We start from the raw sequence: 72,089 nt of genomic DNA, 5'->3' as shown, positions 1-72,089 counted from the left end.
GTATCTTTCATAAGTTCATTAAAGTCTATATGTCCATCTAGACTTCTTGAAGCGGCTAAACTTCGAACTTATATAGGTAGGTTCTCATACACGTAATTGTGCCCTTGTGACAAGACACTTACATTTAGAGCTTCTCAACTCTAAACCTTTGAGAACTTTTAATTGACGCTACCTCATACATCACAAGTACCATAGCAATATGGGTCATTTAATATTGCTAACAAACATCAAAGACGTGATTCAACCACATTGAATCTAAGACTTGATGTTTCTTCAAGTGTTAGATTGGGTTTCACAAGTTTGTGTTTTTGGACATAAACCCATTCCATTCATAGCAAATATGATGGAATGTGTTGGCATTGCCTTGGTAAAGCAATCCGCCAAATTCATCTTTGTTGGAACATAGTCAAGACTTATGACCCCATCATTGATAAGCTCTTTCACTAGGCTATGCCTTAGTGAAATATGCCGAGACTTACCATTGTACACTTGACTATAAGCCTTTATCAACGCCAAATTGGAATCACAATGGATTGTCACCGGTGGCATTGGCTTTGACAATAAAGGCAACTCTATCATGAGATTCCTCAACCACTCAGCTTCTTTACTAGCTGAAGCAAGAGCTATAAACTCTGCTGCCATAGTGGAATCAGTGATGCAAGTTTGTTTCTTGGAAGACCATGAAATGGCACCTCCTCCAAACATGAATACCCAACCACTTACAAAAGAGTCATCCTCTATGTAAGTGATCCAACTAGCATCCGAGAATCCTTCTAAAACTGAAGGAAATCCACTATAAGATAGACCATAGTCTAACGTACCCTTGAGGTACCTCAAGACCCTCCTTATTGCAAACCAATGCTGTGCACCCGGGTTACTAGTAAATCTACTTAGTTTTCCCACGGCCAATGCAATATCCGGTCTTGTACTAGTCATGTCATACATCAAGGATCCAATTATCCTTGAATATTCCAATTGGGAAATTGTTTTCCCCGAATTCTTAACCAATTTGACATTTGGTTCCATGGGAGTGTTAACAGGACACTTATCAAACATATTGAACTGTTTGATCATTTTCTCGACATAGTGAGATTGACTTAGAATAAGTCTTCCATTGTCCTGAATTATCTTGATGCCTAAAATGACATCCGCCTCCCCCAAATCCTTCATCTGAAAAGATGAGGATAAGAATTCCTTGGTCAATTCTACTTGTTGTAGACTTGTATCAAAGATAAGCATATCATCAACATATAGACAAATGATGACACCATGACCTTTGTCATCAAATTTGCTATATATACACTTATCAGCTTGATTCACCTTGAATCCAAAGGACAAAATTGTGTCATCAAACTTCCGATGCCACTGCTTTGGTGCTTGTTTAAGTCCATACAAGACTTAACCAGTTTACACACCTTATCTTCTTGTCCTTCCAAGACAAACCCTTTGGGTTGTTTCATGTACACTTCTTCCTCTAGATCTCCATAAAGGAATGCTGTTTTCACATCCATTTGATGGATTACTAGATTGTATACCGAAGCCATTGCAATTAATAACCTTATTGAGGTGATTCTTGCAACCGGTGCATAGGTGTCAAAATAATCAACACCATGCTTTTGCCTAACGCCTTGGATAACCAATCTGGCTTTAAATTTCACTATGGAGCCATCCGGTCTCCTTTTCCTATTGAAAATCCACTTGCAACCGGAAGGTAGATTCTCTAAGATCCAAGTGTTATTTCCCATGATGGAATCCATCTCATCATTTATAGCCTCTTTCCAAAATGCACTATCTTGGGAAGAAATTGCTTCACTATAAGTTTTTGGGTCACTATCCACATTGTAGCAATATGGAGTAGTGGAACTAAGGACATCCCTAGATCCTTCAACCAAATAAATTATGAAGTCATCTAGAGGATTCCTAATTTTCTTTTCTCTAGTACTTCTCCTCAATTGAGGAGTTTCAACATTCTCATTATCGTATGTACTTTCATGAGTTTCAAGTTGATCGTTCAACTCTACTATCTCCCTATCATTGGCACTAATTTGTAGATCTTTCGGTCTACTCATTGATGAAAATCGATTTTCATCAAAAATTGCATCTCTTGACTCTATAACTGAATGAACAGATATATAGTCATTTTGTTGGGTTGGTCCTTGCTAGTGCTAGCATGACCCTCCTTGGCTTTTTCCATCCTTTTCTTAAAAGAAAAGCAGTCCTTCTTGCGGTGTCCAACTAAGGGCATCTGCAACAACATTCGCCTTTCCCCTCATGATACTGGATATGGACGTTATAGTCTTTGAGGAACTCTAGACATCTACGTTGCCGCATATTCAAGTTTCCGGGGTGAAGATGTATTTCAGACTCTTATGGTCTGTAAAGATCTTACAGGTGACACCGTAGAGGTAGTGTCTTTAAATCTTCAAAGCGAACACAATAGCTGCAAGCTCCAAGTCGTGGGTAAGATCATTAACCTCATGTGGCTTTAATTGTCTCGATGCATATGCGATCACCCTCCCATTCTGTTGTAGTGCACACCCCAAACCATGCTTCGAGGCATCTGTTAGGTTTACAGTGAATTCAAACTAGAAAACACTTAATAAAACGTGTGGGACAAAACCTAAGTAATATGATCATACTAACAATGTAATGTAATACAAACAAACACAACCAAGGTGTTACAATCAAGTATTAGAATATCAAAGAAATTACAGAAAATTTCTAAAAGAAACACTAATATAAAGGCTTAAATACTTGCCTAAACTCCAAGCCAATCAACCAAGCATGAACATGAGAATTGCAACGTCCCTTGAGACTATGATCTTGATACACTGTCAAAGGCATATGAATACTTTCCTAAAGGGATTAATTTCCCCCACGCGGTGCTTAGGTTAATCCGGAAATTCCCTTTGAGATACAATTGACAGCACTTTCCGTCCTTAGCATAAAGAATCGAAAACCGATGGATGATTCACAAAGAAGGCTAAAATCAAGAGGTTTTTCTCTAAATAGTTTTCAAGAAAATTTTGAGAAAAATGGAGAATTCTTGGGGAGAAGATGAGAGAATAATGTTCTGTGTTCCTTCGAAAAAGAAACTCATTCCATATAAAATAGAATCAACCGTCGTATAAAAACCGCAAAACGGCAAGAAGCGCGGGCGCGAGCGAAGAGGCGCGGGCGCCACCATAGCAGCGCGGGCGCGCCACCTACCTGCGCGGGCGCGTCTCCTTCTTTGCCCAAGAACTCGATTTTTTCCAGAAAGTTAGCGCTATTTTAGCGCGGGTCGCGCCATGCCATGACGCGGGCGCGCCAACCGGAGGCGCGGGCGCGCCTCCAAACTTTTCCAGATTTTCCAGAAACTTGTCGCGGTTTATGCGCGGTTTTGTCGCGGGTCGCGCCTATCTGGCGCGAGAGCGATTTAGTAGAGCGAACGCTCCACTCCGACACTCTAAATTATCAACAACATCACTGTACACTTCGAATCCGTCTCTCTTATCGGGAAACACTAGCACTGGTGCGGTGTTCAACCGCTCTTTGAGGGTTTGAAAAGCTAATTCACAGTTCTCATTCCACTCAAACTTAGTCTGCTTCCTCATAAGGGTAGTCATGGGTTTGGTTATCTTCGAAAATTCTTTGACAAACTTTCTATAATACCCATTTAATCCCAAGAAACTATGAACATCAGTCACATTCTTAGGAGTAGGCCACTCACTAACCGCCTTGATCTTCGCAGGATCCACTGATACACCCTCCTTAGAAATGTAATGCCCCAAAATGAAACCTTTTTCCAACCAGAACTCACACTTTGAAAATTTGGCATACAACTTGTTATTTCTAAGAATTTCCAAAATTGTTCTCAAATGCTGAGCATGTTTTTCCTCATTCCTCGAATACACCAATATGTCATCAATGAACATAACCACGAATTTATCTAAGTACTCATGAAACACTCGATTAATCAGGTCCATGAATATGGCAGGTGCATTGGTTAACCCAAAAGGCGTGATTGTAAACTCGTAGTGCTCATAACAAGTTCTAAAGGCTGTTTTTAGAATGTCTTTGTCTGCAACCTTCAGCTGATGAAGCTCCGACCTCAAATCAATCTTTAAAAACACACTTGCCCCTTTCATCTGATCAAACAAGTCATCTATCCTAGGTAGGGGGTACTTATTCTTCACAGTCACATTATTCAACTCTCTATAGTCAATGCATAGCCTCAAACTTCCATCCTTCTTTCTCACAAACAAGATTGGTGATCCCCAAGGTGATGCAGTAAGCCTAATGAACCCCTTATCCGGTAACTCTTGCAATTGGACCTTCAGCTCACTTATCTCATCTGGTGCCATTCTGTAAGGTGCTTTAGAAATAGGTGCAGCTCCTGGAACTAAGTCAATGGTAAACTCAACTTCCCTTTTAGGTGGCATTCCCGAGATCTCTTCTGGAATAACATCTAAATACTCATTCACAACAGCATTATCCTCAATCCGTCTACTCTCACTCATACTCAAATCTTGGACACGGCAAAAGTACAATGGACACCCTTTATTTACCAACTTTTTAACCTTCAAAGCAGAAATGATCCCAAAACCCTTAGGCTTCCCAAAACGTCTATAGGACCATGTCTTAACCAAAGGATCACTTAGGTGCACTCTCTATATCTCATAGTCTATCTTGGCTTGTATAAACTTAGTCAATCTATCCCCAGAATGACATCTAAGTTCCCCATATTAAACTCAATAAGATTCGATGGAAAGACAACTTCTCCTATTTTCAAAGGCAAGACTTTGAATAATCTATTATAGTAATCAAGTTTGCCCGTAGGCAGACTGACTGACACATCGACATGACTCAACTCAGTTAAGTTTAGTTTGTGCACAACAGAAGTAGAAATGAAAGAGTAAGCTTCTCCAGAATCAAACAAGGTGTTGACGGAAACAGAATGAATAGAAAAAGTACCAGTGACTACATCCGAGGACCTTTTAGCCTCTCCCTTGCTCATTACAGAAAAGCGCCCGGGAGTGTTGCTTCTTCCTTGGTGACCATTATTGTTGTTGCCTGAGTTGTTGTTGCTATTGCCAGATATGTTGTTGCCATTGCTGTTACCATCCCTGAACTTCCCATTCTGACCATTGCCCTTACCTCCCTACTGGTTGTGGAAATTGTTAGGCCTCTGTTGTGTATTCCTACCATTTCCTTGTTGGTTCAGCTTAGTGTAACACCCATATTCCTTATGCCCCTCTTATTACAGAACCGACAAGTCACTAAATTCCTATTACAGTCTCTCCCAGGGTGGTACCTCATGTACCTTTTGCAATGGAACTTTCTCTCCCCATTGTTAGCATTAGAAGAATTACTAACATTCTGGTTACCCTTCTCAGATGAGTTCCCATTCCTAAACCTCTTAAAGTTACCTTTATTTTTAGAATTCTCAAAGTCTTTTATTTTCTCCCCAGCCTTAGCACTCTTACCCACATCCCTATGGTACATGTGTGCAGATCTCTCAAATACCTTATATAGGGTCTTAAAAACTTTCCCAGCTGGGTATTTCTGTACTGTTTGATCAATCCCTATTCAAACCTATAAGCCTTCAGTTCTTCAGTCGGGACAACCTCAGGAGTAAACCTAGCAAAGGCCATAAACTTATTGTAGTACTCTAAACTTAACATTCGGCCCATCTCAAAGTTTATAAACTCCCGAGCCTTCTGCTTTTTCAGAAATGGGAGGTTAAACTTGTCTCTCAATGTAGTCTTAAACGCTTCCCACCCAAAATTTGGTTTGGCTCTAACAACTTCAGCATTATTTCTCCACCAGATGCCAGCCTCATCCTTAAGGTACATAGCAACTTGGTCAACTTTCATACCCTCAGGAAAATTCAGTGCCATAAACACCTTATCAAACTCTCTAATCTAGTTTTCTAAGAAAGTAGGAGCGGCACCTCCCTTGAAAACTGGTGGCCTAACTTGAGTAACTTCTTGAACATTTCAGCTTAGGGATCGGGTTAGTCTCCCCGATTCTGATTCAGCAGCCAACATACAAATGGCTTCAGCTAAGGCAGCATTGTTTGTCATTCTAGTTCTATGCTTGAAAAGGAAATAAACATGCACTCCAATTTAAACAAAATTTAAATACCATTCACATATACTCATTCAATCACAATGCTACATTTTATCACATAAATTGGTTCAAAAGGATACTTTAGTCTTTGCATCCCCTTGTCCCAAGAAAAATCAAACGATTAAAAGCACATTCTACACGTAGGATTAAATAAAGTTAAGATAATAATTCCCATCCTGCGCCGCTATTACTCAACTTAAGCATAAACAAGGGAGTTTAACTCAAAATTATAAGTAGCCATAAAAACTTATATTGATCTTGACTCAAAATATAATCAGAAATAGAATCCTTAAAATAAAATAACAACTCTTATTATAATTCAAATGAAAGTACTAATCCCAAACAATAGTTTGTAGCTCTCAGCCACTTATTAAAATAAATAACTTACTCCATAAAAATCCTAATAATCACTATAACAAATAAGGAACTACTAATGCTATTTCTATGCTAGTAAGCATAAGCTTTAGGGGACGACATTTGAATTCTTGTCTTTCTCCTCTTCATAAGTAATAATGTCAAAGTTACAGTCATTCTCATTTTAAGAATCTTCAATAACAGCCTTGTAGAATGGGTTTGGATTTCTAGTAATCCTCTTCCCAACTTGTGGTTTTGGTGGTTCTGCATCCTCCTCGTCATCTGATATCTAGTTAAGAATTCTCCAAAAGGTCTTCTTTTTGTCCTTTTTCTTAGATGTTCTATATTCGTACTAGTCCTGATATGTTTTCTCACTTTCATCATTTTGATTTGGATGTAAAGTCCACCCATCCTAAGAGTCGCTGTCATCGCTTTCTATTTTCTGATTATGTTTAGTCACCTTCACTGGATTTTTGTCCATCTCTCTACGCGATCCCAACATAACAGACATTTAAAGAATTGGCACAAGCACATCATAAAGAAATTTAATTAGAACACAATCATACAACTTATTAAATAAGAAACTTGCAAAATAATTGAATAAATGCAAGGTATTTAGTATGCATGCATGCCCTTTCTAATTCTACCCAACTCTCACCAAATTATTCAAACTTCACGGTTATTTTATAAACATTTCGAACGATTATTTCAAACACATTAAGTTTTAAAAATCATTTTCAACTTTTAAATTCAAAATCCTTATCAATTAGTTAGGCGCCTAAGACATACCAATTGACTTTAGTGGTAATTAAATCTAACTCAAGATCCCAGATACCACTTTATAACACCCCAATAATTCTCTCTTTAAACCTATAAATACTTTTAATAAAATTCAAGAGAATTACTGTCGTGCTACCACCACGTGTTCAAACGTTAAGGCTAATTCAGAATTTAGCAGCAGAAAAACCAACTCAGTTATAAATAAGTTTCAAAACCAATGAACAAAACCAAATTAAGTCTTACAAGTTGTAACCATTAAGGTCCTTATTCAAAACCCAACAAAAGTGGTAAATAAATCAAACCAGAGTTTAAATAAATTCAAACTTATGAAATGAAAAAATTGTGAACAATAACCAACACCCTACTCAAAATCCCGCCACCTTGATGCAAGACCAGACTATGTAAATACCTGTGATTAATCTGCTCCCCAATATTACAAGTGTAAAAATTAAATCATTACAGAGTCATTGAAAGGCGAAGGCCATGACCAAGAAAAGATATACAATAGCACGCAATCAGCAACACTAAGTACATACAAGCTACGAAGAATAACAAAGAATTCCTAACATCCTACTAATTAAAATCAACAAACAATGATTTAATAATTGACTCAAATACATGACTCAACTGTTAATATTACTAATACTTCCCTAATTGGCTCTGATTATTTCATATCATTTTTTTTTATATTGGATTAAGAAATAGACAAGGTTGTCTCCCCATGCTCCAATTCGGAACATCAATAAAAGAAAAACCCCATGCGGCCATGCCTCATCTCGAAAACATCGATAAACATCCAATGTCAAACGGGCGCGACTCCGTGTCCATAGCTAGTATGAGATCTCATCTAACTCCTTATAGTTTTAAAAAGTATTTGAAAACAAGAGACTCATAGATCAGACGGCCTCTAGAAAAGTGCACGGCTAATACCCCGTGTACCCCAACCCCCGTTTGTCATTACTCTAGATGTGCACAGATCCAGAGTTTTATTGCTCATCCATCTTGCACTTTACGTGATTTACAAGTTTTAACTACGTGATGACTCAAATGCAAAACAATGCAACCAATCAAACATTAATCATTAAAGCAATTCAAATTTCCAATTCAATTCTAGATTTATTAGTGACAACAAATTTTATTATTGAATCCTTTAACTACCTCGGTGTATAAACACCTTAAGTGCATAAGGCACCTCAATTCCTCAAACTCGTTTTATAAGACTTTAATTCTCCCTTTACTCATTCCATTTCATAAACATGAACGAGTAAAAAGATAATTCATTCCACATATTTATGTACCTTTACCTCTTAGCTCATCTTGCAAGTTAATGCATAATTAATACTTACAAGATAAATCAATACGCATTTCTCATACATGAATCAAAACCAATCATCACATTAATCACCGATCAAACTCACTACCATACAATTTCAATCAATCCACGAGTTTCCTAACATGATTCTAAATTTTCCAAGTCCTTAAACATGATTCTAAAGTCAAGGTTTTTCGTATCCTTGTACGTACCTTGAGTAAACGAGTTGGTTGGCCACTTTAGGAACTAGAAATCGCCCTCTACGAAGTCCTCTCCTAAACCAAACAACAATAATTCAATCAATACCCAAGCAATATAATTTACAACAATACCAAACTACTTTAAAACCCCTTAAACCATTGAAATAATGCCTTTAAATTATTCACAATTGTCAAAGTTAATAATTAAATAGTTCAACTATAAACTTATATGTTAAAGTCATGAAAATATAGCTTATAACATGAAATTGCAGCAACTTTAAAGTAAGGAATATAATCTGAAATTTTAGTTCAAGATTATAAATCAACCTCATAGACATCTCTACTTGAAATAATCATTATGTAGTAGGTTAGTAGGTCAAAAACCTAAAAATCCATCGTAAAACCATGATTTAAAACCCTTAAAACCAAAACTAAAAATCTGGAAATTTAATTTAATAATAGAATGTATGAATACAACAATCTAAGGTTGAAATATATAATTAGAATTCAATTAGTTTCATAAAAAATTAATCAAACCTCCAAATTTCACAACTTAAACCCTAAAATAAACATATTTCAAATCTGAAAATTAATTTATAATCAAGATAATTGAATTTAAACATAATTTACACATAATATAATTAGATAACTTAATTAACATGTTTTAAACCCTAAAACCATGAAAAATCAACATTTAAACCCTTAATTCTCAATTAAACTAAATCTGAATTTTTTGTCATCAAATTAAACATGGTAAAATTCAAAAATTTATAATCTTTTGCAACTCATATGCATATACAAATCATAATAATAACAATTTAAGAACAAAATTTAATAAAGATTAAAACTTGAATTAAATTAACAAAAGAGAGAAAAAAAAAAGAAAGGAGAGAGAAGGGGGCAGACTGGTGGTCGTGGGTGAGCTGCGGTGGTCGTCGGAGCAGCGGGTAGGCGCCAGTGGTGGCCTGTCGACGGCGGCAGCTGCACAATTTTTTTTTTTGAATGCTCGTGAAATACTGAAGCAGTAAGGGAAAAAAAAATAGGAGGAGGGAATTACGTGAATAAAAGAAGGGGAAATAAGGTGCAAGACTTTTTAATAAAAGGGTTCTTAATCCTAATGGAATTAAGACAACTATTTGGGCCACAATTGGATGGTTAAAAAGAGGTAGGCTTAGATCACTTGAAATTGGGCTACTATTATTATAACACCATTGATAAAACGTGTTGGTGTATAGAAAAAGAGAATTTAAATTAGATTAGTGCTTATTAATTTAATAAAGTTCAGGATTACATATGCAATGCTGGTTCGTCATTCGATGGCTTCTGTGGTCAGCGAACCAGCTCCTTCCTTATGGTGGAGGCAATTTTGGGGTCTTCCTATTCTCCCCAGATTGAAAGTCTTTGTTTGGAAGTTGCTGCATGATGCTCTACCTTTATCAGAGTCTCTTCTTCGCCGGGGGATGCCTATCAATCCCACTTGTGTCTTTTGCCATCAGAGTTGCGAGACAACATCTCATGTATTTCGAGATTGTCCGTTTGTGTCTGGTTTACTACTCAGTGGCCCTTTTGCCTTGACTCGGGCCTCCTTATTGCAGGATAGTCCGTTTTCACTGTGGTTTACGGATAAGGTTGGTGCCTACAGAATTTTGCGGGATTGGAATGGTTTGTTGTTTTTTATCTCCTTCATGTGGGCTATTTGGTTATCTCGCAATCACAAGGTGTTTCATCACGCGGTCTATTCTCCGGCAACAATATTTCACCTTACTAGTGAATGGGTTACTAGGGGTACTGCGGCTTCTACTTTCTCTCAACAACATCCTCTTCGTGTATCTTGGCTCTCTTCTTTTAGGTCGTCTCGCTCAGGTTGCCTGAAAGGGTCTACAACGGATACTTAGGATTTCTGTCTTTTGTTGGATGGAGCTTGGAATGTTCAAGATAATACAGCGGGAACGGGTTGGGTTTTTAGGGAAATTGATTAGGAGCGGATTTTGGGAGGTGGCTCGAGGGCTTGTCGGACGTCTTCTGTGCTTCAAGCTTGCTTATAGGCCTTACATGCTGCATGTCATAGGGGTTTTGTTCGGCTCCTTATTTATACGGATTGTGTGCAGTTGACTTCTCTTCTTGGTCATTTGTGTTCGGATGATATTTCTTGTGTTTGGTTGTTAACGGAGATTAGGGAAGTTCTTCAAGAACTGTCGGCTTGCAGGTTCCTTGCTCGTGGATTTCTCCGGCTCATTGGCTGGCAGTTTGGTCTCATCATCCCCAGTTTCTTTCTTGGTCCTTTTAGGTGTTTGTGTGTGTTAGTTTTTAGTTCTCCTTGTCAAAAAAAAAAACAAAAAAATAAAAATAAAAAAAATAGCTCATTAACTTATTGTGCACACAGCGAATTTTCATGTGTGTTTATAGTTTATACCCAACAAGCAGCAGCTAGGTCACGTACATGTTTGCTAAAGAGGGGAAAAGGGGAGGATTTAAGTGAGCAATGGAAAGAAGAAATCAATAAAATAGTACAGTGGAAAACTTGAAAATATTTCTTAAAAAAATACAAGAGTACTGTAGATAGGTGGGTCAAACTACTAGTATTATACTACAGTACCTGCAATATACTCCTTGAGAATGTTTTTGGATAAAAGCACGTCCATGGAATCTCAAGAAACCCATACAAAAACAAAAGTGTTTCCTCCCCATTCCAAAGGGTCTTGGTCTCCCACCACCCCCATATTCGCATTTACCAAAACCTTCTTGCCACACTTAACTACCAGACAATCCGAAGAGCCACTCCACGCACTGAAATACTCCTTCCTTTTAAAAGGCACTCTAATCTACTAGTTAGTTTACGTTGTTTAGTGTATCAAGATTGTTGTTACGTCATCTTTACCATATTTCAGAAACTACTTATTTTTGTTATAAGGTTAATTTGATGTGTGTTTTCACGAACAAGTTGTAATCGATTCTTCGAGTTATTTAGGGACAAGACCCTGTGGAATAATTATTAGCGTTACTAAAAATACCAGCAGAATGGCAACATACCAATGATATCACCCACTAAAGCATTACAGTAACAACGAAACTTTCGGTCACTTTCTCCATAGCCTGCGTAATTTCCCACTCAGAAAATGACAACTTTTGGCTCAAGTATTCAACTATAGTAGAGTGGTCCTTTGCCTTCCTATGATCCTATCTCAACAATTTATGATTCTCATCAAACTTCCATGACCAAACCGTACTCGTATTTGGAAACTTCAAGGCCCGCCAATTGCCTGAAATCCATCAAAACTCATTGACTCGTACTTAACTTTTTGAAATTCAATCGCCAAAATAGGCTTTATTTCACTAATACTCAAATAATATCGTGATAAGAACATTTACATAGTACTGTACATGACAAATTCGATAATACTGTATAATTTTAGACAATTTAATTAAATTCGATAAAGATAATCATCTTGGTGGAAAACATGACAACCTACTAAGCACAATCGGCAATTAAATCAACTAATAATCCCAACAATTATAAGGAAGGCAAAAAGAATGTCCATTACATTAGGTAATTTACGACGGTAATTGTCAAACAAGGCCGTAAATTACGAAACACACAATTTTATTTTATTTTTACCATACAGGACGATAATAATACCGAAAAAAAAAAATAATAGTAATAATAATAGTAATTGAAGGCATTCAACATAAACTCGTATATACGGGTACTATTTTATGAATCTCTCACATGTTCAATTCGTTTCTTTGTACATTGTCGAATTCCGAACTAAAAAACAAAAACAAAATTTTGAAAAACCACCCAAAAAAAAAAAGTCAAATCAACCAACACAACCATAATTCAATTCCCCTCCCTCTGAAAATCAAGATCAGTAGCGACTAAGATCAAATTCATACAAACTGGAAAAATGTCAACTAAACAACCTATATTTATCTTATACTAACAATTTTCCCAGCAAATAAAATTAAATTAGAGAAGAAAAAAAAAACCCAAAAATTAAAATTAAAAAAAAAAAAAAGAAAAGAAATCAATAATCAGGCATATGGTGGCTAATCTTGCCTTCTTCAGCAGCAGCCATCTTCTGTTCAGAAACCTTTAACCAAATACAAACAACTGTAAAACTAACAATCAAACTCAAAAGCCCACTTCCAAGCCCAATTCCAACTATCGCCATCACAGACAACCCTCTATTTTTGTACGGTTCTAACGGGTATCCGTACAAATCCTTATTCCCTTGAAACGACGTCGCATTAAACCTCGGCAACGTCCCACTCCGATTCCCAATCGACGGCGGAATCACCCCGGACAACTTATTATACGACACATCGAATGTGTTGAGTCGTACAAGGAGACCCAATTGCTGAGGGATGGGCCCCACTAGCTGGTTCCCATGTAAGTCGATGACATTAAGGTAAGCGCAGAGGTAGAGTGAGGGAGGGATCTGACCGGAGAGACGGTTACCGGAGAGATTGAGGACGGCGAGGTTAGAAAGGTCTTTTAGCTCGGAAGGGATCTCGCCGGAGAGAGAGTTGGAGGAGAGGTCGAGGGTTTGGAGATTAGTGCATTTAGAGAGAGAAGAAGAGATGGTACCTTGGAGTGAGAGGGAGGAGAGAGAAAGGCGAAAGATGCGGCCGTTGTTACAAGTGGCGCCTTGAAGGTGAGAGTCGAAGCCGTTACATGGGTTGGCGAAGTTGGGCTGGGTCCAGTTTTTGAGATTATGGGCCGGGTCTTGGAAGGAGGTGAAGAGTTGGGATAGACAAGCTTCGTCGCTTGGATCTGAGGTTGAAGGGTGGACATGGAGGAGGAGGAGGAAGAAGAATACGGCGGAGATGTGGTGGTGTTCACGGTGGTGGTGTTTTTTCATAGGTTGGAATTTGAATTTGAATTTGAATTTGGTGGAGTAATTTTTGGGGGAGTTTGATTTGAGTGAGGAGAATGATGGATGATTTGGAGAGGTGAGGGAGGAGACTAGGAGAGAGAGAGGAGAAGGTGGGAGTTGTGAGTTTGTATTGGGTTGGTTGTTTTTGGTGTTGGTTTCTGGGAGAAGTGAAACTGAAATTAAGGAAAGGAATGGAATTCGAGGGTGAATGCGTCATTCTGCGCTTTATAAACTTTCCTTTTATTTTACTTCTATCTATTTTTTTTTAGTTACTCCCTCCATTTTATAATATAGTTCCTATTTTCCTATTTTGTAGATTCAAAATGTTGTTTCTATTTCTATTTTTTTATAGTATGTAAAGACCATTATACCCTCACTTTTTTAACTTTATTCATTGTACTTCTGAAATTACCCTTGAATTTTGCACATATCTTGTACTTTTTTCTATTTTCTCTCTCTAACTTTTGTCCATAATTGTACTTTTCACTTTTATTAATGTATTTCATCCACTTTCTCCTCCTATTTCTTGGATACCATGAAAAAACACAAACTATAATTATATTATGGGACGAAAGGAGTACAACATTTTCTTATTTTGAAAATTGTTAATTACTTGCAATACTTTTCATTTTAAACATTTTTTCTCTCTTATATCTCTTCTACCCACATGGGTCCCTTTTATTTTTCTCTCTATCTCTCTCCTCTTCAAAAATTGCAACTAAAAAAACGAAGGAAGTACAACTTACGATGTATTATATTACGAGTACTATTTTACTCCATATTTCAGTAAATTCCTATGCTCACAAGTTTCCCCAATTCCCCTCGACTTGTGTCATCGAGTCACATTCTTTTTACCTTACGGAGTCTATTCATTGGAACTTATTAGACTTGATTTGAAATTATCTAGAAATTTTGGTTTGATTTTTTATGAAGAAATTCCTATTTATCACGTAATTAAAGAGTAGAATGCATTTTTAAGGACACACATATTACACAGATTTTTATATATGGTTGGTCACACCGTGGCCGGATTTACTTATTCTAGGGTTACTTATTCAGGGGTTACTCAGTCGGTCAGGGGTTACTCGGTTAGTTAGGGGTTACTTATTCAGGTATTACTCGGTCAGTCAGTCAAGGGTTACTTATTTAGGGATTACTCGGTCAGTTAGTCAGGGGTTACTTATTCTGGGATTACTCGGTTGGTCAGGGTTTACTCTCACACAGAAAACGCGCTAATTGACTGAGTAACACCAGAATAAGTAACCCTTGACCAACTAGGTAATCCCCGAATAAGTAACCCGGCGAAAACGCGTTAACCAACCGAGTAAAAATAAGTAACCTCGACCACACAGAAAAAGGACCACACATTTTATACTTTTCATCATTTGGGGACTTAGCTTTTATTTTTCATCATTAAGAAATTGTCAGTCATCGTAAAAAAAAATAAGGCCACTTAATTTTAAAAACCCCTAAATGTGTTTTAATTACAATTGTAACTATAAGAACTAGATTTCAACATCCACCATACAAAGAATGTATATAATTATAAATTAAAACCTTATAAGATAAATAGAATAACATCTCTTAATTCATTTTCATTTTTATCTAGTCCTGACCCAAATTTCTGTTAGAACCAAATGTTGCACGTCTAATTTCTAATTGTCAATTAGCGTTTCTTCAATTCTTTTTTTTTTTTATTCTTTTTTTTTTTTTACAATGTAAACATTAATTATAATCTTTCATTTTGTACTTATTTCAAACATAAAGTCAACTTATATAAATTAGTACAGGTTTAATCTTGATAATTAATCAGGTAAATGGAGAAATGAAAAATGCCAAGAAATACTTGTACAACCCTTAAAAAAATAAAAATAAATAAATATACTTTGCATCATTGGGATGTATGGCCATAATACTCTTCAAAGATCCTTTTAAAAATAGAGATAGGCAGCAATAGACTTTTTTTTCTGGGGAAAGTTGTTAAGGAAGTTGAAAATAAATTGAAAAAACAAGTGCAGAAACACTGACACTTTTTTAAAATCAATTAAAGTAAGGAGTGAATTTGATGATTAGGAATCATTAAAATCTCCAACTTGATTTTGTGATGCATAGATTGATGATTTGAGGCATATTATTTTGGCTTTATAAATAATTAAAACAAACAATTAGAAAGATACATGTTATTTTTTGGTGTATTTTTCTTCTAGAACACACTATTTTATTGCTTATCTTTTTTGAAATGTTAGTATATCATTATATTATTCTAAACATTTTTTATAAATATATTCCTTTCTGTTTGGCCATCTTCATTCTTTCCAATCAGGGTAATATGATTCAATATTAAAACTAATTATGTTCGATAACTTATATCATATGTTAAATTTTAAGAAAATGTAAAATCTCAATCAAAGTTTGAAAATACGTAAATAAAAAAATTAATGTTTTAGTACATACACATAAAACTAATATTGACTTTTGCTGGGAGTCCTGAGACACTTCTTGAGGTGATATATTATTTTTGACATTCATAAATAACTACATAAATACACACACACACACACACACACACACACATATATATATATATATATATATATATATATATATATATATATATATATATATATATATATATATATATATATATATATATAAGACATACTTGACATAGTGACAAGTGGCATCTCTTGATGCATGCCTTTTTTTTTTGGTGAATCCCATATATAAATTTTTAAGGCTGTAAATAAAAATAATCAAATCACAATTATTGGGTGGCTTCAAACACATTTTATTTATAGTAACAAAAAAACTATAATATCACATATATCGATCACCCATCCATAAAACAAAAAATATAACAACACAAGCCATAATTATTACCCAATTATGGATTGTTCTTTCTTTAATAATTAGAGTATTATTTATTTTAATTGGAGTGGTTATGTTAGATGTAAAGGTGATTTATTATTTGTAATTAATATTTTTACACACATGTTGAGTTATAGTTTTACCGAAGTTTTTTTAGTATGTTGTTTGACTAATATCTTGATTTTTATTTATAATAAGTCTTTAATCACTTTCACACGATATTTTGAGATCTTATAGTTAAGGGAGAAGTAAACTATAGTTTAGAAATTTTAATGTTGGGAAAAATGGTAGAAAGCATAAGACATACATACAAATTTGACGTTAGAAATTTTATTATAGTTGTAGAAGGGGTGGAAAAAACATTTTTATTCATGGTTTTGATTTGAAATCTTATGAAGCAAGCAATAGTAATTGAATTAATTTTTTGTTAAATCTTTTTGTAATTTAACCATTAATCACTACAAGAAAAAGGGTAGATTCCGACGGACACAAAATTCCGTCGGAAATCCCATATATTCCGGCGGATTTATATTCCGTCGGAATATTCCGACGGAATTTGTACGGAATAAAAATCCGTCGGAATATATGGGCATTCCGACGGAATATTCTGTCGGAAAATTTATATTCTGACGGAAAAAAATCCGTCGGAATATTCCGTCGAAACGTTAAATTTCCGACAGAATAAAAATCCATCGGAAATTTCCGACGGAATATTCCGTCGGAAATTAATTAAATAATAAAAAAAACCTCTTTAAAACATAAAAAAACCCTAAAAACCCACACTCCTTTCTCTCTCCCCGCCTCCCTTCTCTTTCTCTCTCCTCTCTTCTTTCCTCTTCCCCTCTTTCTCCTTCCTTTCCTCCCTTCTCCTTCCTCAGCGCACACATCCTTCCTCTTCCCTTCTTTCTCCTTCCTCTCCTCTTCCCCTCTTTCTTTTTTTTTGTTTCGTTTTCTTTGCCAACTCAAGGTTATTTCAAGATATTCAATGGCAACTCATGAAAATCAAGGTTTTCATGTTAAATTCGACCATGAAAACTCTAGATATAGAGTTTTCATGGTCGAATTTGACCTTATAAACCCAATTTCGACGTTTTTTTTTTTTTTTGTCAAATTAAGGTATGGTTGAATTTTCTGGATTTTTTGAAATATATGGTGTTGTTGAAGTATGGATTTTTTTTATGTTTTTTTTTTTCAGTGGTTGTTTCGAGTGGTGAGGTGGGTTTCGGTGGTTAGGTGGGTTGCGATTTGGTTGTGTACGGTAGTGTGTTTGGGTGTGGGTTGGTGGTGGTGTATGAAGGTGGGATAGGTGGTGGTGTACGGTGGTGGGCTAGAGGGTTTGGGTGTGGGTCGTTTCGGTGGTGTTGCGTGGTTGGGGCTGGTAGGGGTGGTGCGTGAGGGTAGTTAGGGGGCAGGGGGCAGGGGCTGGGGCGGGGGGTAGGGGACAGGGGGCAGGGGCTGGTAGGGGTGGTGCGTAAGGGTGGTTAGGGGGCGGAGCAAAGGGGCAGGGGCTGGGGCAGGGGCTGGTAGGGGTGGTGCGTGAGGGTGGTTAGGGGGCAAGGGGGTGGGGTGGGGCTACTCTGTTTTTTTTTGTTTTTTTTATTAACTTTTCCGTCGAAATATATCATTTCCGACAAAAAATTCCGTCGGAAACCTACCCACCTCCGACGGAAATTTATGTCGGAAATTTGCGACGGAATTTCAAATAAAGTCAAAAACAGCGCCGACATAATTAGATCCGTCGAAAAATCCGTCGGAATAACGTCTTCCGACGGAATTTCCGCCGGAAAAGGTCGAATTTCCGACAAAGGCTGTTACGACAGACTAACTCCGACGGAATTCCGTCGGAAAGCCTGATTCCGACGGAATTTTCTATGTTTCCGACGGAAAATTCCGTCAGAATCCAACTGTTTTCTTGTAGTGAATAATCTTTTATGAGATGTATTTTTTTTTAAAAAAAATAAAAATTAGTAAAGACGACATAGATGTTAAATTGAAATATGAGTAAATCGAAATAAACCAAACTCTCGCCTCTCCTCTCTTCTAGGGTTTCTCCAAATTCTTGGCTGTTTAGAAGAAATTAGACTGTTTCATACCCTTTTCCTTTAATTTTCTTTAGTTTTGCAATTTAGTTTTCAATAAATCTACACGAGTAGTGAAGATATTCGTCCGTCTTCTTATGGTGGAGTGTCTCCTTATGGTGGAGTCATTAGTTTTTGTTTAGGGTTCATTTTGTGTGTTAGGGTTTATTAAAAAGGTAATCATCTTTTTCCCTATTATCAGTTCGTTGGTAAAGAGTTTTTCGGGATCGCAACGGTTGTCAATTTTCAAAGGCGTTCAAGTGAATCAAATGAAAATCATCCTTACGGCTAAAACAAATCGTTAGACCGTCTCTCCGAAAAGGCTTTATAGTCCAACGATGAACGATGTGTGCGAGAGATGTACCACAGTGCAAGATTTATTCAATGATCGTAGCTTTGATAAAGGAAACCCTTATTTGATTCAATTTTATGTATTTGTTGATTTAGATTTCATTTGTAGATGTCGTATGGCTTTTGATTAATGAGTTGATTGTTTCAAAAAAAAATTGAAATATGAGATGGGAAAAATCTAATATATATATATAAATAAAGTAGTCATTTTTAGAGAGCATTCGGAGCGCCACGAAAGAAATATACTTATTTCAACCAATAAAAAGAAAGATTTGTTTTTTTTTTAATTAAAAAATTATGTCGCCACCTAAATAAAAGTAACGAATTAGATTTGATATTGTTGGATAATTTAGAGTGTTGTAGTGGAGAGATCGCTCCACTTGTTAGCGCGCTTATGAAAGACAAGCGCGGACCGCTCCAAAAGCGCGACAAAATCGCGCTGAGTTTTTTGGAAAATCTGTAAAGTCTAGGAGGCGCGCCCGCGCCATGGTTTGGCGCGACCCGCGCCTAAACCGCGATAAAATCGCGTCAGATTTCTGGAAAAGTTGGAATTTTGGAAGAACGAGGAGGAGCGCCCGCGCTGCTGTGGTGGCTCGCCCGCACCTCCTCGCTCGTTTTCGGTTTTTGCGGTTATTTCCTTTATATCGTTTTCGATGTTTTGGTTTTAAAGATGCAGAACATAATATTCCTCTCTGAAAAACTCTCTCTTCTCTACAATTTTATTGAAGAATCTTGCAAACTCTTCTTTAATTTATCTTTCATTAAGTTTATTGATTGAGAATTTATTCATCTTATCACACATCTTTGTGCTTAGAGTGTGGTGTTGACTATTGTATCTCAAAGTGAGTTTCCGGTTTCAACCCAAGGACCGTGGTGGGGGAAATTATCACTTTAGGAAAGTGTATACACGCCTTAGTCAAGTATCCGGTATAGAAGACTCACGTGGTCATTGTTTTTCTCATGTTCTTGGTGGATATCGGCTTGGAGAGAGGCAAGTAAAGAACCATTCACATTAGTGTTATTTTTGTTGTAATTTCTGAATTATATTGTTAATTTAGTGCTTGGTTTGTGATAATACTTTAAGTATTTGGTGTTGTGTATTTAATTGAATTTTATACACATTCTAGGGTTTGTCCACCATTGTTATTTGATTCTAATTGTGTAGAATCAAAGTAGTAAACCCTAACAATCTAAAGTGATAATTGTTTGAACAACATGTCTAGTGTGGAAGAACTTACCACAAACTTTTTCAAACTCAAGAAGTTTGACGGTGTGGAATTTCGACGATGGAAGAAGAAGATGTATTTTCTTCTTACATCGTTAAAGGTTGCCTATGTGATTAGCACTCCTAGACCGGTAGAACATGAGAATGAAACAATGGAGGATGTGCGTGAGAAATCTAAGTGGGATAATGATGACTTTATTTGTCGGGGACATATTCTCAATGGGTTGGAGGATGATTTGTTCGATGTGTATCAACATGTCGAGTCTGCTAAAGAGCTATGGGAATCATTAGAAAGCAAGTATATGGCGGAGGATGCTTCTAGCAAGAAATTCCTAGTAAGTAATTTTAATGACTTTAAGTTTGTTGAAGGTAGATCGATTATGGACCAATTTCATGAGATACAACGTATTTATAGTAAATTGAAACAACATGGTATCAATGTTGATGAATTGTTTGTTGTTTCGAGTATTATTGATAAGCTGCCCAATAGTTGGAAAGATGTTAAGCATGACTTAAAACACAAAAAAGAGGACATATCTTTGTCCAATTTGGCTACCCATCTTCAAATTGAAGAGGGGATAAGGGCCATGGAGAAGGTTAAGGATGGAAATCCTAGAACTTTCACCATTAATGTGGTGGAGGAAGGCAAATCTAGTGCTTCAACTAGTGGTAAGAGGAAGAAGTTTACTTCCTCTAAGGGCAAGTCCAAGAAACAAAAGGACAACAACAAGAATGCTTGTTGGGAATGCGGTAATACTGGACACCGCAAGAAGGACTGCTACATGTTCAAGAAGAAAATGGAAAAATCCAAGGATGGTCAAGCTTCTAAGAGCAAGGACCAACCCACCAAAGGTAATTTATTACATGAAGTTGAATTTAATTCCGGTATGGATTTAAATGCAACGGATCCTAACATTTTTATGGTGCAGGATGATGACTCTTGGTGGATGGATTCGGGGGCTTCAAGGCATGTATGCAAGGTGAAGCATTGGTTCAAAACCTTTCACAAGGTTGGTGATGGAGAAGAGCTCTTTATGGGAAACAACTCTACCATCATGGTCCGAGGAAGAGGACAAGTTGAGCTGATGTTTAGTTCGGGCAATAGTATCATCCTTAGGGATGTATTATATGCTCCTAGTATTTCTAGAAATCTTGTATCAGGCCCAATCCTGAATAGACTTGGATTTAGACTAGTTTTTGAAGCAGATAGATGTATTATAACTAAGGGTAGCACTTTTGTTGGACGTTGTTATTTGTCTCATGGTTTGTTTAAACTCTCTTTAAGAGAGAGGTCTGTAATATTGGATGATGTTTGTTTTAATGTTGGTAATGACAATAGTTTGAATTTTTTTTCTTTATGTCATTCTAGATTAGGTCATATGAATTACAATAAGTCGTCTTTTATGTCTAAATTAGAACTTATTCCTCCATGTGATATTGCTCTTGATAAATGTACTACTTATATGCTTAATAAGATCACTAGAACTCCTTTCAAGAAAGTTGAAAGATGTTCTAAGATCTTAGAATTGGTTCATAGTGATTTGTGTGACTAATATAGTACACCTTTGGGAAATAAAAGATACATAGTTACGTTTATTGATGATTTTTCAAGATTTTGCTATGTTCATCTTTTATATTCCAAAGATGAAGCCTTGGTTAAATTTTATATTTATAAGAAAGAGGTTGAATTGCAAGTAGAGTCTTTTATTAAGAAATTGAGAACCGATAAGGGAGGAGAATATTATGATCCTGCTTATTTCCAATCTTTGGGTATTATTCATGAGACTACAGCTGGTTATGCACCACAATCAAATAGTGTAGCTGAAAGGAAGAACAAAATTCTTCAAGAAATGGTTAATTCCATGCTATCTTACTCAGGTTTGAGTGAGGTATTTTGGGGTGAAGCTTTGTTGACGGCTTGTCACATACTTAACCGTGTTCCCACTAAGGGAAAGGATTCCACTCCTTATGAACTTTGGTACAAAAGGAAACCAAACTTGAAGTATCTCAAGGTTTGGGGTTGTAGGGCAGTCGTAAGAGTGCCTGGCAACAAGAAAAGAAAGCTCGGTGAAAGGGGCTTGGAATGCATTTTTATAGGTTATGCTGAGCATAGCAAAACCTATAGGTTCTATGTTATAGAACAAAGTGACTTTATTTCGAAACATTCGATAATTGAGTCACGTGATGCAATTTTTGATGAAAATCGGTTTTTATCAATGAGTAGACCAAAGGATCTACAAGTTAGTACCAAAGGAAAGAAAATTGTTGATTATGATGATCAACATGTTTCTCATGAAGGTTCATCTAATAATGAGGATGAGACTCCTCATGTTAGAAGAAGTAAAAGACAAAGGAAAATTAGGAATCCTCTAGATGACCTCATAATTTATTTGGTTGAAGGATCTATGGATGTCCTTAGTTCCACTACTCCATATTGTTTTAATGTGGATAATGACCCAAAAACTTATAGCGAGGCCATATCTTCCCAAGATAGTGCATTTTGGAAAGAAGCTATAAATGATGATATGGATTCTATCATGGGAAATGACACTTGGGTCTTAGAGGATTTACCTCCCAGTTGCAAACCTCTTGGTTGCAAGTGGATTTTCACTAGGAAAAGGAGACCGGATGGCTCCATAGTGAAATTTAAAGCCAGATTGGTTATCCAAGGCTTTAGGCAAAAGCATGGTGTTGATTATTTTGACACATATGCACCGGTTGCAAGAATAACCTCAATAAGGTTATTAATTGCAATGGCTTCGGTATACAATCTAGTGATTCATCAAATGGATGTCAAAACGACATTCCTTTATGGTGATCTAGAGGAAGAAGTGTACATGAAACAACCCGAAGGGTTTGTTTTGGAAGGGCAAGAAAACAAGGTGTGTAAATTGGTTAAGTCATTGTATGGACCTAAACAAGCACCAAAACAGTGGCATCGGAAGTTTGATGACACAATTTTGTCTTTTGGATTCAAGGTGAATCAAGCTGATTAGTGTATTTATAGCAAATTTGATGACAAAGGTCATGGTGTCATCATTTGTCTATATGTTGTTGATATGCTTATCTTTGGTACAAGTCTACAACAAGTAGAATTGACCAAGGAATTCTTATCCTCGTCTTTTCAGATGAAGGATTTGGGGGAGGCGGATGTCATTTTGGGCATCAAGATAATTAGGGACAATGGAAGGCTTATGTTAAGCCAATCTCATTACATTGAGAAAATGATCAAACGGTTCAATATGTTTGATAAGTGTCCCGTGAATACCCCATGTAATCTAATGTAAAATTGGTTAAGAATTCGGGGAAAACGGTTTCCCAATTGGAGTATTCAAGGATAATTGGATCCTTAATATATGCCATGACAAGTACAAGACCAGATATTGCATTGGCTGTGGGAAAACTAAGTAGATTTACTAGTAACTCGGGTGCACAACATTGGTTTGCAGTTCGGAGGGTCTTGAGTACATTGGACTATGGTTTGTCTTATAGTGGATTTCCTTCGGTTTTAGAAGGATATTCGGATGCAAGTTGGATCACTTACAAAGAGGATGACTCTTCTGTAAGTGGTTGGGTATTTTTGTTTGGGGGAGGTTCCATTTCATGGTCTTCCAAGAAACAAACTTGCATTGCCGATTCCACTATGGCAGCGGAGTTTATAGCTCTTGCCTCAGCTAGTAAGGAAGCTGTGTGGTTGAGAAATATCATGTTAGAGCTACGTTTATTGCCTAAGACAATCTCACCGGTGGCTATTCATTGTGATTCGAATTCGGCTTTAATAAAGGCTTATAGTCAAGTGTATAATGGTAAGTCTCGGCATATTTCACTAAGGCATAGCCTAGTGAAAGAGCTTATCAATGATGGTGTCATAAGTATTGACTATGTTCCTACGAAAATGAATTTGGCGGATTGCTTTACTAAAGCAATGCCAAGACATTCCATCATATTTGCTTTGACTGGAATGGGTTTATGTCCTATAGCACAAAGTTGTGAAACCCAATCTAACGCTTGAAGAAACATCAAGTCTTAGATTCAATGTGGTTGAATTACAACTTTGTTGTTTGTTAGCAATATTTCATGACCCACATTGCTATGTTACTTGTGACGGTAAGGTAGCGTCAATTCAAAGTTCTCAAAGATTTAGAGTTGAGAAGCTCTAAATGAAAGTGTCTTGTCATAAAGGCACGTTTACGTATATGAGAACCTACCTATATAAGTTCGAAGTTTAGCCGCTTCAAGAAGTCTAGTTGGACATATAGACTTTGATGAACTTATGAAAGATACGGACACATGGCTGTATAAAAGTGTCAAGTGATGTTAAATTCGAGTTATCTTGTGTGTATTTCATCTTCGAATGATTAGAGATAGCCGTGTGATTCAATCCATATGGAAATCATGGGATATGATCATCGTTAAGTGCGTTATACAGAGTGTCAATTCAATCCGTAGGGACATTGGCATTGATGCATGAGATGAAGCTTATTTGATGGAAGTGGAGAAAGGATTTAAAGGAACACTCTAAATGGGGGAGGATTGTTGGATAATTTAGAGTGTTGTAGTGGAGAGATCGCTCCACTTGTTAGCGCGCTTGTGAAAGACAAGCGCGAACCGCTCCAAAAGCGCGACAAAATCGCGCTGAGTTTCTGGAAAATCTGTAAATATTAGGAGGCGCGCCCGCGCCAAAACCGCGACAAAATCGCGTTAGGTTTCTGGAAAAGTTGGAAATTTGGAAGAACGAGGAGGAGCGCCCGCGCTGCTGTGGTGGCGCGCCCGCACCTCCTCGCTCGTTTTCGGTTTTTGCGGTTATTTCCTTTATATCGTTTTCGATGTTTTGGTTTTTAAGATGCAGAACATAATATTCCTCTCTGAAAAACTCTCTCTTCTCTACAATTTTATTGAAGAATCTTGCAAACTCTTCTTTAATTTCTCCATCATTAAGTTTATTGATTGAGAATTTATTCATCTTATCACACATCTTTGTGCTTAGAGTGTGGTGTTGACTATTGTATCTCAAAGTGAGTTTCCGGTTTCAACCCAAGGACCGTGGTGGGGGAAATTATCACTTTAGGAAAGTGTATACACGCCTTAGTCAAGTATCCGGTATAGAAGACTCACGTGGTCATTGTTTTTCTCATGTTCTTGGTGGATATCGGCTTGGAGAGAGGCAAGTAAAGAACCATTCACATTAGTGTTATTTTTGTTGTAATTTCTGAATTATATTGTTAATTTAGTGCTTGGTTTGTGATAATACTTTAAGTATTTGGTGTTGTGTATTTAATTGAATTTTATACACATTCTAGGGTTTGTCCGCCATTGTTATTTGATTCTAGTTGTGTAGAATCAAAGTAGTAAACCCTAACAAATATATCTAAAATTTTAATGCCACTTAGATTATAATCCACGAATTAAATTATATTAATGAAAAAAAATAAAGTAAAAATATAGGAAAAGATAAATTTATTAATTCAATACTACGAGTATAAGAATCAAAAAAAAAATATGCTAAAAAATATTAAAATGATAAACGTGTATAATAAAGTTTGATAGCTATCATTATAAGATAAATTTTGATAGTATTTATGATAAGAAACACAAATTGTTCGTTAATTATAATTAAATTAAAATTTGTGATACCTACCATTATAAATTGACACATCATACAACACAAACAAAATTTCGTATCAATAAAAAACCCCATCAAGGGATTTTGTGTTAGTAATTTTGTGTTAATTTTTTTTCATCAATGGCCGGGAATTTTTAGCTTAATTTTTAAAATCCTATGTTTAAATTAGTATTTCTAATTATTACTTACATTGTATTAATTTGGGATACTCCACGATTATATGTTTATGTTTTATTTACTAAATGTTTTTTTACATGCAGATCTTACACATCATATGACACAAATAAAATTTCGTATCAATACAAAACCCCAATAAATGAATTTTGTGTTAGTAATTTTGTGTTAGTAATAGGTCATTCATGTCCGGGTAATTTTTAAAATCTTATGTTTAAATTTATATTTGTAATTATTAGTTACATTGTATTTATTTAGGATACTTAACGATTATTTGTTTATGTAATGGCATACGATTAGATGTTGTATATTTAATATATGGATGACTTTGGTTATTTTTGGAGATGATGAAAAACTTCCAATGCATAAATTTGATTTTATATCGCAACAATATTTCATTTATTGGTAAATATATTGTTTTTTTTTATATAAATGTAAAGATTTAATTTATATCAATTTGGTTAACATTTCACGATTCAATTTATCCATTGATGTAGTAGGTTGGTTGTGGATCGGACGAGGTTGATGATTCTATCGAAATAAAAGATATGGTAAATTTAAATTATTAAAAATTTATTATTTTACATTAAAGATTTTATATAACGGAAAAAATATCATATTTACAATTTATTTATATTTAATAAATTCATTATAAATTATAGTAAAAAAAATAAAATATTAAACTTTTGTAATTTTGTCTGAAATTATTAAATACAATAAATCAAATAATTAAAAATCTTAGATGAAAAAACCGTGCATCGCACGGGCTTCCATCTAGTAAAATAAAATGTAAAGATAAAATAGGAGAGATATTTTAAATCACAAGTTTTTCAATAAGGTATACTTTAGTTATCCATATATTACTAGAAAAATTACCATTTTTTAACATAAATCTTACCCATAAAAAACACTTAAATGTATTAGATTAATCATATTAGCCTGTAAACATGTACCGATTACAAAATACACACTAAAATACTACCAAATTCATAATAAATTAATAGTTACCCTTAAATAGGATAAAACTATCTTTAAAATTGTTAAAGTTATCTTTAAATTGACCGTCTTTCAATTATATTAACTGTTAACATAAGCGCCTTATACATACATACTTATTGTTTTTAGAATTTGCTCAACAATATGGATGCTCCAATGAAATCTAAATTTTCGTGCATTTAGCTTTAATTAATTTTATTTTTTTTAATCTAAAGATTGAACTTTCAATTTATTTATTGATTTAAATCATGACAATTATTTACTATATATATATATATATTAAAGAAATATTTACTCTTTATATTTGATATGTACTTCGTATATTTTATCAAGTTAGATATAATTAATTATTTTTTTTTTATATAAAAATTGGGCTTATCATGCGTGACACGAGAGCTAAACTAATGTGTATCTAAGATGAACTTTTAATTGTGAACTGGTATTTATAAATTACGAGTATAAGTACATGAGTTTGAAAACGACAATGTTTTGACAGAAAGGGTGCAATCTCTTTACACGCGTGTTTTTAAATATTTGAATTTGTTGGATTAGTTTGAATTTACTTGAACTGATTAGAATTTAAACTTATATTAGTTGCAAATTAAACTTGTATCTCACTTATCGACCCCACACATTTATCTGAACACCTTTTTTTATTTTATTTTTTTATCTATGCAAGTCGAGAAAATATCTTCCAACGTTTCTACTTGTACTTATTAAACTTTATCCAAATTTTTTTTTCTAAATAAGTAAAATATAATAATCAGAACAAGTTATAAGATGAACATAAGTTGCATCATGATCTAAGATTTGCCCTAACATATCGATATCATAATTTCGCTTTTTGCAAAGGGAGTCCACAATGGAAAAGATTTTTGGTACAAGAATTACATCATACGCTCAAGCATGTGCATTTAGGCGTGATTAGGGAGAAGATTTTTCTCCCCTTTTTTAAGCTATTTCGAGTCGTAATATAGGTGATTTAATACGTCTTCTTTGTGATTTTATTATACTTTTGTCCAATGGAATAAAGAATTAAGTTCACAAAACATATTTTATATTCTTTGGTGGGGCTTATCCTAATCATATTTGGTGGCTTTTGAGTTGTAGACTTGTAGTCAAAACCATGTTTTAGTTAATTATTTTGAAAGGGCAAAATAGTCATTTGATAGTTGCATTAATGCGTGAGTGTGTCACGCACTTCGATCTTATATGACTTAAAAGCTTTGCATAGTTGCACGAGTTTGTGATTATCTTCATGACAGGAAGTTTTTATAGTAAAGTTGAAATAGAAAACACTTAACCTGTATTAAATACTTTGTATATCCAATACACATATATCAACCATGAAATGTTATCTTAATACGAAGTACGAGTATTATCAAATACATCAACATACCATTATCAGAAAATTACCTATGTATCTTTTGTACAAGCAAATTGCCAAATTATAATACGGAGTATCCTATCCATCAGATCGGACCTTTCTTCTTGTCTCAGATATGAGAAGATTTTCAACAAGTAGTTGTAACTAGTAGAATAAAATATTTGTAATTAACTTAAAAAAAATGGATTATCTTTAACAATATTACAGCTAAGGGTGTGTTATGTTTGGAACTTACAAATGCACATGCTAATAATACCCAGTTGTACTGTTGTACTTGTTAAGCATGATGTATCAACAAATAATAATTATGTGAGTTAATTAAGAATTAATGTAGTTAGGAGACTAGGGTATATTGCCCAAAGCACAACATAACGCAATTACACCACAGAATACAAGTTAAATGGACCCATGTGTCCTATTTATTCCACAACAAATAATCTACTTTGGTGCTTCACTGTTTCTAGTGTTACTAATTTTTCATATACTTAGCCATGACGTCCGACATGAATCAGCAGTAGTTTAGCAACACAGCACTTTTCGTTCAATTCCAAAGGATCTGGTTAGTGCTTTATCTCCACTAAAATTCCTAATTATTCCCCAATCTAGTCGAGATATTTTGATTTTCAGGTTAGTCAATGCATAAATAATTCAATGATGGAAGTGTTAATACTATGCATATGTAATTATCAATGAGTAAAAATTCTGGAGTATAAAAGTTGATACATGAAGTACTATACTTTTATTGTGAAAAACATGCATAGAGGTGAATCTAATTACTCGTACATAAGAATATTTACTATGGTCTTGAGTCAAACTTGAGCAACTTGTGAGCTATATATTTCTCCCTTCTTTTATGAACTAATAGTCTTACATACACTACTTCACAATCAGACTTACGTAGTTCGTACATGTTCAACAACTTATTTTCCATATGTTCTCTTATATATGTTACCACCTACTATATAATAAACCGCTTTAATATATCTTAGATCCCCGATCCTCAATTCAAACATGTACTAACTCATAACATAAAAAATCAGGTTGAAGAATTGTTAAATATAATGCTAATGCTGAAGTAAATGATAACGATGATAATGATGATGTTGTTGATAGGTGTAAGGTGTGTGTACTAAATAGAGTTTGGAGATTCAAAATTGAAGAGTATTCAAAAGTCATGCGTAAGAGACAGAGGGAAAGAACCAAGCTAAGTTAGGATGTGACAGGTCCAGTTTAGTTAACAGCAAATAATACAAGTAAGTTTATTTGCATTGACATTCATTATTCATCTACCAAACATACATGATATGGGCCAGTGGAGATGTTGGAGGGCTACCTTACATTATTATATGCTTTTGTTAGGTAATATGCGCTCATTTTATTAGCCATATGCCTCTTTTTTTTTGGCTGATTCTGTTTTTAACTATTTTCTTCCATAAAATATTAATGGAAATGGGCCACGCGCCTGATAAATATTTAGGATGATTTTCATTAATCAAATAGGGGTTAAAATAACTAATACGGAGTAGCAATCATAATCGTAAAGTTTAATATTTAATACTCGATGTATAAAATTATATACTTCGTATATGCATTAACATATGATTTCAACCAAAAAGAAAGGTGGGAGCAACTAGGATGCAAATGAAAAAAAAACACTTTTGTAAGATAAACAATATAAATACTTTACTAGGTGTGGTTAACGTTATAGTGATCATTGTCTTTACATACCAAATTAATTAGTTAGATGATCTCATTCTATATAAAGTTATACTTGTAATTTTTTTAGATACTTCATGAAATAGATTTATATGCAAGTAGGAAAGGGTTTATACTTGTACAAAAACTCTTTATTCTAACTACTACGCCTACACTTTATTGGTAAAATCATTGTTAATGTAAAAGTATAAAACAATATGTTTTCTTATTGAAACACATGCAATTAGTCAATTACACAAGCTTCCCAAAGTCCAAATCAGGGCAATTTGAGAGGATAACAAACTAAACAAATCCAAATAAATTGATTGGTTGTCTTCGAGATTTTCTGGATAAATTTCAATTTTCCTGGGATGCTGATATGTATATAGAAATTTAAGCACATATTGTATTGATCAACCCTGTTTGAATAAATGATTGGGAATTATTCACGGGTCTATTTGTTTTTTTTTTGTCTCAAATATTTTGTTTTCATTTTCAAAGATTTGGACCTGGTCCTATTTTGTTTAATTCGCACAGGTTGAGCCTCCTTCTAAATATTGGATCATACATAAGTCCTTGTCTCACTGAACCAATATATTGATAAGTCATTTTTCGATATTTTAGGATCCAGATATAAACGAAGATATGTTACTTTTTGTTTATGTTGACTTGTCCAAATTTTATATGGCAAAGAAGACTTTATTTCAAAATATAGCTCCTTTTGTTTTTTTTTTTTAATTGATTTTAAGATTGAATATTAGTGAGTGAAAACTATGAGGATGATAAATATATTATTCAGCGGAAAATACAGTAGAAATTGAGAAGTCGTTTAGTTGACATCCAAATATATGAAATTTCAACTAGTCCATTCTTGGTTAATTAAAAAGTTTTATCTAGTTCGTCATAGGCAGTAAGTACAACTTCATAGTCAAGAAAATTATTTTACTCCATTTTTCCTACGTGTAGTAGACTAACAAGTGACAACCACTGTTATGAAAAATTTACTGTATCTTTTAGTTTCATGGTTGTTTTTACAGCTAATGAACTTCGCTGCCTGACCCAGTAGGGTGATAATGGGCCGAATACCTTAATACTGAGGCTTTAACAGTCTCGTAAAACAATATTGCAATTGGGCCTAATAGTATAGCAACAAAAGAAAACAATTGGACCTTATGGGGGTTATGGCAAATGGCAAGACTATAAATTAATGAAAATGTAATATAAACCACTTTCATACTTAACGTAGTCAACAAGAAAGGAGTCAAGATTGAATCAACGCAAACAATACTCCGGAGTTTTCCTTCCGTACATACCTGCTTACAAGACGCACCTCGTGCCTTGTATGATTGTACCTATTTGGCTCAATGCCAAGTTTTTCACAGCCTAAGAGACCACATTAGTACATTACATATATATATAGGGGGAGAAAAGAAACAGTGAAATAGAAAAGTTAACATGCACGACTTTTGTTATAAATTCACTGGTTAAGTTTTTTTTTTTTTTTTGGAAGAAACTTGTTAATTACTCCCTCTGTCTCTTTATTTTTGCCCTATTTGACTTTGCACGGTCTCCAAGACATGTATTAAAACGTTTATATCTCCATTTTCTTACGCGTAAAAATTATATAAATTTGATATTAATTAAATTTACAAAGAGACGGATCAAACAAAATCTCACATGACTATATTTCATTTTGAAAAACAACAAGAATTTACGGTCTAAGTTTTCAAAGTTTGACCCACATTTTGGCAATGGGGCAAAAAATTAGGGACGAAGGGAGTATTAATTAAGGCTTATTACTTTAACTTATTAATTAATTAGGTCTTTCAACACGATCTTAGGCTTTTATACTGTATTTATACTTTTTTGACACATATACTTTATCTATACTTGAAATAAGGAATTTCCATTTGAGCTTATTATGACATGAAGTAGTCTTTTAGTTTTTTTGTACTTTGACCTCATTTTGATGTTATAGGAACAAAAAATTATCACGATAACTTTTTTTAGATAATGCTCAACATGTATTCAAAATACTAATTTCTACTAAATCACAAGAATAGGTAATAAAATCACCTCATTTGATGTTATAAACTATGTGTACTTTTGTATTCGTAAGATTTTACTTAATATGCATTTTTAAAATACTCCGTATTTTCAACTAAATCACAAAGATTGATAATAAGCTCGTGAAATATAATAAAAAAATTGAGCCTTAAGGTGAATTATCGAGGTTCCAAATGAACTACTCATTGAGTTGCTAGTAGTTTTACAGATTCACGCATCAAATTAAGGAAACAATCTAGTTCTTCTCAAGATTTTACAAGATTCATTTACACCTTTTTATATTTCTTTTTCTGTGTAAAACACACACACATAAAGATTACATGCATCAAGTCACGCTTATACAAAGTTACAAAAATCTTGTCGTTTATCCTAGTTAATGGATTATCAGGAAGAAGAGTTTTGATATGAAAAAATTCTGAAAATGGCAAAAATGTTAGTTCCCAAGATTACAAAGATGAAAGTAAAAAATGACAGGAAAACTGGCAGATATACATAACATCTAATCACAAATTTGGTCATTTGGGAATCTTATTTTTTGAATCATAGGGAATGACATGTCTGTTACCTTTGAAGAAAGCAAAGTGTTTTAAAGATAAAGAGATAAAATATGTAATCATGATGTCCATATAAGAGGGGAAAATAAAGGATCTAAGTAAAATTTAATTTCCTTTTTTTGGGTTAGTCAAAAAGTGTTTACAAAAAAAATATTAGTCAAAAAAACAAATTTTAAGCATAATTTGGTCATGTACTTAGGTAAAATGAAAGCTATATTATGTTATGTAATGATGAATTTATGTCCCCTTTTGTCAAATTTCATTTCATAGAATTTCAATGATAACCTGTAAAGGCTTAAAATGCTTTCTTCTTTCCTTACTGTTACTTTCAGTTTTTGATCAAAAGATCTACATAAAATTAATTAACCTTACATCCAAATAAAAACCATGAAATAAATTTAACCCATCTTAGCCTTAATTACTACTAATAATTAATAACTACTACGAATCTAATGACCGTGATCAATACCCAAAAACTAACAATGTTACCTAGTCGTGGTATGGGTATGGGAACGCAAATTGTACCACTGTACCAATTCACATGTATAGGATTATAATCCGCGGGAAATAGCAATATAGGTAACACTAGCAAAACACGAGTAACTCAGTGTAAATCCGCCCAAGCGGCGAAAACTGGCATTTGAGGGAGTGAAATGGAAGGGGCCCTAAGCTCGACAGGTTGGTTAATCCAAGTGCCAATGTTTGCTGCAGGATTAGCAAACAATTTGGTTGCTGAAGGTGGCATTGTGAAGGCCAAAGGCAAGCTGCTGTTAGTGTTCTTCTCAGGACTCTCTTCTCTTGAGCTGCTCAAGCTAGTAACCAATGATGACGTGTTAGAGTAATGGGCCCCACCACCAATCTCTTGTTGGGCTGACCCCAGCATTGCATCATGGGCTTGGGCTGAGCGCATTCCAATTGAGGCCTGCTCAATCTGTTGTTGTTGTTGCTGCTGCTGCTGTTGTTGCTGCTCCTGGGAGGAATGGTAAAGGACGATTTTCCAATCAGGTTTCTCTCGTTCCTCCTCGTTTACGTTCTTTTCTGGTGCCGGTGGTGGTGGTAGTGGATCCTTGGTTCGCCTAGCTAGCTCACTAGCTAACAGGGTACTACTAGCCATGATACGGTCTACGTCGTACCTAGCTATGTCGAAGTTGGTCACTGCATTAGTCCCTCTGAATTTAATTGCTGCAATGTCATACGCCTCGGCCGCTTCCTCTTGAGTACCTAAGTAAAAAAAAGAAAAAAAGGAGTCATACTCATAATCAAAACAACTAGTTGATCCACTTAAAAAGCAAAAACAGAATTTTTTAGTACTAAACAAAAGAGTTTCTTTTACAAAAGAAAAGAAAAAAGGATCAACTTAACATATGATCTTTTCTTTTTAAGAAAATAAAGTGAAAGAATGTTGAGAAGGCAACAGAAAAAGGATTGATTTAAAGATATTCTCTTACGAACAGCCTTATCAAAAGACCCATATAATAGTACGAGTAGTAATACTTGCGCAAGTATTATTATGATCATATCACCAGTGTCCAAAAAGATGATATACACTTATTAGTGGATTTAAAGGATGGCTTTTTCTAGATCATAAAGAAGTCCCTTTAATATTATTATTATGATTACTTGCTCATCAAAGATTCTATAACACAAAAACACGTGAAAAAAAATTAAAGTTTTATCTCAAATTCTCATAGTTTAGTTTTAACCAACTGTTAGATTATGCTAACTAGCTAGCTAACAATTGGGTGTTAATTAATTTAGGACTAGAGAAAAAACTCACTGAATGTTCCCAAGTATAGGTCTTTGTTCCCGGCTACTCGGCCGATTCGTGCCTGCCATCTTCCATGCTGATGATGCCTGACATAAAAGCAATCAAATTAGTATGATACATTCACACTAAATGTGGTTGCATTGTTTAAACTAGGTTTAATAGTTTTACCTTGTAACTCCTCTATAGATTGATGCACCTCTTGAAAACCCACTGCTTTTCCTGCAGTAAACACATAACATTACCATATAATTAATTAATTAATTAATTGTTGACCTAAGATAATTAAAATTGGCATATGATAGCAAATGACATTATATAATCAGTGCATTTTAAGTCAAAATAAGAAGTTAAAAATAGAAGGTAATTAAATGGTGTACCTTCTAAGATGAGCAACAAATTCTTGCCTAGTCATGTTCTTCATGTCTTCAAGTTGTTGTTGGTAATTTTCCAACTGTTTTCAGTAACGATATCAAAATTAAACATTTCAGAAACAGGAAATTTTGGTCTACTTTGAAACAAACAATAATAAAAATAGAAATGATTACCGGAAAATTGATATGAGTAGAGGACCCCCAATACTTGAGTGCAGCCATATCATATGCTCTTGCTGCCTTCTCTTCTGTATCATATCCTCCTATAATTGTCCATTTTTTTTTTATTAGAATTTCCTTTATTTCAAGCGTCAAGACAAATTAAATAGAAAAAAAATCAAGAAAATATTCCTGCAAGACTTACCTAGATATACTGCAAAATAAGACATCCAGGCCACCACAACGAAATTGAAAAAAAAAAAAAAAAAATCGAAGTTAGTTACAGAATGATAAAATTTACTATTTATCCTTGGATTTAGTTGTCATTTAACGAGTTCAAATTACACTATGAACGTGACAAAAAAAAAAAAGGTTTAGGTGTGAATTAAGACTAACCTTGCCTCCCTTTTCTACTTTGGCCTTCTTTCTTGCAACTGTTGTCCCACAAGTGAGCTTCATATCTTCCTGTCCATCTATGCCTGTTCATCAAATCATATCATATTATTCATAATTTCAAACTATACTCTAAAAAAAAAAAACTAAATAAGACATTAACCATAAAATAAAATATAAAAAAAAAAAAAAAGATAAAATTGTACCTAGTAACACCTCTATATTGAGAAGTCCTTTGGCCAAAAGTATCCAAAGATTTGCGATGAACAATTTGCTTAGTATTATGCTCAATTCTCTCTCCTCCTCTTTTCCGACTAATCTCCATCCCTAAACACGACGACTCAGTTCCCATGGCTGTCACATTGGTGGGTGTAATCTGGTGTTGGTGGGACCCACTCACACAACTGGACTGGGACCCTGGGCTCATTGACAAGCTCAGTGATTGCAAATCAGCATACCCTATCCCACCCATAGGCCCAGCACCAGGCCCATTACCGGGCCCACCATTACTACTGACACTCACACTCTGATGATCTCCACCGTTGATTTGATTATCAGCATCAACCGATCCCATACACCCAATGTAGCTCCGTTGTACCCAATTCCTTAATCCAGCTGATATTTCTGTTTCTCCCATTGTTGGTGGTGGTGGGAGTTGATGATCTCCTACTAGTTGAGGGTAAAATGGGTATTGTTGCACGTGCACAACTTGTTGTTGCTGATGATGCTCGTAATGATGATGATCGCCGCCGAAGAAATCTTCAAGTTTTGGTGTTGCATTATTTGTTGTGGTAGAGCTTGTTGTAGTAGAGCAATTCCCTATTGCAGCTTGCACCATTCCTTTTCACATTCAAAGTCAAACATAAATAAATACGGTTTTACTTGTCTTGTTTTAAATTACACTGTGAACGTGACTATTAATTATTTCGGAACATGCCAAAAAACAAAGAGTAAAAGACAAGTGAGAGTATATGATACCTTGAGGGAGGCAGAGGGAGCCATCAGATTTGAGAGGCATGAGAGAGAAAGGATGAGAGTATAACAAATTGTGATGATTATTATTATGATGATTACTGCTATGATTATTGTTATTATTATTATCATGCAGTTGATGATCGGTGTTTTCACCTCCATAATAATTACCACTGTAAATATTGTTGTTGTTTGGTTGGTAAAGCTGATGAGAAGGGAATAAACTGTTTAAGGTAGCAAGTGAGCTAGAAACTGAACTAGTACTACTAGGATTTTGATGTTGTTGATGCTGCTGTTGTTGATGTTGCTGTTGTTGTTGGTGGTGTTGTTGAGTCATGTTGTTCATTTGAGAAGAAAGAGAGAAACCTAGTAACCAACCATTGTTATTGTTGGCGGTGGTGTTGTTGGGGTTGCAGCTACTTCCATCATCATTGTTGTTGATTGACTTCATGATAATTAAACTAGGTTGTTTCTTGGTTGTCAAATTGTTCTACACTCAAGAAAAAACACAACTCAATCATTGACCAAAATATAAAAACTAATGATATGATAATAATAATCAAGTAAAAATTATCCAATGGATAATCAATCCCTAGAGAGAGAAGAAAAGGACTTAAAAAGTGAGAAAAATGAAATGAAGCAAAAAGAATGAAGAAAGAAAATATAAGTAGAGATAGTGTTGGAGAAGAGAGGCAATGAAAACCTTCTTGTTGCTGCAACAAACAACTTCATTTAGGGATCTGTGTTTGAGAAAGACATTTCTTCTTTCTTTCTTTCTTTCTTTCTTTCAATTCTTTTATTTTCTCTCTCTTAATTATTTTCTTTCTTTCATTCTTTCAACTTTGGCTTTATCTCACCCCGCGCCCTTCTCTTATTCACAAATTTTCCTTTTTTTTTTTTTTTTAAATTATAAAAATATTTAAGTTGCTACTTTCATTAAGAAGAGACCTGGTGGATTAGGCTGCAACTTTTTACTACAAATGAGTAAAACAATTGAATACAATATAAAGTGCCATAAATAGTAAAGTGTATTAGTGTATTCAATCTATGGGATAGATTGTTTTCGTACTAAGCTTTTAGTACTCTCTCTGTTCCCATTTGTTCGCTTAGAGAGTATATACATATGTAATATCTACTTTTATATTTTAATATACTTAACTCATTTTACCAATCAACTTAAAAGCTCCATATGATTAAAGAAATATTTTTCTCTATGTTTTACTCTTAAGATGATCGAATCTCACATTTGTTTAATTTTTTTTTCCTCTCTAAAAAACCTTACACAAAAAGTTATAGGCAAATAAACTGGGACGAAAGTAGCTAGTATAGATTTTGTAAACTTTTTAACGAAGTATACGAGTTATGGGACAAGCTCAAATGGACAGACTAGTAGAAAATCGTTACAAACAAAAGAGGACCGAAGAAGTATAAATCCATTAATTAAAAAATTTAATAGATATAGCTACAATTCTACGAGTATATATCACTAGATTTGATATAGTGATAGTGAAAATGACATGGAATAGGGTGTTAGATCTCCTTTTTGTTCCTTTACCCTGTTGCTTTGTCATCAATTTTGACTGGCCATAAGGACGGACTGGTGCTGTGCTATAAATTTAACATTAACATTAACATTATACTACGAGAGTACAATATCAAGGAGTACACAATAACTTATACCTAAGCTTGGCATGCATGCTATTTTCTGGCCTTAATTTAATTTTTTTGATTTTTAACAGTATTAGGGTAACTTATCCGTGTTGCATTACGTTTTACAAACTATGTTTGCCTATTTTTAGAAAGTTTATCACTTGTAAATTTTGCAATTGGACTTTTGGGTTCAACTATGTATCATTTGCATTTATGTAACCTTTAGAGGTGTAGGTGTTAGATCTTTTGTCTTAAACCTTACCCATGTTGTACTTGTACTCGTCTTATTTATCATGGAGTAAGGTCCAGGAATAAGTTTTATACTCTATCACGCCCTCTTACACGAGAGTCCGTTAGGCTTGAAGTGTAGATGCAGCATGGGTCCTCCGTATACCTTAATATTCCACTTCGAAAGGAAGGGTGGATGAGATTTGAACCCACGACCTTTGTGTCACGCTGACTCTTGATACCATGTTAGTAGACCAACTCAACCAAAAACTTAAGTTTAAACTGATAATTGAAGCTCAGAAATATTTTTTATATTCTATCACTCTCTAAAGTTAAGGTTTGAAAATTTTTAATTGAAAAGTTCCACTGATATCAAAATAATGAAAATATCATGTGAAAATCTTGTTACAATATCTTGGTATATATGTATTTTACACTTAATACTTATTTATATAGTTTAAGGTATTACTCCATAATTGTTAAGCATGTGTATTAGAGAGTATGAAAAGCAAGTGTAACCATTTTTGTAAAAGCTAATGAAATGTGATGTAATTAGGGTGGAGGATACAATGTTGGAAACAATGGGGAATTACTGAATTAGGGATCAATATAACGAGCATTTTTTTTAATAAATCACAAGGGCAATACAATTTCGCAAATATGTATACCTGTAACTTATTGTACATATGCAATTCATCAATTAAAACCAGGTAGGTCAAGACCTTGTTGGTATAGCCGAGCAAGATCATATACTACCTCCATTTTTTTTATATGCAACTTTTGTCATTTTAGTCCGCTTACAATTATGTGCAACTTTCTATTTTCTTTCTATTTTTAGTAAACAAAAACCCTAAAAATTACAAATTTACCCTTACTTAAAAATTCAGATTTTCTCAATGTTACCCTTATCTTATTTTAATCACAATAACTTTTTTGTCTAATCTAAAATCATTAACCTAATTTTACCCACCCATTTACTCATCTACCCACCACCCATTCACCCTCTTCATCTCTGCTTCACCCTTTTCATCTTTTCATCTCTTTCACCTTCACCCTCTTCATCACCCTCCTCCCTCAAGAGTCACGACCACCGCCCCTCCCACCACCATTCTCTCTCCTCCTTCACAACCACTTCCCATCCCACCGGCATTCTGTTCCCTATTACCACGGCTTTCTGCTTCCTATGACCACCGGCTTTCTCTCTTCATCTTTTTTTTTTTCGTTTTTTTTGGGTGATTTATGTTCGAATTTTCTGGGTTTTTTTTTCGATTTTCTAAGTTTCGAATTTCTGGGTTTTTGATTTCGATTTCCTGAGTTTTGATTTTCTGGGTTTTGATTAAGGGGTGGTGGGTGGGTTAGGATTAAGGGGTGGTGGGTGGGTTACGATTAAAGGGTTTTCTACGGTGGTGGGTGGGTCTGGGTACATGGGTGGTGGGGTGGTCTGAGTTAGGGTTGGGTCTTGGTGGCGTGGGTGGTGGGGTGGTCTAGGTTAGAGGTGGGTCTTGGTGGCATGGGTGGTGGGGTGGTCTGGGTTAGAGGTAGGTTTGTGTGGTGGGGTAGTCTGGGGTGGGTTTGGGTGGTGGGGTGGTCTGGGTTGGAGGTGGTTAGGGCTGGTAGTGGAGGGGAATGTTAGATTTATGGGTTTTTTGGTTAGGGAAGGGGCTGCCGGAAAAAGGAGGGAAAGACGTGAGGGTGGTGGTGGTTTCGTGGGATTGGTTGTGGTGGTGGTGAAGTCGGCGGTGGTGTTAGTGAAGGCGGCGGCGGCGGTGGCTGGTCTTGGTGGTGGCAGTGAGTGGTTTGATTAATTATCTAAACATTAAGTATTCACCTTAATTACATACTCCTATAATATATTAATCACCATTATACTTTTTTAATCTTATGAAGGTAGTATATACATGCATGTTATTTAGGTCAATTTCAACTTTAAACTTGAAAATTAGTGTAGGATTGACTTTAGGGCAGTTCTTGATTTTGTAGAGAATATTCCATGCTGTATAAAATCTTTTATTAAAACGTACAATAACCAATATCTCCTTATATTTAATCATGTTAATCTTTTTATTTCCCCTATAAGTATAATACCATACCATTTTTAAATCTAATGTTAATTAAACAATTAAAAAATGCATGCATGGGTATATATGTAGAGCTAGAGCTAGTAGTGATAGGTAAAAAAGTTACAAGTTCCAAGCAAAAAATGGTGACGGTAGGCGTTGGGAGGCAGCTTTATGCAGGTCATTTCTAAGCTTTAGCATTATTCAGATCAGATTAAACTGTACTACTACAATAACAGACGAGACTACTACTATATGACTCTCTATGAGAGAGAAAGAGATAAGAGAGTATTATATGTAGTGCATATTAGCTAGCTGGGTCATTATATTCACGGGCTAGCCTTAACTGTATATTTATCCCCCCACCCCGACCGTCGTTTTTAACTCGTCATTTCACACCCAGCTAAGCTACCTCTGCTACACTTTCATTTTTATTTTTATTTTTTTTAAAAAAAATAAAAATAAAATTTTGACCTATGTTTCATTTCAATTCTATAGGTCTGGTTCTTGTTATCAATGCTAATAAGACTTTCTACATCCTATGCATTATTACAATATTATTACGGAGTATATAGAGTAAAAATTTCATTCCTTTTCCTTTTTAAAAAAGGGTTTTGAATTTTGATCATACAATTATAGCCTAAAAACAAAAAAAAACTCTAATCACATGTATTAGCTCTTCATACCATGACAAGTTTGTTTTTACTTTTATTAATCATGTTAATCATTACGAAGTACACAATGTAGAATTTTTTTTTTTTTAAAGTCAGTCCTAAGATTAAATTCCTAAAATTTTAACACGGAAGGAATTCTAATATTCTATGCCTATGAAGATGATATTCCAAAACCGATGCTATACTATACAAAAATAATACGTAGTAGGCTAGATATATATTACTTAACCTATTCCTAGCGGAGTAATTAAATCTAATGAACTCTAATATAATTATATACTGTTATGTTGGCAGATAATTAAGAAACATAAAGAAATAACCATGCATTACCATTGAAAATTAAAGGTGTTTCCAAATATAGGGAAAAATAACTAATGGTAATAAATATTGCAGGCTAAATTTTAAATGGCTTAGCTTGTTTTAGGAAAACTATAAATTGAGCATTTCCTTCATTTGTATGTAATAATTTCTAGAGAAAATCTGAGAGAAGAAAAATAACTCAGAGAAAAGAGAGGTTGTGTTTTTTTGCACTTTGGTATAAATAGACATTTTGTTTATGTAATTTATTTCTCCCTCAAATTTGATTAAATAGAAAATTTGCATTATTTTCTTAACAATTGGTATCAAGAGCTTGGTTGACAATTAGTCCACATTACGATAAAAATAAAAACGATTCTAAAAGAAAAAGTCAAATTTGTGGGAGAAATGGCTGCAGACAAAGGAGAAGTTAAACTTGAAAAATTCGATGGTAAAGATTTCGGATTTTGGAAAATGCAGATTGAAGATTATTTATACCAGAAAAAACTCTATCAACCTCTGGAAGAGAAAAAGCCAGATGGCATGCAAGAAACAGAATGGAAGCTTTTAGATAGACAAGCACTCGGAGTTATTCGATTGACGTTATCACGCAATGTGGCGTTTAACATTGCAAAGGAAACCACAACGGCAGGTCTCATGAAAGCTCTCTCTAATATGTATGAGAAGCCATCAGCCTCCAATAAAGTTCATTTGATGAGGCGGTTGTTTAGTTTGAGGATGTCGGAAGGTGTGTAGCTCAACACCTTAATGAACTCAATTCTGTCACAACCCAATTGAGTTCTGTTGAAATCAAATTTGATGATGAAGTATTAGCGTTAATACTTTTATCTTCCCTGCCAGATAGTTGGAATGCTACAGTCACATCTGTGAGTAGCTCATCGGGAAATAACAAGTTGAAGTTTGATGACGCTCGTGATCTGGTTCTTAGTGAGGAGATTCGACGAAGAGAATCAGGTGAATCTTCATCCTCTTCAGTATTGCATACAGAGTCAAGAGGAAGAAATTTAATCAAAAGGAATGAACGCGGAAGATCAAACTATCGAGGACAATCCAGAGATAGGAGGTCAAAATCCAGGAATCCAAATAATTTCCAAAACTCAAAGACTGTGGAGTGTTGGAATTGTGGAAAGATTGGGCACTATAAAAATCAGTGCAAGGGAACACCAAAAGGCAAAGAAGTGAAGGCAGAGGCAAATGTCACTTCTACCGGAGAAGGTGATGATGCGTTGATATGCTCATTGGAGAGCAAAGAAGAGTCTTGGGTATTAGACTCTGGAGCATCGTTCCATGCTACTTCTAATAAAAACTTTTTTGAGAAGTATGTCCATAGAAACCTTGGACAGGTATACCTTGGTGATGACCAACTTTGTGATATTGTTGGTCAAGGTAATGTCAAAATTAAGTTAAATGGGTCAGCTTGGGAGTTGAAGGATGTCAAACATGTTCCCGACCTAAGAAAGAACTTGATCTCAGTTGGGCAGTTGGCTCGTGAAGGTTACACTATAATCTTTCAAGGTGATAATTGGAAGATTTCAAAGGGAGCAATGATAGTTGCTCATGGTAAAAAGAATGGTACTCTCTATTTGACAGCTGGAGCGTGTTATTCGATTGCAGTTGCAACAAAGAATGAAAATTCCAAGTTATGGCACCAAAGACTTGGTCACATGAGTGAGAAAGGAATGAAGATCATGCATTCAATTGGAAAACTCCCTAGTCTAAAATCTGTGAATTTAGACATGTGTGAAGAATGCATACTTGGAAAGCAGAAGAGGGTAAGCTTTCAGACATATGGAAGAACTCCAATGAAAGAAAAATTGGAGCTTGTTCATTCTGATGTGTGGGGACCAACAACCACCCAGTCTATAGGTGGAAAACAGTACTTTGTGACTTTTATTGATGATCACTCTAGGAAAGTATAGGTTTACTTTCTAAAATACAAGTCCGAAGTGTTTGAAGTTTTCAGGATATGGAAAGCTAGGGTTGAAAATGAATCAGGTCTGAAGATCAAAAGATTCAGGTCCGACAATGGCGGAGAATATGAGGACACCAAATTCAAGAAGTTTTGCTACGAGCATGGTATTAAGATGGAAAGAACTGTGCCAGGTACGCCTCAGCATAATGGCATAGCTGAGCGGATGAACCGAACATTGACAGAAAGAGCCAGAAGCATTCGTATACAGTCAGGTCTACCAAAACAATTCTGGGCAGAAGCAGTCAATACAACAGCTTACTTGATCAATCGAGGACCATCAACCCCATTGGAGTACAAATTACCAGAGGAGGTATGGAGCGGTAAAGAGATCAAATTGTCGCACTTAAAGGTATTTGGTTGTGTAGCTTATGTGCATATTAGTGATCAAGGCAGAAATAAGCTTGATCCTAAATCAAAAGTTTGCACTTTTATCGGTTATGGCGAAGATGAGTTCGGATACCGCATTTGGGATGATGAAAGCAAAAAGATTATTCGTTCAAGAGATGTAATTTTCAATGAGAGAGTCATGTACAAAGATAGGCATAAAATTGAGAGTTATGAAACAAATAAAAAAGAATCTACATTCATTGATGAAGATTATGTCCCAGACAGTACGATGCAAGAGTACACTATCATAAGTACTCCGCAACAAGAAGAACAGAATGTACAGAGCAGTACATCGCAATCAAATGACATACAACAACCTTCTTGTCCAACTCCTACACTAAGAAGGAGTACTCGACCACATGTGCCTAATAGAAAATATATGAATTATTTGTTATTAACTGATGATGGGGAACCAGAAGATTATTATGAAGCATCCCAGACCAGAGATGCTAGCAAGTGGGGGCTTGCAATGAAAGATGAAATGCAATCCCTGATTTCAAACCAGACATGGGAACTAACTGAGTTACCCATAGGTAAGAAGGCCCTTCATAACAAATGGATATATCGAGCAAAAAAGGAGCACGATGATTCCAAGAGGTATAAGGCTCGACTAGTTGTCAAAGGTTTTCAACAGAAAGAGGGAGTTGATTATAATGAGATATTCACTCCTGTTGTGAAACTTAATACCATTAGAACAGTGTTGAGTATTGTTGCAATTGAAGATCTTTATCTCGAGCAGTTAGATGTGAAGACTGCATTTCTTCATGGAGATCTTGATGAAGAAACATACATGCACCAGCCAGAAGGTTTTATAAAAAGTGGGAAAGAGCAGATGGTATGCAAACTTAAGAAAAGTTTATACGGGCTAAAACAAGCCCCAAGACAATGCTACAAAAAGTTTGATAACTTCATGCACAAGGAAGATTTCCAGAAGTGCAACGCTGACCACTGTTGCTACTTCAAGAGATATCAATCCAGTTATATCATCCTATTACTTTATGTTGATGATATGTTAATAGCAGGTTCTGATATGAATGATATTATAAAGTTGAAGCATCAATTGTCAAAGGAATTTGACATGAAGGACTTGGGTCCAGCAAAGAAGATTTTAGGAATGCAAATCACAAGAGATAAGTAGAGAGGCACTTTGCAGTTATCACAATCAGAGTACATCAAACGTGTTCTTCAGAGATTTAATATGGGTGATGCTAAGCCTGTTAGTACACCGTTGGCGAGTCATTTTCGTCTATCAAAGGATCAGTCCCCTCAGACAGATGAAGATAAAGAATATATGGCCAAGGTTCCTTATGCCTCGGCTATTGGAAGTTTGATGTATGCAATGGTTTGTACAAGACCAGATATTGGACATGCAGTGGGAGTTGTAAGCAGGTTTATGTCCAATCCAGGAAAAGTCCATTGGGAAGCTGTTAAATGGATTTTGAGGTATTTACGAGGTACAATTAATAAGTGTTTGTACTTTGGTAAAGGTGAATTGAAAATACAAGGTTACGTTGATGCAGACTTTGGCGGTGAAGTCGATAATAGAAAGAGCACAACGGGTTATGTATTTACAGTTGGAAATACAGCCGTAAGTTGGATGTCCAAACTACAAAAGATTGTTGCTTTATCCACTACAGAAGCTGAGTATGTGGCAGTGACCGAAGCTAGTAAAGAGATGATATGGCTTCAAGGTTTGTTAGATGAGCTGGGGTTCAAACAAGTGAATAATATTTTGTATAGCAATAGTCAGAGTGCTATACATTTAGCAAAGAATTCGGCGTTTCACTCAAGAACAAAGCACATCGGTATTCGTTATCACTTTATCAGGTCTCTTCTAGAAGATGAAGTGTTAACTCTTAAAAAGATTCTTGGCAGTAAGAATCCAGCAGACATGTTAACGAAAACAGTGACGATTGACAAGTTGAAATTGTGCTCAACATCAATTGGTCTTAAAATGACAAAAGACTAGTTGAGGTTCTACTCCTTGGTGTGAAGACAGATTGAAATCAGTCTTCAAGTGGGAGATTGTTGGCAGATAATTAAGAAACATAAAGAAAAAAAATAAATGGTTATTAAATAACCATGCATTATCATTGAAAATTAAAGGTGTTTCCAAATATAGGGAAAAATAACTAATGGTAATAAATATTGCAGGCTAAATTTTAAATGGCTTAGGTTGTTTTAGGAAAACTATAAATTGAGCATTTCCTTCATTTGTATGTAATAATTTCAAGAGAAAATTTGAGAGAAGAAAAATAACTCAGAGAAAAGAGGGGTTGTGTTTTTTGCACTTTGGTATAAATAGACATTTTGTTTATGTAATTTATTTCTCCCTCAAATTTGATTAAATAGAAAATTTGCATTATTTTCTTAACATGTTAAACATTCCCCACGTCAAAAAAGAACTTTCACTGACGAACTTTAGCCATGATATATATACAAATATACTTTAACAACAATTTCAGATCACATTATTACAACTAAGGGTCCGTTTAATAGGGCGTAAAACATTTTCAATGTAAAATGGTTTTTCATGAAAATCATTTTACAATGGAAAACTCATTTTCAAAAAAGTTTTCCGTTGTTTGGTTGAATGGAAAATGATTTTCCATTTTAAGTATTTTCCATTGTTTGGTTAAACTAGAAATTCAATTGTGAGGGAAAATGTTTTCCTTCCACTTGTGAAGGAAAATTCTAAATTGGGGGAAAAATGTTTTCAATAGGGTAGAAAATCATTTTCCACCCCAAGTTTTATATTTTAGTGTTTTACACCAAACCAAACAATGTAAAATGGAAAAACACTTTTCAGTGAAAATGTTTTACGCCCTATCAAACGGAGCCTAATTTTGCTATCTAATCTATGCTTCCACTACATACAAATTAAATAAAGAAAATTAGCGTTAAGTAACATATTATCCACGGTAAGATAAGACATCAATAACTTTTGTGGGGACTTTTAACTCAAAATTACTCATAAGTCAAAATCTAGGGCGATTTTTTAATAGTAGTAAATAGTAATGTTCATGTACGTAGTACTAACTTAAAAAAAATTTGATATCTAGTGCTGGAATTTGCTTTAATTTGGCATTAATGGTTGTCCGCAACTACTTCCAGACCGAAAAGGTGACAAGTAGGTCCCTTTGATTAATCAAAAAAGAATGAGGAAGACAGCATATCCAGATTTTATTATATCATCATTTTTCATCACTAAAGATGCAATTAGAGTAATTATCTAGGCTTTGTTCTTTTCATATTATTTCACTTATTTTTTAGTAAAATTAAGTTCAATTTGATAAACTAATTATTATTGAAAGTAAGTCTTATTTAAGTTGAAGTCGTAACTAAAATAAGTTCAATTCGAAAGAATGATACGAGGATTAACTAATTTCAACTAGTTAATTTTAATTCAAAAAAATAAGTAGGGTACTTAAATCTAAGTAATTTTTCACTTTATACTACCTCCGTAAACGATTATCTGCAACGATGGGACATAAAGTAGAAAGGAAAAATGTCCCATCGTTACAGATAACCGTTTACGTAGGTAGTATTTAAAATCTAACTAATGTTAAATTTTTTAAAGATGAACGGATTCAAATTAAACGATTGTCACTCAAATTAACATAACAAAACCCTTATACTCTCTCTGTCCCATAATATATGACACAGTCAACATTGCACACATACCAATGTACTTGTTTGACTTTATTTTTATATAATTAAATATTTATAAAAATTATTTTTAAAATTATATTATAAAACTTTATATTAATTCCTATCGAACAACATATTTATGATAAAATATGTTATGTTATTAAAAATTATGGTTAAATGTAATGCATAAATAGTAAAAAAAAGTCCAACGTCTCAAGTATTATAGGACGAAGGGAGTAATAAACAAAATCTCTAATTAGAAAACTTTTTTGTTTGATCGATATAAAAAAACAATTACATGATAAGTTGTTATCATACATTCATACTACGTACTAGTATTAATTACTCCGTATTATGAATATACCATAAAAATCTCACGTATCCTCAATTCCTCAGGCCTCAGCTGAAACGTCTTTGCCAAACAGTGTAGTGTCTAGTGTGGACCGTATATGCTAAGGCCTTTATACCTTGTAGGTTTCATTTTTTTTTTACTGTTTTAGGGTAAAATTTGCATAAAGTACGTTTCAACTTGGAGAAAGAAGATAAAATTGGAGAACAATCCACTACTATGGCGTGCAACAATATGATCCAAGAATCCTTTTTATTTTTTGTTCTCTTTTCTTTATTAAAGAGTAAAATATCAGATGACTTTTAACTATATCTTGCCATGTGTTAACAATACGGAGTAAGTGCCTAAGAGTCGTTTTTTTAGTAGCTCCTAAAATATGTTGGAAATGTCTTTTGTCCATTTATTAATTAGGTATAGTCGTAATATACGAGTGTAAGATCGTCTCATAATAACTTATTACGAAGGTATAAAGATTAAAATATGTATTTTTCTTCTTAATGTTACATAGATGTAAAGTAGTACATACTTTTGTTAGGGTAAGTAATTCTACTAATTTATCAATGTTGATCTCGATAGTAATTTGTGCACCACTCTAAAGTCAAAATTGAGATTGTCCCCACCTTTTAGCTCAACAATGAAAAGAAAATACTTATGAAGATTCTATTACTAATTTCGATAAACTTGTCTTCAAGGGTGTAAAAGAAGTGGAACTATGATAATTAGTTTATTAAGTTTTAGATCACAAGCAATTTAAGCCTTTTATGTCAAGCTTAAATATGTTGGTCTAAGCCTTTTTAGATACTAATTGGAGAACGTGATGAACTAATTTAAAACTTTAAAATACATTTAAGAATCTTTTTTTGACGAGGTTATCTTTTGAACCAATAACGATATTATTAATACATCTTAAAGTTTTAGTAGTTTTCAACGTAATATTCAAACATAGATATATTTAATTACGTATTTATAATAATTAAGTATAAAACTTTTATGAAGAAAATACACATGATTGCGACGAATATACTAAAATTTCACATTGGTTATATAATTTGAATATAGTGAATTTTGTACTGCTGGATAACAAAAAAGAAAATGAGGGAGGATACCATGTCATATTTGTGGTATTTATACTAATATAAGTTTGGTTATAAGCTAATGTTTTACATATCATATTAATACCATATCTTACCAATCATGTTTTGTGACCATGCATGCATTATGTTTTCCCTAAATTTAAATATGCTAAATCATTGGTACATTGAGTTTGTTAAAAATGCCATTAATTTATTAATTTGCCAATATCTCTTAGTCATTTCTTCTCAAGGAACGTTTTCAAAACGCTAATTTATTATGAGTTACATAAGTGATGGTTAATTTCAAACCGAAAGATTTAGTTAAACCAACACTCAAGTTAACTAGATAGATCAAAATATGAATTTGCAAATTTGCATGCAATTATGCATTAAGGAAGGGAACTAGTGTAAGTGCATGGAGACAGATTTTCTCATAGCAATGATTTAGTTTGAAAAAGGAGACAAGAAATAGTTCAGAGAAGTAGAAATAATGAGCAAAAAACTCTCATATAATTGCAATTGATGGGGGCCAAAAGTGATAGATTTTGGAGGAGACCACTTTTGATTGTGGTAATCATAAGCTACCACCAACTCCATTACATTACGAGTACAACTTAGGTAAGTGCCCATATACTGTCTATCTACTTCTTCTTTTTTATTTTAATTCTAATAAAGGGAGCCTTTTTTTTTTTTGATTGATTGAAAAAAGAAAAAGAAAAAGAAAAACTTTAATTCATGCACATTTTTAGTTGCCCACTCCCTTTCACTTTCGATCACCATCTTACCCCAACTTTTGTGGAGCAATTTGGAATTTCCATTCCCTCTTTTTTCCCTATTTGTCGTCTATTCGTCTTTTCCAAAATTTCTAGACAAAAATAAATAAATTATATGATCACTACTAAATTGATTTAAGTTGTGTACCAAAATATTTTTCATTAATCACTTAAAGATAGATCATAAGGAAAAAAGATATCATTTATCCGTTCCTCAATAGTCTATACTTATTGTACAACACTTTTTATGGTTAATGTTATTGTTAATAACTTGATAGTGAATAAATCAAAATCTCGTAAGTTTTACGGATAAGAAAATAGAAAAAACTCTTGGTTGAGAGTTAGCTGACAAGAAATAGTTGTAAGTGTTATTAGCTGATTATGTTAACTGAATAATAACTAGTTTGACTAGTTAATTGTAGAAACTGATTGTAATAACTGATTGTATAAAAGTTTCGATTGATAAATTAGCTTATTTAGAACAACCAAACCTCTAATATGCCTCCAGATTTCTTTTTCAAAATATCAACAAAAGAAAAATTCCGCTTTGATGATGACATTCGTCAATGAAAGCCTTGTCTTTAATGGATGAAATAGGGTAAGCTCATATAGTCACACGTCTTTACATTAGTAGGAACACTGTACTTCCTTCTCATATTTTCCTTATCCATTTTTGTATCTAAAATTTAATTTAATTTATTTATTTAATTTTTTTAAAAAAAGCAGGACATACATAATTCAACAAAAATGCAGAGATTGATGACCCCACGTCATGAAATTAAATTGATCCTGCAAAGGTTGCTTAGCTTGCATCGCCTGAAAGTCAGACTTTCAAAACAGATAAAAATGCATTCAATCAATCTTAAACAAATACGGTGTATATTATGATGGAATAAAATTTCCACTATTCATTAAATGAACCCCTCTTTTTACAACATACTCCTTTATGTCACAACGTTGGAATTTATGTTACATGAAACTTCAGATTATGTACACCTATCTCTATCTCCCATGAGCAATTATTTGTCTATCAGATGAAAAAAATAGTTGTTTGGAATAATAAGCAACAATGTGGTCCACGTACATTATGTTATTAATGAGCTGATTTTTTTTTTTTATGGACTGTTAATCATATTAATTTGTTTATTGATAGAGTAATCTCATACGAGTAAATGGTACTTGTATATACTCATATACAAAGTTCATCATACATAAGTATATATGTCCCAGAGTGGGTGAAATATCACAAGCATGTAAGCTCTGTTATGTTATCCTAGTCTAAATTTTTCTAATTTGATCTGGATAGGGGTTAGAGACGAATAAAACTTTAGTGAGAATCGTAAGATTTTTAAGAAATAATACTCCGTAAAGAATGAACAAAAATACATGGAAAAGTATTGGGGAACGAAAGGAATGAAAATGAGCGCGTAACATGTTGTAGGATACGAGTATTCCGTAGTATGGGAGTTAGAAGTGAAGAGTTTAAAAGCAGAAGATCCAAGACAAAATCTAAAGGAAGATATGGAGTGGGGGGGTCAAAATTACACAAATGAGAGAAACACATTTCAGATTAATTGAAGTCAAAAAACAAAACAAAAATAGGGAGTGAGAGCGACGTAAGAAACCCAGACATTTCAGACAACAGTCCAGGGGGTGCATGCAGACATTCATACATGACATGCAGTGTCTACATATTTTGTGCCGGGTAATTGGGCTGGGATGGGTTAGGGTTGGGCTAGAAGCATGCAAAGCAGCTTTAATTGAAGCAAGCAGAAGAGAAGAAAGATGGATGTTTATAAAAATGACTGAAACGTCATCGTCTGAAGGTTGAAGGCAAAACGCGGGTCATGTCATATTCAGTAGGAGTATTCACATTTCACACCTTGAAATACTCTCTTTTAAATTATAATATATTGTTACCAGTAGATTCTTTCTCTCTCTTGTGAAGAAGCAGATAAAATAAACCTCTGAGTCTGAGGTGTTGTGTTGTGTTCTGATCTGCTGCATTATTAATAGGATGTACGTACTTGCTCAGTTTGTTTGCTTTTTTCGTTTCTTTTGCCTTATTAGCTGCCGTTGGGAGAGACATTTTCGTCTATTTTTGTCCATTCTTTGTTTACGACTAGTAAATACCTCCTTCGTTTATATAATTTATTTTATGAATTGCATAGTACATTATTTAAGAAATAGAGAGAAATAAAACTCAGAAGTAAAAAGGAGTCTTATAATATGAGAGAAATAAAAAGAAAAATCATTAGTTAAATATAAAAAACTATCCTTACTAATTTACCAATCATTTTACTTTTAAATTAAAATATGTCGCTGATTAAAAAAACAATAGAAATATCGATTGAATTCCATTAAACAAAGTAGTATAGCTGTGCAGATTATGGGGTTGTTTGGCAATTGACGGTTGACTTTTGGCTTGTTTGACTAGCTGGAAGTATTAGATGTATGGATTGACTTTTTAAATTAGTTGTTTAAGCCAGCTGTTTACAAAAGTGTTTGGTAGAATTATTTATGATTGTTAACTGTTTATTAGTGATAGAATGGGCCAATAAGCCAAAAGCTAATAGAAAAAGCTGCTCCTATTAGCTTTTGGCTTTTGACGGAAAACCAACTTAAAAGCCAACAAAAAAGTCAACTACCAAACATATTTTTTGAGTGTTTGGCCAAATTAAAAAGCCGAAAGCTAGACAACAAGTCAATTCCCAAACACCCCTTATATTTTTTTTAAGTAGTCTAGCAAAGTACTCCATAAGCCAACTTTTTTTAATTACTCCATACTCCATACCAAAGTCATACTTATCCTATCATTTTAGAATAGAAGAAATAGTTACCGCAGTCATTTACGGAGTGTCCACATAATACAAACTACTCCGTAATAATTACTCATAGGGTTAAACAACTACGAGTACAAAGTACCGTGGAGTTATAGAAACGGGGTTGAGTTAGAACTTTAAACATTAAAACAAAACAACAAAGAAAGAACAAAAAGTATGATCTACACAAAATTGGCTTTAGTTGTGGGCAAAATGGTCAGACTAAAACAATAAATGGGGGGATCAGGCTAGATAGTAGTAGTCTAGTAGACTAGTAGGAATAGCATAGTAGTTCTCCACTATATACTTGTTAGATTTTGTTATCACTAATTAAGAAACTGCTTCCCTTCAATTCTTATCTCTGTGTAAAGCTTCCCATCTTATATATCTTTGTTTTTTCTAGCATGCTATACTGCATCTACTACTGCTCTATTTCTGAATGCTGATCTAATGCCAAATATAACAGATGATAAATTTAATTTAATTCGATTAAAATGGAATGAGTGTATCAATCTTTTCGTTATCTGTGCCTAATTTAACCTTTGTGCTTAGGGATTGAGTCATGCATTGACTTGTAAACAAGATCATTTTTGGTTTGTGATTTTTATGTTTTCCTTCATTCTATCTAATCTAATACAGTATCAAAGTTAGTGCTCATGGAAATTAACACAATTAATCGTTACTTGGAAATCACATTGACAAATTCACGCCGAGTACATACTAATTGATGATCATTTTCGGGCATTTTATGATCGGAGATCAAAGATCATAATTGTAGGAGATCACATACTTAAAAACATCTTTCAGCACATACCAAGTATATTTATAGATTCTTATGAGCATCAACAATGGTGCAATTGTGTAGTAAGAGTTAGCGTGACTGATCTTCAATAGAATTTATCTTATTGTTGTCTTGTTTAAAGCAGCTAAAGTTTATAAGTAGAGTGACGTACCTTTCAAGGGGAACAAAAATGCTTCCATGCGCCCTAGCTATCAATTTCTCATCCGGCCAAGTGATTATATGACAACCTTTTCCTTATTTCTTTTCTCATACGACTATTACGAGCTAGGGCAAGGACATAAGAGGATACATTCTATATTAGCTAGCAATATTAGCAAAAGCAGGAATAACAAAGTTGGATTCCTACATTCAACCAAGTTCAAAAAGTAGTATAACACATTCATCTTGAATATTAATTCAATAATCTTACTATCGGGAATTGCATACGAATCAAACTCACAAATGCTTAGACGTGGGATTGAATTTTGAACACTATAGTTGGAAACACAGTACAATACACAATATTCTTGTAAGATAATCAACCATAATTTTACATAATTTAATCCTTTAATTTTCATTTACAAGGTACTTTGAATAAGATTGCACGTTGTTTACAACAATGGGACAATCACTCAATCCCAATCGAAAAAAAGTCTCATATTACGACCCAACTTCTCTTCTAAAAAGTAATTTACCCTCCAACACTTTATCCACCAATCTAGTAATTGTCGAAAGCAATAGCAAATTCATACCTATCATTTTCAATTTCTTGCTGCAATCTTTTAGACCGTAGATAAAAATGAACATGTAATTACAACGCAACCTTATAAGATGCAAATTTATACATCAGCTAATGAGATAGGCCAAATAATTCGAGTATACTTCATACATAATTTGCATATTATTTTCAAACATTCTGTTTCATTCCATTAGGATTCCAAACCAAAGGGGTCCACGATTCTTACAAACATTGACTGCAGGTCACAACCAAATTCTAACTTGTATCATAAACTCTATAATTATCACTAAACATAACTAATTGAATAAAAAAAGAGAGAGAGAGAAATGAAGCAAAGGAATTATTGATCCATCCAAAGCAAATCACAGAAACATTAGTATCAAATTTATAATATAAAGTTTTAAATTAGAAATTTATATCACATCTGCCAAAGTAGTTGGTTGGTGGGGTTGCTTTCGACAAGAACTACTCCAATTACTAGCAGTAGTAACAAATAAGTGCCTTTCATATATTCATTTCATGTCTATTTCCAATTTCTTTCCTTTCAGAAGAATTTTTTTTTTTTTTTTGCTAATTCCTCTCCATTTATACTCTTTGTGCATCTTCACTCTCTTTCATACAAACAATTAGACAAGGAATACAACTAAGATGAGATTTCTATTTATGGCATTTCCTATTCACAAGACATTTTTTGACTTGTGAATTTCTTGAAAAGGACCCTTCCCCGTTGTTATTATTGATTTTACTCTTTTCGCTTTGCTTTGGATAACAGCAAAGCGCAAATTTAATGATATCTTAACACAAGCTAAGGGCATTTCTTGTTTTATTACTCCGTATTTTTTATTTTTCTTCTTGTGAGAAAACATAAAAAATTTTATAGTACAAAGTAAGTTATTCCCATTGTTCAAAAGTAATAATGATATATTAGTATAATTTGTAGGAAGCCACAAAAAAAACAAACGATGTATGCAAGATTTAATCATGTGTGCTAGTAATTTATCATACTAAATTCTAGAAAAAGTAATGGTAATTAGGAAAAATAGAGCATGGTGACAACCTAATCTGTGATAAAAATGTAATGTAGAACAAAAAGGTACATTAGTGGAATTTGTCAAAACAAGATTAAGAAAGGAACCCATTTTCCTTAATTCGTATAGTAGTGTTCTCGTGAGTCAAGAAAGTGTTGAAAACAAAATTCTCATATTATCAGCTAACTTCTTCTACTATGTTCTTAAAATGTTTACTTGGATTTTATTTTTTTGAAAAAATAACTTGAAAAATCAAAATAATAATAATTACTATTACTATTAACCCAGTTTCAGAAAATAGGATTAGGAGAAAATTATTAGCATTCCCCAAGTTCTTGTTGCATAAAAAACAAAGTAGCACCCTTAGATGAAGAAGCAATCTAATCACCTAATAATGAGATTGGCCATACTAGGAAAACCTTAAGGAAAATGCCTACATTACTAGATTTGACTACTTTTTTCTTTTTCTTCAAAGCAGACTTCTTGCTTGGGCTGCAGCCCACAGGTTTAGCTTTAGTGTTTTACTTCTATTTTCAAAACTTTGGGCCTATGTAAGCCCAATAACCTTAAATAATGATATTAATTAATTCAATAATTCTAGCAGCCCACTTTTTTTTCTCTCTCTCAAATAACACACTCTACATCTCACTTGTTTTGTTAAAATGAGCAAACTAGTCTCACAACATGAGCCACATCCTCAGCAGTGAAACTTTGTTGTGATGGATTTTGAGCCCAATGTGGATTTTTCAAGTTCTGTACGCAATAGCCTACCCATATTACTCGGTATATCTTAGTGATTCTCCCTCTATTCTTCGAAGTGAGACAACTAATCTCACCTCACAAGTGGGTTATTCTGAATACTCCGTAGCAAGCGTTGTGTACTTGAAAAAATTCGTGTTCCTTGGTATAGAACAAATGCCAGTTTTCCACAACATTCAGGATTGAGTTTTCTTGAAAAATACGGAGTATAATGCCTATAAATCTCAAAAATATCCAAAATTCACTTTCAGATAGATGTTTCAGTTGAAGTATGTTCAGAGTTTAGATGATTGAGGGACCATGCAGGCTGCAGTAGCAAGATATTAGAGAGCTTTTATTAAATTAACTTTCAATGTTTGGTATCAGGAGCCAGATGAACTGAACATATACACAATGAATTTATCGATTACTATGAACAAGATGCTCCTAGTTCATATATACTGAAGAGTTATTTTACAGCAGTGTTCTAATCCATCAATTACATGTGCTGCTAACTAAAATGCAGAAAATGTACTATAAAAGTAATCAAGGCATTCTTGTTTACCAGATCCTGCAGCAAAAACATTTTGATCAGCGCCAGGAAGTAGATGTGTTAGCTGCATCATTCACAAGCTTGTCAGCTGATTGCATGGAATACAGTGTACATAAGCTTTATGCAACTGGCACATTGCAAGCACTGAAGACATCGCCTAAGGGGGCATGGTCTCCCGTTCCTTCATCTTTCCTAGCATACAACAGTTCCTTCCCTTTGAAGACAAACATTCCTCCCTGGAAGAAAGAAACAAGGGTCAGGTTTTAGATTTTAGAGAGATCAATTATGGGCAAGACCACAAGATTTCCTGAGGTTTGGCCTGGCCTATGATCATATCTTTAGTTAGGGTAAATGTATAATTTTATAATCAACCTGTTGCAAAACACTACTCCTGTCGCTAGGTGTAGCTTGAATTGTATAATTCTCCATAGCCTTTTTCAGGGATTCAAACCTTGAGAAAACCTTTTTCTGTCAGATTAAAACCAAGGATGTGAATTATTGAGTGAAAACCTGAATAACATAGGGGGAAACAATATCTCAGGAAAGAGGGTTGAAAGATTACACTGGCAGGATTGAAGAATGTCCGACCAAGACCATAATATAAACCCAATAAATCATATGCCTGTAATAACAAGCATTTCAATGAGTGTCTGTATTGTGAGAAACTAGCATATATCTCTGCAAATAACAGTTACTAGAATTTACCTTGCGTTCAGGATCAGCATAAAGGCACTCCATAGGAAACGGTAACTGGATACATAAAATGATAAGAGTATGAGTCAAATGAAATAATGCATTGAATGACCTAAACTGGAAGATCAGAAAGTTTAACAAGCAGCAATCGATATAACAAGAGCAGACAATTGACCAGCATATTGCTAGAACACAGTTAAAGATTTTGAGCCTCTCTGAATGTTACATCAAGGAGAGTAGAAAGAATCTGGGGCAAGCTAAATACTTCGTATAAGATTTTCAGTGTCATAAAGTTGTAGAGAGATCTCGGTGGCACTAAGGCATGCGGAAAAGTCTAAATCACAGAATAGGATGGCTGTCAATAAAGTGAGAATTGAGAAGGAAATACAGAGCCTAACGTGGGCAAGGAGGAAGTGACCTAACAGTTTGTAAGAAAGACGCTCCAAATATAATAGAGGGATAACAACTGCTTTGATACCTAATTGACTTTGGATGATTCTCCTTAGGCAGCTACCTAATCCCCAATCTACCTAACTGAAGGGACTTGCACTGTTGATACTATTTTAGCATACCAAAGGGCATGTGAAAAATGATCTTCAAAATAACACACCAGAAAACCTATTGTTCAGTAATACTACAAACGAAGTAATGAAACATATGACTAATTACATACTCATATTTATGCTGCTTATCGCACAGGACAAAATCAAACGACAAATTACAAATCCATAAAATATGCAGATCACTAGATAAAGTCTTTAGGAATTTGCCCTGAAGTTCACAGAAATTTGCCAATCCAGAGTGCCAGTTTGCGAGAAATGAGAAAATTGCTATTAATCATAGAAACCAACGCCTAGCAAGATGATGCATTCGCTGACTCAGTATTAGAAACCACATTAACTATTCACTGGCTCCAAAATAATTAAGTGGAAATAACAGCCAAATTATTGAGCATCGCCAAGGACACGAGTATGCAAGAGTTTTGGGGAAAGTGTAACATGATCAACAGGAAGGTAAATTTGCAAGCAGAATGACTAGAGTTTGTTAACTTCCATATTGCGACTGAGATGCAGTTGTATATATAGGTCAACATTCTATTTGTGCTTCTAAGACATACAGTAAGAATTGTGATTATAATAGTCTTCATTCTTTAACAAATATCCTCACTACCAAAGTCTATCCAAATTTGCCACTGTATAAAACCTAGGCAGTTATAATTTCATAAATTGGCTTCTCACATGTCACTTCATGAACTCATAAACATGTTTCTTATTTAGTTTGCGAATTTTCAAGTTAAATATTCGAGTCTTCAGCTAGATTCTAAACCTAACAGATACAGCAAGCAAAAAGAGGTACCCGTTCTCCAAGCAAGCGGGCTTTTTCAGGTTCCCCAACACCAACAGCAATGAGTTTTACACCAGCAGCATCAAATCTCGGCATTGCTTTTTTCAAATCTGATGCAAACTCCCAGCTTCACAGAAAATTGGAAAACTTAAATCAGTAAACCACAAAAAGAAACACCCCACTACTTAATAGTAGTAGTTAATACAGTAGATTAAGGCACAATTTTACCAGCAAACACATCCAAAGTGCCTCAGCAGTGCAACAACGGCCACTCCCTGGATAAACCCACACACAAATTCATCAACATGAGTATAATTATAATATACGAAGTAATAATTATCATAATGTGAAACTGCATGTGTTTTATAGGTCCCAAATACTTAGAATTGCAATTCATAAGTTGCTTCAAAATGAAACTACATATGTGTTTGGCTTCATAGAAAATAAACTACATTGATATCTAATGAGATTCCTAAACTACTCTTACATCATTCCTCTAACCTCCACAGAATGATTAAAATCACTCACTTTTTCTACGTTTTGGGTTGCACTAATAATTTTTTTAACATAAAACATTAAAGTCTAGATTTTTCCTCCCTTTATTCTGTTTTACACATTATTTTATTTAATTTCAAAGTTATTTAAGTGAAACTTTGATTACTATAATCAGTATCATACAAGTACAACCATCTCACACAAGATTTACTAAAACTAACATAATCATAGGGTGCAATCCATTCATACTGTAATACGGAGTATTAATGGTAAAAATCATCATAACAACAATCAAATTTCCAAAATTTTAGACACCAATACATCATCCTTCATAATTCAATAATCATAATTCATTCATTCTTGATGAAAAATAAATTAATTAATCAACCCACAAAAGAAATTGATAAAAAAAATAAAAAAAGGGTATTGAGGAAAGAGATGAACCAACCTCATTCTGATCCCAAAGATCCTTGAAGATGACAGGTTCACCAGTAGCCTTGAAAATGGTGACATCACCCAAAACATCCCCAATATTATCTGAAACTGCTGCATCAGAAGCAGTAGAAACAGAAGCTTTGGAAACGAGTCGTGAACTCGGACTGGTTACAACTCGCGATGAGATAGACGAGACAGAAACAGAGGAAAGTGATGTGGGTAAACGTGATGAAAATGATAAAGAGATTTCCCGAATTTGATGAAATGCAGAAATAGGTTGAAGGTAAAAATATCGATTTGCTGCAATTCCTGCTGTTGCTGATAATACCCCCATTTTTTAGTTCTCTTTAGAACATGAAATTAATTAATTTATTAATTTATTAATTTGGGCACTTCAGATTTGAGACGTGTTTTCAACCTAAAACGCCCTTGTCGATTTCAGTTTTTTTATGGCTAAACGATTAGTCGATTAGACACAACTCACACTAGCCGATAAAATCTTCCTAATCGTTGTGCCAAAGAAACAATTTACGACCATTTTTGGTTGGAAATTTTCATTTACCAAAAACACCCTTTTTAAAAAGATTGAGTTATACAAGATAAAGATGCAATTTCCTAAAACTTGTTGACGACTCTTTTTCTCTAGGTAAACAAGATAAAGATGTAATTTCCTAATCGTTGTGCCAAAGAAACAATTTATCGACCCTTTTTAATCAATGATTGTGAACGGGGTGTAACCTTCAAAATCATGAATGGTTTACAAGTTCCTAAAACTTGTTGGCGACTCTTTTTCTCTAGCTTCTTTTCGTTGGAGTGCCGCCATGCTTAAAAACATGACTCACATGTAGGGCGGAGGAAAAATTCCCTACACCAATACATTGCTAATATTCTTCTGAGATCATCAACCTCAATTTTATTAGCCCACCATATAAGTTTGGCTGGAAACTCCAATTGCTCTGCATCTTTTATTACTCCAACAAACTCACTTTGCTCCCAAACCAATCTTGCATTGTCACTCTCAAAGAGAACGTGAGAAATAGTCTCCATCTCAATGCCACAGCACGCACATAGCTCATCTTAAGCAATATGTCTACGATACAACTGCTTTCAGTGCCATATGCCCCTTACACACCTGCCATATATAATGTGAAAGTTGCGGGGTACCATCAATACCCTATACAAGGCGCCATAGCGTAGGATCAACATTGGTATCCTGTCCAACATGTTCAAGCTTTCCCAGCCAGTAGCCAAACTCTATTGAACATATTTCATTCTTTGAGCCACTCCAGAAGAACATATCTTGTTGATCATAAATCAACAGTGGTATTTGAGCGATATAATTGCACACATTATCCTCAAAAGTTGTTGTAACAGTCGGTGTCCCATTCCTTGCAATGGTGATTGATTAAGTGTGCTACATTGAGATTAGGATCAGCTACCACTCCGTTTTTAGGTGCCAAAGGAAGTGAGGTATCAGGCAGCCAGTTCATTTCCATACCCGGATATTCAATCCATTCTACACACGCCATTTCAAACCCTCTAGAATCAGTGATTTTGCTCCCCAAATGCAAGTATAACTTGGATCGTACCCACGATAAGCCTCCAAAATAGATGAGTTTTTGAAATAACGCGCTTTCAATACAACATGAACAGAGAGGATGTATCCGAGAGTAGTCGCAAGGTCTGTTTTGCAAGTAAAGCTTAATTGATTTTTTGAAATAATCAAATTGATTTTCCTCTCTTTCCACCTTCGACTCTTCGAGCTGCTACTTCATCGGTAATGGCGTCACAGTATGAAATCTACCTTCAATTTTTTTTTTTTAAATTTCCACCATTGCTTTATCATTAACAACATTTATTAAAAAACACTTCCTCCCTACCTTAGTTGGAAATCCCTCGAGTAAGGTTTTTTCTCTACTAGGGTTTTGAGCGTTTTTTCCCAAATTTCGAGTGCAATTCTCTAGTAATAAATCACAGACTATTAACAATCATTACAATCTTGTGTTCGGTGCAATATGGATGATCAATTGATGAAAGCGTGGGATAATTTGAAACTGACTCAAGAAGAAAATTTTGTGCTTGGTAGGCCGAGTGCAATAAATGACGAGGAAGAACCAAACCAAAGAATTGCTCTGTCTTTGGTTGGAAAACTTCTCACAAAGAAGGCTTTTAATGTGGAAGCCATGAAACGAGTCCTTAAAAACCTTTGGCGAATTGATGACAATGTTGCAATTCGTCCTGTTGACACAAATTTATTTGTGTTTCAATTTTTCAATGCAGAGGATAGGAAGAAGGTGATGGATGGGAGGCCCTAGGCTTTCAATAATCAAACTCTTTTGCTGAAAGAAATTTGCACTGATGAACATCCATCGGATGTCTCGTTTGAGTGCTACCTTTTCTGGATTAGGGTCCTTGATGTCCCTTTTGGTAGACAATCCTCTCGTTTTGCTAAGGAGGTGGGGGATTGTATTGGCGAATGCTTGGAAGTGGATGAATCGAATCCTCTTGGCTGGGAGGAGTATATGAGGGTTAAAGTTATATGGTGAACATTAACAAACCCCTTCATAGGGGGATGAAGATTGCTGTAGAATCGGGGCACACCAAGTGGGTTGGCTTTAAGTATGAACACTTGGGTGATTTTTGCTATTATTGTGGTTGAATTGGTCACAATGATAAAGATTGCGAAGAGAAGGATAAATGTGATGATGAATCGCCCATTGCGTTTCAATATGGTCCATTTTTGTCGGCTTCCCCTCATCGATCAAAAGTTTCTGCTATTGAACGTGAGAAAGAGAAGAGGTGGGTGGAGAGTTTGTCAAAAAAAGTGAGAGTCTAGAGATCAAATTATAATGATCCTTCTACTATCCGGCTTGGACCTCCTGGAGCTGCGAGAAAACTCCTCTTTTCTTCACCTAGTAGAGACACTGCTATCACGCCAAAGTATAACACCCTAAAAATTCCTTTCCTTTAAAATACCTGTTTTACCCTTTTAAATACGAAATAGGAAAATCTAAGACATTACCGTCACCGTGAAAACGGCTAAGGCAAATATCAAAGACACATAGCGGAAGACTATCTTTTAAAACTATCCAAAACAAGTCAACTTAAGAGTCAAACCAAAAGAAAGTAAAGTCAAACCAAAGTCAAATAAAGTCAACCAACAATTTGAAACCATTGTAGGCCCTTAAAACCAAACAATACTGAAAACCCTTTGCGTTAGTCTCATGAGAATAATAAAATAAATAATATTCAAAGCAAATAAAACACATCATATTCCTATGGAAACTAAGCATGATTCACTCTTCACTCATGCCCATCATGAAAACGCTCCATCACCTGAAAAACTTCTCTCTACTTGTCCCACTACTCGCCATTAGAAATGGGTCGTTGTAGGGCCAAGGTAAAGACAAGGCCAAACAAACATACAACACACAATCAGCAATAATGAGTACATAAGCGTAATAAAACACACTATCATGTTTTCATCCTATCATCACACAACTTACCTTGTTGCACCTGTAAACAAGCATACAAGACATTCAAAACTTAACTAGACAAATACAAATGTTCATTTAATTTGACTACGCATCGAATGGGTTTCCCCCTAACCGGCCCCAGTAAAAGGGTACTAACACGGGAGCTAACCGTGCCAGTATAAAAGAACCACTCATAAGTGGCGGAATTCCTGCGCATAATAAAAAGGAATATACAGCGTCCTGTACTCCCAATAGAAGTTATGGTCAAATATAAAGTCGCATAACTCCCCCCATATGTTCATACTCAAGGTATATACGTTCCAGGAGTTTTGGTGCGTAATCTCTTTCACTTTACGTTGCTTTACATATTTTTAGACTTGGTGATGATTCTTAAACCATAACACAATCGATCATTATAATTCATTCATTCAAGCAATCAAACATACCAATTTAATTCTTGAATAATTAGTGACCACATAAATTAAATGTTGAATCCTTTTTAAACTAACTCGGTGTTAAATAACACCTTAAGCGCATAAAGCACCACAAAACTTATCCCTCGGTGTTTAAAACACCTTAAGTGCACTTAGGCACCAAAATATAATTTAATCCTCGTGTACACAGACACTTAAATAGCTCCTTCCTCATGCTAATAGCATCAATAAAAATTATATGAACCATAATAAAATTTCCTTTTCATATTCCAAACCAAATTAAACATTTAGTTTAATTAAACATGCCTTCCATCATGATAATAATAAAAGTGTGGTTCATATCCAACATGCCAACATATTTAATTCCAATCACCAATTCATCATAAATAATTCATACCTCACAAAACATTTACCAACATCAATCCAATCAACAAATTCCAACCAACACCTATCATGATACTACTTGGAATTAATTTATCAAAGCCTAGCATGCTTCTACATATTCAAATAATTACCAAGTACGCGAACGTACCTTGAATATGATCTCAAAATCGCCACGACTAAATTAAACCACTCACTTAGAAAACTCCTACAAACCAATATTACAAAGAGGCATTATTACCTATTCAATATAAATTTCCAGTAATATATACACTCCTTAAATCACTCATAAACTCTTTAAAACAAGCTAAAATTTAATTTAAAACCCTTACTTTTATTTCCAATTAATGGGTAATTAAAAATCCTTCCAAGAAACATAATTATAGCTTATATATAAAAATTCCAGCTTTATTAAACATCTAAAATTGCTGTAATTGTGTTTTAAAACACTTATTTCAATAATTTAAATCACTCATAAACAATTTCCATCAATATACATAAACTTAGAAACCTAGGGTTTGTAATTTTGGGCTTTTTAATTCAAAACCAAATCTGAAAATTTATATACATCACACTTAAAATCAAACATTATAAAAATCATCACAAAACACAAAAACAATAATTAGATTAAGGGTGAATTTAATTAAAAATCAAAAGAACAATTTTATTTTATTTTTTTTACAAAACACACGCACGCACAGGGGGGAAAGGAAAGGTGGCTGGCGCCACCTCCCACGGCTGCTGCTGCTCCCGGCCCTGGGCTGGCGGCAGTCGCCGGCTGTGGTGGTAGTGGAATCCGGCCACCGTGGTGTGTGTGGTGGTGGTGAAAAAAAATTAAAATAAAGGGGAAGGGGAAAAATTAAGGGGAAAGAAAATAAGAGGAGAGAGAGAGTTTAGCTTTGGGTAGTCTCCACCTTGGGTAAAGTTTGATTTTTCTCATATGATGAGTATTTATACCCTCTCTCAACAACCCTCCTACTTAAAAATCCTTTACTACCCTTAATGATCCCTATCCTATTCAAACTAGTATCTTGACTTTCCTTAAATACCATTGACCTTAAAATTTCCTTTTATAAAATAATATGCCCCAAAGTTTCCAAATCATGAAATAAAATATTTTCTAGACTGTTAAATAATTAAAAATATACTTTTAATTAAAATAATTCTTTTTAAATTAATGAAATACCATAAATAATTCATTTCGAATAATTTAAATACTTTAATAAATACTTATTTAAGTTGAAATACGTATAAAAATATAGTACACAAAGCCTCGTGCTATTTCTTTGAAGGTTGTGACTGACGAGAGTGGTGGTAAAATTGTCTTGAGGCCTGTTGCGGTTCTGGAGGTGTGAACAATTCTGATGTGCGAATTTCATGTGATGGTAAAGAATTGAATGAGGAAAGGAGTGTTGATCCTAGGGAGATGGTGATAGAAGGGATAGAGACGCATAAGGGGGATGACTAGTGCCCCGTCAGGTGCTAGGGGTGATCGAAGGAGAGTTCGGAGGGATACTGCAACTGTTATGGATATGATCGAAAGCTTTGGTTTAACCAGGAAAAGGAATGTTGATGATGTGCTTGATGATTACCAAAATGAGTTTGTCAATTATTCCGAGAAAAAGATGAAAGCAGGTGTGAGTAGTGTTTCTTCCTTTGTTAACATTTCTAAAGTAGAGGGACTTGGGGATTCCCAGGCCCTCAAAAAGCCATGAAAATTTTAAGTTGGAACTGTCACGGGATTGGCAACCCGTGGACAGTTAGGGCCCTTCAGGATCGTTGTTGGAGGGATAGGCCAAATATTGTGTTTGTAATGGAAAAGATGATGGCCGATAAACGTTTAAATAAAATTAAAAATTAATGTGTTACATTGATGGTGTTTCTATTAGTAGCATTGGTAAATCGGGTGGGATGGGGATGTGGTGGAAGGACGTGAAGGTGCATGTGATTTCTTTTTCTGTACACCATTTTTCTATTAACGTCCTTGATAGTAAAAATTGTGCAAGCTATTGGCATCTATGGTTGGCCAAAGCAAACTAATAAACATTTTACTTGGTCCCTAATATCTTCCCATAAAGCTGATTGTAATTTGCCTTGCATCATGTTTGGTGACTTCAATGATATTATGAGTATGTCTGAGAAAGAAGGAGGGGTTCCGAGATGTGATAGACTTATGGACGCTTTTAGGGAAGCTATGGATAATTGTGCTCTTAGAGATCTTGGTTGCAAGGGGAGTGTGTATACATGGGAACAAGGGAATACTATTAATACATATGTCAGAGAAAGGCTCGACAGATTTGCTACTAATGAGGCGTGGTGCAATTTATTCTGGGATTTTGAAGTTCGCAATATACCTATTTTCAAATCACACTCGGACCATGCTCAAATTTTACTTTCCACCGAGAAGAGGAAGGATAGACGTAGTGGAAGCTCGCCTTCAAGTTCGAATCCTTATGGCTTTCCCGTGAGGAATGTGGGTCAGTGGTGGCAAAAAGGTGGGAGGATAGTGCCGGACTTGATATGGCGAGGAGGGTTGCGGTTTGTGGTGAGAACTTGGCATCATGGGCTGCTCTTACTTTTGGCTCTGTGAAAAAACGAATAAAGGAGGGGGAGGAAAAAATGCGGGAGCTGAAAAGTGGTTTGATGGATGGGGAGAAATTGGAGGAATGTAATTCCTTATCCGTGGATCTTGAAGCTTTATACAAATTGGAGGAGTAGTACTGGTATGCAAGAGCAAGGGTAAATGAGCTATGAGATGGGGATAAAAACACAAACTATTTCCATCATAAACCGTGTAGGGTTTTGTAGTGACCCGACACTACGCGGAAGGAAACCCACCAAGACCCGCCCCTTAATTAAAGCAATTAAAAAAGCATGATAAACTTAATCAAACAAGATTAAGGATAAGAATTATACCTTTGACGCGTGCTTCGCTCCCAAGGAGCTCTTACTTCAAAATCTCGAAAAGACGAGATCTCTGACAGATCGTACCCTCGACCTGACCCGAGCGTCCCAAGTCTTGAAGGTTAGTCAAGACCCGGACAAAATAACTATGAGTTTTACGAATCAAAGGTTTACTCTTTTTTAGAGTTGCCTTTTTAATTCCACTCAAGGTTATTTCAAATCCCAATACCAAGCTTGGTATTTATAGGGAAATGATCCCTTGATATTTCATCCTCCACCAACGTGGGAGAATGAATTTTGCTAATTAATTTATTTCTAAAATAAATCAATAAACAAATGCAATCACAATTCGACAAGTGTCAAGGAGGGAGAGAGTGTTAGGTGAGGACCATGGAGAGGTGGGGGGGGGGGACCAATGCCTTGCTCCCCAAGGCTTTCCCAAAGCCTTGGTCCCCACTCTCCTCACAAACCGCCTCACCCTAGCATGCTGCCCAGCTGCCAGCTGGCTGTGCCAGCTAGGCTAGCATGCTAGCACAAACCCAGCAGCATCGCTGATGCTCGCTGGTGCGTGCTGGCGCTGCTGCCAGCATCCCTCGCATCCTTGCTACTCGCATGGCCCAGCATGCGTTCTGCTAGCGAGCCACGCATGCTGGCCTCTTACCACGCACCGCACTCCTACACCATGCGCACCACGCATCTCTCTCGCATACAATGCCTAGCATGCGTGTTGCTACCGAGCCACGCATGCTTGGCTTGACGTTGCTTGCTAGCTTCCCAGCCCCTCGCACATACTCTCGTACTCCCTCACGCATCAGCCTCGGCACTGCGCACTATGCACGCACATGCCTCGCCCAGGCACCACGCACCACGCATGCGCCAGTGCCTAGCACTAGCTGTGCTTGGTGCGTGTTGTCCTGCCATGCGCCCAACACTATGCTAGGGCTGCTATGGCATTAGGCCATCCTAGGGCACGCATGGTGCGCCTAGTGATGCTGCCTGGGTTGCGATGGCGCCCAGCCATCCTAGGCCACGCATGGTGCGCCTAGTGATGCGTATAGGCCCTGCGATTAGGCTGCTGGCTTGCGATGGTTCCTAGCATCATGCTAGGGCTGCGATAGCGCCTAGGCATGATGCTAGGGCTGTGCTGGCGCGCCTGGTGCTAGCGACAGCCAGCCATGGTGCTTAGCCATCATGGTAAGGCTGCCATGGCGCGCCTGGTGACTATGATGAGCTAACCTAGCCTAGCTATGGCTACGCTCATGCTTGTCGATTGTGATTTTGCGACGCTCGGTCTCGACGCCCTAGGCTCGACTTCCGACGTCTGTATTTGTAAAACTCTGTCGACTCATTAAATCCTTTCGGATTAATTCGACGTCTCGGATCGGAGATTCGATTGGGTTCGACCCGAAGGGTTCAGTTAAGATTAAGCTGTAATATCAATTGTACCTCGATATTACTGATCGGAAGCGGCCTCCACCTAGGCATTCCGATCACTTGACCTTACTGAAGAATTACTTCTGTAATAATTCTGAACCCTCTATCGGAATAATACACTTGTTGGAAGGACACCATTCCTTTCAATCTCCCACTTGTCCTTCCGGACAAGTGTGCATATTGTGTATAGCTCATTTCCTTTGTCTCTTAATGTTTCTTCGTGAACTATAAGGTAAGATTCTTTGTCATCCTTATTACGTTCAGAAGTGTTTCTCGATCTCCGTGTTCGACTGTCAAATAATCAGATGATTTCTAAAATCCATCTGAGCATGGCCATGCATTTTACAGTCTCACTCTTCGAGCGGCCTTTTAAACAACAAAACATTTTCCCTATTGTCAGTATGGGGACAATCCCAGTCTTGTATTGTAAGTTCTTCTTACTAAGAGGACATAGACTCCCGAGTGTTCCCGTTATGATCCCCAGTTACGGCAGACGTTAGGAAACATTAAAGAGCCTAGTACTCAAACAAGAAAACTTCACAGTACTCATGGTCTGAGGAAATAAGTTCCAATAGCCATAATGAGAAATGTACTTATGACAAAATTTAATTTTCTTAAAGTACTCTCATAGGTCTTATCCAGTACAGTTCTAAACTGTACCTGTGCAAATGATTTATGACTGTCACGTCCTCGCAGCACAAGAAACGGTGTTGTAAATCATACTACACACTAATCTATTGCGGTCATCAATCGTCCATATGTTAGACGACCTCGATTAGGGATACTTTTCGATTTAATATTCAATGTTCACTTAACAGGTGTTTCTTTATCCAAGACATGGTCTTGATACCCTGTTTTGAATATTTCCGTAAATCGAATGGACTCATTATTTAATTCTAAACCACAATTAAATAGTAATGGAGTGAATGATAATTTTGCACAAAAATTAATTACTCCATTAATGAATGGTTTTAGTACAGTGTCTTACATTAAATCAACCCTGTTTAATTTAAACACTTGTACAGGGAATATCAAAGCCAGTCTCCAACATGCTTGATTCCCATTGCCTCAACGTGTTTGTTGTGTTTCACTTGAGGCAAAGGTTTAGTCAAAGGATCGGCCACATTATTATCCGTGCCGATCTTACAAATTCTGATTTCACCTTCGGATTTCCATTCCCTTATCATGTGAAATCGCCGTTGCACATGTTTGACCTTCTGGTGTTCTCTCGGCTCTCTGGCCTGAGCGATAGCTCAATTATTATCACAATAAAGGTCTATCGGCCCCCTTGATTGAGGGTACAACACCAAGTTCACTGATGAACTTGCGAATCCAAACAGCTTCCTTGGCAGCTTCCGAAGCGGCCAAGTAATCGGCTTCAGTTGTAGAGTCTGCAGTGGTGCTCTGCTTGGCACTCTTCCAGCTGAACGCTCCTCCATTCAGACAGAATACATATCCCGACTGTGACTTGAAGTCGTCTCTGTCAGTCTGGAAGCTAGCGTCGGTGTAACCTTCAACAACCAGTTCTTTGTGGCCTCCATATACCAGGAATTTATCCTTGTTCCTTTTCAGGTACTTAAGGATGTTTTTGGCCGCAGTCCAATGCGCCTCTCCTAGGTCCGATTGGTATCGACTCGTTGCACTCAGGGCATACGATATATCCGGCCTTGTACATATCATGGCATACATGATCCATCCGATTAGCGAAACATATGGGATCTGATTCATTCTTTCTCGCTCAACAGGTGTCTGCGGACACTGTTTCTTGCTGAGAGTTATGCCATGGGACATGGGTAAATGCCCTCTTTTGGCATTTTCCATGTTGAATCGAGCCAGTACCTTATCAATGTAAGTACTTTGGCTTAATCCAATCATCCTCTTAGATCTATCCCTGTAGATCTTGATGCCCAATATGTACTGTGCCTCTCCTAAGTCCTTCATTGAAAAACACTTTCTCAACCAGCCTTTTACGGACTCCAACAATTTTGTGCTGTTTCCAATGAGCAGTATGTCATCAACATACAGGACTAGGAATGCAATATCACTCCCACTGACCTTCTTGTATACACAAGACTCATCTGGATTCTTGATAAAACCAAACTTGCTGATGGCTTCATCAAATCGCAGATTCCAACTCCTGCTGGCTTGCTTTAGTCCATAAATGGACTTCTTCAGCTTGCAAACCTTTCCAGCGTTGCTTGGATCGACAAAACCCTCTGGCTGTGTCATATACACAGTTTCTTCCAAAATCCCATTAAGGAAGGCGGTTTTGACATCCATTTGCCATATTTCGTAATCGTAATATGCAGCAATCGCTAGGATAATCCGGACGGACTTTAGCATTGCAACTGGTGAAAAAGTTTCATCATAGTCAATCCCGTGAACTTGTCTATAACCTTTTGCCACCAGTCTAGCTTTGTATACCGATACATTTCCATCTGTGTCTGTCTTCACTTTGAAGATCCATTTGCAACCAATGGGTGTATAACCCTCGGGCAAATTCACCAAGTCCCAGACTTGATTTTCAGACATGGAGTCCATCTCGAATTTTATGGCCTCTTGCCATTTTGCAGAGTCGGGGCTCGTCATAGCTTGCTTGTATGTCGCCGGCTCATCACCATCCATAACTAGGATGTCCTGATCATCAGTTAAGAAAATACCGAGGTATCTGTCTGGTTGAGATCTTTGCCGTTGCGACCTACGTAGGGTAATCGGTTCAACATTTACATTGTCTGTTTGACTCTGACCAATCTTCTCAGATGCTTCCAAAGTATCTAGATTGTCAGTTTTGTCAGGTTGACATTGTTGCTCGTCCTCTCGAACTTCGTCGAGTTAGATTTTCCTCTCACTTGTCATTTTGGAAAGGTGATCCTTCTCCAAAAAGACATCATCACGAGCAACAAATACTTTGCTCTCGGATTTATTGTAGAAGTAATACCCTTTGGTTTCTTTTGGATATCCCACAAAGAAACACTTATCCGATTTGGGGTGAAGTTTGTCCGAAATTAATCGCTTGACATATGCTTCGCATCCCCAAATCTTGAGAAAAGACAACCTGTGAGGTTTCTTAGTCCATAATTCATATGGAGTCTTTTCAACAGCTTTTGACGGAGCTCTATTCAATGTTAGTGCTGCTGTTTGTAGCGCATGTCCCCAAAACGAGATAGGGAGTTCACTAAGACCCATCATTGACCGAACCATGTCTAACAAGGTTCGATTCCTCCGTTCGGACACTCCGTTCCATTGAGGAGTTCCAAAAGGTGTCAACTCTGAAAGAATGCCACATTCTTTCAAGTGATCGTCGAATTCATGGCTCAAATATTCGCCACCTCGATCCGATCGAAGTGCTTTAATTTTCTTGCCAAGTTGATTTTCAACCTCTTTCTGAAATTCTTTGAACTTTTCAAAGGATTCAGATTTATTCGACATTAAGTAGATATAGCCATATCTACTATAATCGTCGGTGAAGGTGATGAAATATCGGTAACCTTGCCTTGCGGGTGTGCTCATAGGTCCACATACATCCGTGTGTATTAGACCTAATAAGTCACTTGCCCTTTCTCCCAACTTGGAGAATGGCTGTTTGATCATCTTGCCTAATAAGCATCATTCGCAATTTTCAAATGACTCTAAGTCAAATGAGTCAAGAACACCTTCTTGAAGAAGTTTCTTGATGCGTTTGATGTTAATGTGGCCAAGACAACAATGCCACAAGTAGGTTTGATTCAACTCGATGGTCTTAGCTTAGTGGTATCAACTTTTGTCATATGTAAAACATGCAATTTAATTGAACATAAATTTGTAAACTTGAAACAACTAGTGTTAAAAGTCTTACATTTGAAATTCCTAGGTGTCCAACACCTATGGATATGTTCAAAGCATGATGAAAACTAGAAATAGTTTAATTACATATCATAGACAAAATAGTGCATGCAAGCACGACCGAAAAACCATCTTCGTCGTCTTTTTGTCCATGCACCAACACTTGATAAGCTTCTCACTTGGTCCCTGAAAAGGCAACATTAAGTGAGTCATACTTGGTATCCAATACCTTATGATAAGCTTAATCCACAAGTGTTAAGGAAGATACCTGAGGTGGTCGGAGTGATCCCCTCTTCCTTGATGAGCATGCATTCCCTCTTGTAATGGCCTTGCATGCCACAATGGAAGCATCTCATCTTTGCCTTGACTTTCTTGAACTCCTTCTTCTTAGCTCTCAAGGGCCTTTTGGTCATTCCATAGGCAGTGGCTTGGCTAAGTAGTTGCACCACCTCCTTCAGGGAGTGTGTCTCCTTTCCCGCAGCGATATGCACTCTAAGTGCATCATAGCCCGAGTGGAGTGAAGCAAGCAAGATATGCCCCGCCATCTCATCTTCCAATGG

At 35.4% G+C, this 72,089-nt stretch overlaps 4 protein-coding genes across 5 annotated transcripts; 1 reads left to right on the top strand and 3 right to left on the bottom strand.

Moving 5' to 3' along the window:
- Positions 1-12,435: 12,435 nt before the first annotated feature.
- Positions 12,436-14,034, bottom strand: LOC110685766 (leucine-rich repeat protein 1-like). Its single transcript, XM_021862287.1, has one exon. The coding sequence runs from the start codon at positions 13,620-13,622 to the stop codon at positions 12,786-12,788; it is 837 nt and encodes a 278-aa protein (XP_021717979.1). The 5' UTR covers positions 13,623-14,034; the 3' UTR covers positions 12,436-12,785.
- A 6,115-nt stretch (positions 14,035-20,149) lies between these two features.
- Positions 20,150-20,913, top strand: LOC110686238. Its single transcript, XM_021862858.1, has 2 exons — positions 20,150-20,828; positions 20,879-20,913. The coding sequence occupies exons 1-2, from the start codon at positions 20,150-20,152 to the stop codon at positions 20,911-20,913; spliced, it is 714 nt and encodes a 237-aa protein (XP_021718550.1).
- Positions 20,914-32,933: 12,020 nt separating this feature from the next.
- On the bottom strand, positions 32,934-37,379 carry LOC110685765 (AP2-like ethylene-responsive transcription factor ANT). Of its 2 annotated transcripts, XM_021862284.1 has the most exons (10): positions 37,022-37,379; positions 36,325-36,808; positions 35,553-36,186; positions 35,350-35,432; positions 35,159-35,167; positions 34,969-35,057; positions 34,801-34,874; positions 34,592-34,642; positions 34,433-34,509; positions 32,934-33,876 (listed from the first exon to the last, which is right to left on the bottom strand). In XM_021862284.1, the coding sequence occupies exons 2-10, from the start codon at positions 36,767-36,769 to the stop codon at positions 33,260-33,262; spliced, it is 2,079 nt and encodes a 692-aa protein (XP_021717976.1). In that variant the 5' UTR covers positions 36,770-36,808; positions 37,022-37,379; the 3' UTR covers positions 32,934-33,259. The 2 variants fall into 2 exon arrangements, with proteins under 2 accessions (XP_021717976.1, XP_021717977.1); XM_021862285.1 differs by lacking the exon at positions 37,022-37,379 and having other exon boundaries at positions 36,325-37,013.
- Positions 37,380-55,887: 18,508 nt separating this feature from the next.
- LOC110685763 (thioredoxin-like protein AAED1, chloroplastic) lies at positions 55,888-59,520 on the bottom strand. The gene is made up of 7 exons (XM_021862283.1): positions 59,092-59,520; positions 58,377-58,423; positions 58,161-58,275; positions 56,817-56,861; positions 56,674-56,733; positions 56,484-56,579; positions 55,888-56,347 (listed from the first exon to the last, which is right to left on the bottom strand). Exons 1-7 carry the CDS (start codon positions 59,410-59,412, stop codon positions 56,231-56,233), a joined length of 801 nt encoding a protein of 266 aa, XP_021717975.1. The 5' UTR covers positions 59,413-59,520; the 3' UTR covers positions 55,888-56,230.
- Positions 59,521-72,089: the final 12,569 nt, after the last annotated feature.

The sequence above is a fragment of the Chenopodium quinoa genome, unplaced genomic scaffold (genome assembly GCF_001683475.1).
Source record: "Chenopodium quinoa cultivar QQ74 unplaced genomic scaffold, ASM168347v1, whole genome shotgun sequence".
Taxonomy (NCBI): Eukaryota; Viridiplantae; Streptophyta; class Magnoliopsida; order Caryophyllales; family Amaranthaceae; genus Chenopodium; species Chenopodium quinoa.
The sequence above is the reverse complement of the archived record's forward strand: the minus strand, read 5'-3'. Positions and strand labels throughout refer to the sequence as shown.

Excerpts from the sequence above, each read along its gene's own strand:
- LOC110685766 (XM_021862287.1), bottom strand. The coding sequence starts at position 13,622 with ATGAAAAAACACCACCACCGTGAACACCACCACATCTCCGCCGTATTC.
- LOC110686238 (XM_021862858.1), top strand. The coding sequence starts at position 20,150 with ATGTCTAGTGTGGAAGAACTTACCACAAACTTTTTCAAACTCAAGAAG. Across the intron at positions 20,829-20,878 it reads ATCTAGTGCTTCAACTAGTG|GACAACAACAAGAATGCTTG; the intron begins GTAAGAGGAAGA and ends AAGAAACAAAAG.
- LOC110685765 (XM_021862284.1), bottom strand. The coding sequence starts at position 36,769 with ATGAAGTCAATCAACAACAATGATGATGGAAGTAGCTGCAACCCCAAC. Across the intron at positions 35,433-35,552 it reads CAATATAGAGGTGTTACTAG|GCATAGATGGACAGGAAGAT; the intron begins GTACAATTTTAT and ends TTTGATGAACAG. Across the intron at positions 33,877-34,432 it reads CCTATACTTGGGAACATTCA|GTACTCAAGAGGAAGCGGCC; the intron begins GTGAGTTTTTTC and ends TTTTTTACTTAG.
- LOC110685763 (XM_021862283.1), bottom strand. The coding sequence starts at position 59,412 with ATGGGGGTATTATCAGCAACAGCAGGAATTGCAGCAAATCGATATTTT. Across the intron at positions 56,862-58,160 it reads CCCGCTTGCTTGGAGAACGG|TTACCGTTTCCTATGGAGTG; the intron begins GTACCTCTTTTT and ends TTATGTATCCAG. Across the intron at positions 56,348-56,483 it reads GGAGTAGTGTTTTGCAACAG|GGAGGAATGTTTGTCTTCAA; the intron begins GTTGATTATAAA and ends TCTTTCTTCCAG.